At 33.5% G+C, this 69913-nt stretch overlaps 7 protein-coding genes and 3 non-coding genes across 10 annotated transcripts; 8 read left to right on the top strand and 2 right to left on the bottom strand.

The window, feature by feature from the left end:
* Window positions 1–187: 187 nt before the first annotated feature.
* TRNAY-GUA (transfer RNA tyrosine (anticodon GUA)) lies at window positions 188–271 on the top strand. The gene has a single exon. It is a non-coding gene; the product is annotated as a tRNA-Tyr (tRNA).
* A 448-nt stretch (window positions 272–719) lies between these two features.
* TRNAD-GUC (transfer RNA aspartic acid (anticodon GUC)) lies at window positions 720–793 on the top strand. The gene has a single exon. It is a non-coding gene; the product is annotated as a tRNA-Asp (tRNA).
* A 2149-nt stretch (window positions 794–2942) lies between these two features.
* Window positions 2943–3013, bottom strand: TRNAC-GCA (transfer RNA cysteine (anticodon GCA)). Its single transcript has one exon. It is a non-coding gene; the product is annotated as a tRNA-Cys (tRNA).
* Window positions 3014–18875: 15862 nt separating this feature from the next.
* Window positions 18876–19490, top strand: LOC145616736 (uncharacterized). Its single transcript, XM_081671478.1, has 2 exons — window positions 18876–19377; window positions 19486–19490. Exons 1-2 carry the CDS (start codon window positions 18876–18878, stop codon window positions 19488–19490), a joined length of 507 nt encoding a protein of 168 aa, XP_081527604.1.
* A 723-nt stretch (window positions 19491–20213) lies between these two features.
* Window positions 20214–23731, top strand: LOC145616735 (uncharacterized). The gene is made up of 4 exons (XM_081671477.1): window positions 20214–20645; window positions 20857–21505; window positions 22061–22545; window positions 23171–23731. Exons 1-4 carry the CDS (start codon window positions 20214–20216, stop codon window positions 23729–23731), a joined length of 2127 nt encoding a protein of 708 aa, XP_081527603.1.
* Window positions 23732–29169: 5438 nt separating this feature from the next.
* Window positions 29170–37981, top strand: LOC145616265 (uncharacterized). Its single transcript, XM_081670961.1, has 12 exons — window positions 29170–29598; window positions 29787–29915; window positions 30613–30807; window positions 31577–31624; window positions 31693–31821; window positions 35501–35625; window positions 36146–36256; window positions 36492–36600; window positions 36702–36820; window positions 37019–37172; window positions 37323–37467; window positions 37579–37981. Exons 1-12 carry the CDS (start codon window positions 29476–29478, stop codon window positions 37641–37643), a joined length of 1452 nt encoding a protein of 483 aa, XP_081527087.1. The 5' UTR covers window positions 29170–29475; the 3' UTR covers window positions 37644–37981.
* Window positions 37982–39145: 1164 nt separating this feature from the next.
* Window positions 39146–41907, top strand: LOC145616207 (nucleoside diphosphate kinase 2, chloroplastic-like). Its single transcript, XM_081670901.1, has 7 exons — window positions 39146–39492; window positions 39581–39637; window positions 39759–39845; window positions 40377–40457; window positions 40549–40661; window positions 40755–40804; window positions 41628–41907. Exons 1-7 carry the CDS (start codon window positions 39256–39258, stop codon window positions 41693–41695), a joined length of 693 nt encoding a protein of 230 aa, XP_081527027.1. The 5' UTR covers window positions 39146–39255; the 3' UTR covers window positions 41696–41907.
* Window positions 41908–41965: 58 nt separating this feature from the next.
* LOC145616208 (uncharacterized) lies at window positions 41966–42917 on the bottom strand. Its single transcript, XM_081670902.1, has 2 exons — window positions 42727–42917; window positions 41966–42512 (listed from the first exon to the last, which is right to left on the bottom strand). Exons 1-2 carry the CDS (start codon window positions 42824–42826, stop codon window positions 42157–42159), a joined length of 456 nt encoding a protein of 151 aa, XP_081527028.1. The 5' UTR covers window positions 42827–42917; the 3' UTR covers window positions 41966–42156.
* Window positions 42918–59862: 16945 nt separating this feature from the next.
* Window positions 59863–60477, top strand: LOC145616734 (uncharacterized). The gene is made up of 2 exons (XM_081671476.1): window positions 59863–60364; window positions 60473–60477. Exons 1-2 carry the CDS (start codon window positions 59863–59865, stop codon window positions 60475–60477), a joined length of 507 nt encoding a protein of 168 aa, XP_081527602.1.
* A 723-nt stretch (window positions 60478–61200) lies between these two features.
* On the top strand, window positions 61201–64718 carry LOC145616732 (uncharacterized). Its single transcript, XM_081671475.1, has 4 exons — window positions 61201–61632; window positions 61844–62492; window positions 63048–63532; window positions 64158–64718. Exons 1-4 carry the CDS (start codon window positions 61201–61203, stop codon window positions 64716–64718), a joined length of 2127 nt encoding a protein of 708 aa, XP_081527601.1.
* Window positions 64719–69913: the final 5195 nt, after the last annotated feature.

The raw sequence follows: 69913 nt of genomic DNA, 5'->3' as shown, positions 1-69913 counted from the left end.
AAAAAACTGCTCATATTATGTTCATAGTATGATGGAAGTTTAGCCCGTATGCCCCCATCGTCTAGCGGTTCAGGACATCTCTCTTTCAAGGAGACAACGGGGATTCGACTTCCCCTGGGGGTAGGGTACTACAAAAGGAAGTTGATCATAGATTAGCAATAAGCTTCAAATTGAATTGATTCTTCCTGGGTCGATGCCCGAGCGGTTAATGGGGACGGACTGTAAATTCGTTGGCACTATGTCTACGCTGGTTCAAATCCAGCTCGACCCAATAATCCGCTCATCCATTATGAGACGAAGGTTTTTGTCTTCCCGAAACGGCTGATATACGTAAAAAACTAATCCAATTTTCTGTTATACTTTCTTTTTTTCTATTTGTTTGCTTTATTTATTTATTTGTTTCGGGAAATTGAAATTTTGATCAGAATAATGATCTAGATTCATATTATGGTATGGTCTTTAAGTTAAAATTGTTAAAGTATAAATAGAATAAAATAGAAAGAAAAAAAGAAAACTCTTTTTCTTTATTTTATCAATAGATTTTGAAATAAGAAAAATTTACTAGCAATTCGTGTCGTTCTCACTAAATAAAGTCCATATTCATGTGAAATGAAGATAAATATATCACTCGCGTCTCTGTTACAACACAAAAATTCTACCTAGAAATGCTTTGAGTCAAATCATATAAAAAGTATAGATACTGTATACTTTAGTTCCCTGGGATTGTAGTTCAATTGGTTAGAGCACCGCCCTGTCAAGGCGGAAGTTGCGGGTTCGAGCCCCGTCAGTCCCGACGGATCCAATAATCAATAAATATATCAATGGATCTTTCCACTTTTTTGGAAAAGAACAACAATAGAATTTCACTTTTAATAGGAAGTCTTCGGATGATTCTTAGGTCTTTTTTTTTTTCTTTTTGAGTTTATTTTCTTCTCATTTTCAAACAAATAGAAAAATTTCCATTACTTGAACTAGAACAAATTCCTAAAACGGATATGTGGCTTAGTACTAGAAAATTTTTTGATTGGTAAGATTTTATTTAGGATTTCAAAAGATAACATAGTAGGTCTGGTTTTTCAATTTCTCGCGTCTATCTAATGGAATAGAATTCCAGATGTTTCTCGGGAGTACATGTATAAATGGAATTTGTTTCTTGTACAACACCCAATTTTTTATTAAAATTACCTTGACAAAATACTTTTCAGATTGATCCCATTTCCGTCTATTTTTTGTTTTTGGATTTTTCTAACCAGCGGAAGTGGAAACGAAAAAGTGAAACTTCATTAGATGATTGATTGTAGAAGAAAGACGTCAGGTTCTGGAAAAAAGAGTAAAAAAGAACGATAACTTAAGGGAATTCTTGATTAGCTAACAAATTCCATTTTTCTTTTTTTGGATTCAGTATGGATAAAAGAGCTTCCTATGGTATACTATTCAATTCGCGACCGCGAATTGATATGATAGCTCAGATATTGTTATTCCTGATATTAATCTGATTCAATATCATCAACAGATAAAATTTGGATCATCTCTATGGGATTAAATCCCGAGTTAATGGTACGTAAAAAAACGATAAGATTATGGAAGTAAATATTCTCGCATTTATTGCTACTGCACTATTCATTCTAGTTCCTACTGCTTTTTTACTTATTATCTATGTAAAAACGGTTAGCCAGAATGATTAATTTGAATGAAACTTGATTTCGTAGTTCTTTGACGGATTCCAATTGCGTTTCTTAACTGAAACGAGCAGGCGCGAATCAGCAATATTCGATGAGAGCGGATAGTATGGTAGAAAGATTCATATGAATCTTTCTACCATACTATCAATTAGATTAGTCTTTTTTCGTGTAAGACGCTGTACTATAAACTATAATTTATGATAAAGATACAAACTTAATCCCAGTACCTGCCGAAAGAATCAAAGAAAAAAAAAGTAAAGTTTGGTATATATTAAGAAAAAACCAAATTAGTAATCTTTTTTTATCATTGCCAAGCCAACCCAAGAAGAAAAGTAATTGAATTGATTGGCTGGTGGATAGATGCTCGAAAGAGTTCGATGGGATGAAAACTTCTTTGAATTTTGAAATGAAATATTGAAACAAAAGGGATCCGCTGTTCCCCATTATACTTATAAAACTTATCTAATTGAATTTTGATAAGAGTCCATTCGTGGAAATTTAAGAAAAATTCAATTAGATAAATTTCCTATCATCTATATCTCCTTTCGAAATATAAACGTGGGAATTATTGAAATATCTTTTTTATTGACATTATTATCTTTAAATACACTTTGCGAAGCGATCGATAAAACAAATGATAATGATACAGTTTTATTCCTCAACTAAACTAAATTAGTATTTCTAGAGTCCACTTCTTCCCCATACTACAAGTGAAAGAGAAAATGTAAAGACTACCATTAAAGCAGCCCAAGCCAGACTTACAATATCCATGTGAATTATGTCCCCTATTTCTATGAATATGAAGGAATTTTTCCATTATTGTTTCATAATAATAGTGAAATCCCTGGTACAGAGTCAAAAATTTTGGGGATTATTCCTTTAATGAACTAATCCAATACCTGAATACTCAGCTCAGAGACTCTTTTGAGTTTGTATAGAAACTATATTACGCTTTTCTTTATCCACAATTCGAAATTGGTTAGATATTCCCTCCCGCCGACTTCAAGGCCCAGTCAGTAATCGCGCCAATAGGGCGGGAAGGGAATGGAGAGTTTTCGATAGTCCTTCTACTACTTACTAAAAGTCAAATCTTTTCTTGAATCCTAGACACAACAATTTACAGAACTTTCTTTTTTGAGAAGCCCACAAGTACGTACCAAGAGACCTCTTCTTCTCCTTCCCCTCGGCCGACGAAGAATTTGGGGAGTTATCGATTATAGCAGTTGATAAGGGAGTTCGAGTCTTTTGTTAATTAGAATCAGGCGACACCCGGATTTGAACTGGGGAACAAGGATTTGCAGTCCTCCGCCTTACCACTCGGCCATGCCGCCAAAACGATACAAAATAGACGATACTTAAATAGTCCCTTTTGGGGGTAGATTACTGCACTTCGTTTTTTATTTATTGGACTTGCATTTTGAATCTCTTTTCCTTGGTTGCCCTTCCACTACTTACTAAATACTTACTAAAAGCAAAATCTTTCTTTTTTTGTTTTGATTCGATTCAGACCAAAAACTACGGACTTTCAGTCAAAATTCATGATAAACACGATCAATTGGAACCATTAACTATTGGCTTGACTGCGGTTTCATGAACGATTCGTAAATTTTGATTTCAAATTATGTTTACCTAATGACATAAGAAAATCCAAAGGATAACTAATCAGTATTGCATCTTTTCAAGAAAAAATCGAAAACTCTTTATTTCCTTTTTCTTTTTCTCAATTGCAATTATAACAAGAATTATGAGTATATGTAAACCCCGGAACCAGAACAAAAATTACACAGACGACAGTCAAGTATCTTATATATGATATATAGATATCTGCACGTGGTTAAATTGACTATTTAATAGAATAAACATAACCCGCTTTACAATACAACGATATTTTAGTAATTCTACAAATAGAGTACTAAGATAGGTAAAAATATCTCTTTTCTACGCAAATCCCTTTTTTTTGTATTGTTACAAAAGGGCCAAAAATATTGATTAAATAAATGAACTCTTTATTGTTTCTGATTATTATGTCTTTATCTCGGCGAAGGGATCAAATCCTGCATCTGTTTCGTTTTTGGTATCCAATCGGGTTGGAATATGTAATATCATAATAATGGTAGAAATGGAACTGATATTCTATACTAAAACTCAATTTTATAAATCGAATTTAAGTTAAGTATAAGTAGCAGAATTCTTTTTATTAAGAATGTTTTATCAATTCCTTTTGCATCTGTTACATTTTAAAATTTGAGTAGAAACTTTTCTGTATTCCCCCCTTCATACATATTTCATACATTCCATATATGCTCCTATATGAATATATAGTTTTTGTGTCAAATTTTATGTGATTTAGTAAACAGAATTTAAATTCCATCAGAGATAGCTCGGTCTATATGATTCAACGAAGAATGAGCCAAAAATAGGATTTTTCAATAAATGGGGAATTGCGTGCAAATGCTACGGGATGGAAATGGGGGAATGTCTACAATCCCTGGGTTTAATCAGATACAATTTGAAGGATTTTGGAGGTTCATTGATCAGGGTTTAACGGAAGAACTTTATAAGTTTCCAAAAATGGAAGATACAGACCAAGAAATTGAATTTCAATTATTTGTGGAAACATATCAATTAGCAGAGCCCATGATAAAAGAAAAAGATGCTATATATAAATCACTTACATATTCTTCGGAATTATATGTGTCCGCAGGATTAATTTGGAAAACCAGCAGGGCGATGCAAGAACAAACTATTTTGATTGGAAATATTCCTCTCATGAATTCCCTGGGAACTTTTATAGTAAATGGAATATACAGAATTGTGATCAATCAAATATTGCAAAGCCCGGGTATTTATTACCGATCCGAATTGGACCATAACGGAATTCCGGTCTATACCGGCACCATAATATCAGATTGGGGAGGAAGATAATTCCCAGGAGTAAGCGTTATAGCCTGCTTCCAATACTCGGCGGCTTGATCGAACCAAGCCTCTGCACAAAAAAAAGTGAAAGGGGAGATGAGAATCGAGTTAGGAATGAGAAATGTGAGGGAAATAGGGAGGAAAGGGAAAGAATGAGCCCAAAATGACGTCACGTGGTAGTTGGGGGGCAAGAAGGTGGAAACTTTTGACATTTTTGAAAATAGAAGGTGGTAATTTTCAAATAAAAAAATATAGAAGGTGGTAATTTTCAAATAAAAAAATATAGAAGGTGGTAATTGCTAAAATGGACATAACAGAAGGTGGTAATTATCAAAATTTCCTAATATTTTATCACTTATATTATACTCTATACAAGATTTACAAATAGTTCGTTCTTTAATCTATCATCCTTTTTTTTTTTCTTATACTAATCTGATCTAAACTTATTTTTTTAATTTGATTTGATTCAAACGTGGTTTTTTTAATCTGATATGATGTTCACTTATTTTTTCAAATCTGGTTGGTCTGAATTTTTTTTAATATATATATAATCCTCTAATGATCCGATTATTTGATTGACTAGACTTTGACTTTATATGTATCGGATTTGAGTAAGTCTGATCTTCTAATTTGGCTGATTTGACTAAACTGTATTTTGATTTCCAAATACGTAACTTTCGTAACTTATTTTTTCTTTAATGATGTAGATGCTAACAAAACGAACATTAACGAGGGAAGAAATTGATGCAACAGACAGAATAGACATAACATTTCTAAGAAAAAGAATGAAAAATTTGGGAAAAGATTTTCTACTTTCACAAGATTCAAAGGGAAAAAATATCCTTCACAGATTAATGCTGTTTAAGAAGGAAAGTCGTGTAAATCGAGACGATTTTGTGAGTTTCATTGAACAAGCTCTCGAACATGAACCATCACTTATTACTCAAAGGGACATCAGTAAAGGGGACACTCCGATTCATGTCCTTGTGCGAAATCATCCTGATACAAAAATTTATGTTGATGATGATTATGTTGCCTCATCAACTCTGTGGCGATCAGATCTTTTGTCATTGTTACTAGAGAAATGTAACAAATGTATCCATAGAATTGAACACGAAGCGATTGCTAAGGGAACTCGTTTCGATTCACCATGGTTGGTGCAGAATGTGGATGGTAATTCAGCTCTCCATGAAGCCCTCAAATCAAATAATTGTAACATCGATTTGGTCAAGCTTTTGTTGAAGTACGACAAGAAATCGGTTAATGTGGTCAACAAGAACAAAGAGACACCTTTTCATCTATTCGCTAACCGTCCAGGTAAATCTCTTGAGCACATATTGTCTTTATAAACTACCTCTGTCTCTTATTATTTGCAACAAAATAATATGTTGATATATCTTACAAATAATATCACATCACGTGACTTTTAATTCACCTTTTCCCTCCTTTTATTTTTCTTGATTGATTGGCACGTGACGTGGTCAATGCCAGAAAATAAAAGTCAACGATGCCTTTTCGACCAAGGGTAGTCTCTTACAGCATTTACTCTTTTATAATTTATAAGATGGTTTCTTACCACATTTTTTTATTAGGTAGTTTTTCGCAAAAAAAAAATAAAAAATAAATAAATAAAAAAGTATTTTATAGGGTAGTTTTTCACAAAATGTCTTTTATTGTTTTACATACAAATTTTCTTCTAATGTAAGTTGTTTCTTAATCTTAATGAATGAATATGTTTATTATCTTGCTTAAGGCATTGAGCAAATTCATCGAGATGAGATAAAGGAAATCATGGTGGATGCAAATGTAGAAGTGGCATTTTCGCTAGACAAAGATGGTCTCACCCCTTTACTAAGGGCGGCTAAAGCCGGTAACCATGCTGCAGCTGCAGTGCTATGTAAAGCTTCTCCAAAAGCAGCGGAAGCTGGTGACGAGGCAAATTGCCAGACATATGGGCACTTGCTTGTAAAACATCCATCAGTTTACTATTTCTCACGTCTTTTTAAAGATGTGGAATTAAGAAAGCTGTTGACATTGAAGGACAAAGACGGTAACACACCATTGCATCTGGCAGTTATGGATAATCGTTTTGATCTAGTACGCGATTTTCTTCACTTTTGGAAAGATGAACGTAATGGTGATGATCAATGGATAGTCGATATTCTGGAAAAACCAAACAAAATTGGCAAATCTCCCAATGATCTACTAGCAGAATCACCTAATCTTCCACGTGATGTAAGTACATACTCCAATTCTTAGCTAAATTATCACCTTTATTAGAATTGAATTGCTTTATTGGAGTCTAGTTTGCCTTGTACAATTTTTTGTGAATGATTATACGAAATAATCACTTTTGATTCATTTAGCTGACCCAACTCATGGGATTAAGGCTCTGATTGACTGACTGATTGATTGACTATTGTTCAGATTGAGAAAAGGATTCTAGAAGAAAAGAAAATGATAGGTGTTCTTAGCAAATGGGGTATTCCTTCAAGAGAGATGACAACCTATGTGAACACAATAGGTATTATAGCAGCTCTTTTAACGACGATAACATTCACAACAGCATTCACAGTTCCTGGTGGATTCATTCAAGATGTTGGAACACCAGTTTTGATAGAAAAGATAGCGTTTCAGGCTTTTATGATATTGGACGTATTAGCAATGTGCTTATCGATGATGGTTTTATGCTGTCTCCTTTGGATCATGGCTACAAACAACAGGAAGAACTCGGTGATGATACTCGATTTCAGCGTAGGCTTGGTTCTGGCATCATTCTTCACAACTCTTTTGACATTCATGACGGGTTTATGTGCAACTACCTTAGAAGTTAAAGCTTGGATGGCTTACGTTACTTTGGGTTTGTGCTCGTTGCTTATGGTGGTGCTTTATTATTCTAAAAATGCAACTGTAATTTGTGAACGAAAGTTTATGAGATTTTCAGGTAAACTACCTGCAAAAATAAACCTCATTAGTCCTAGACTTGGTTTTCAACATCTCTCTCGTCAAGGTTCCCTGGATAATATTGTTTAGATAATTATAGGTTTATGAAGACATGTATCAATTGTAATCGACCATTACTTTTTTTTTCCATCAATAAGACGTGTGTTTTATTTTTATTTATTTATTTATTTGACGGAAAATGAAAGATAGCAGTTATATTAATTAGATGATAATGTGTCCAAATAAAAGGACCTCATAAAATAATTGATCATGATGTATTGTGAAGATGTTAGTAATTATACGGTGTATATACCTTTAGTTAAAGGTTACCTAAATGTTCAATTGATATTCGCAGTTGATTGTTGTGTCATGAGACTTGTAACTTTTTTTCTTTCGTTACAAATATTTTCTCTATATAATTATATGAAGTCATTTCATGGTTGGTAAGACACATATGCATGACACATTACATGATAGATGTTGACATGTTGTGCTCTCCTTGTCGAATATTGAACAAAAGCTTGTGTAACTCCAATCCCCTACCCTCAAGTACATCAGTACATGAGTGTATGAGAGTACATGATGCAAATGCTTTTAAGAATAGGGAATTACTAATTAATATAAACAAATAAAAATCTTTGTGATAATCATTGCTACTCCTTTTATTTATAAGTGTATCTTATATGTTTTGCAAATGAAATTTGGTTAAGGAATTAAATATTGCAGTACATAGAGTGGATTAGTAATTTTTGTAAAAGATGTGAAAAGAAACAAAAACTTCATCGGTTTTCTTTTAATCATAACTTTTGGGAAGGTAGTAAATTAACTGGACTCTCTATCTCACACCTCATTACATGGAATTTTCTTTCTATCTTTCCCTATTTCTCTCCTCTCTTAGAATACCATACATTTTTCGGTATTTCCCCTACACGTTCCAATTAAACGAAAAAAATGTGATGAGGAAGAACTACTAAAAAAATGGCAAATTATATAGTAAGGTAAAAACAAACAAACAATCAAAGCATTTGCTGCTACTAAATACCTCACGTGGTAAGAGCTTCCCTCCCAATTTTAGGGGAATCATCATTTAACGCTACTCTCTATGTCTGGAACTTTGCGGCCTCTGATAGATGATACATTAGATTTAACACGTTCAATGAATGATTTTGTAGCTGGGTACAAAACCATCCTATCAAATATAAGTATTGCTTTACTAATAGGAATGAACAGCTTGAGGACGATGCACCTTTGCACGAGCACCAAAAGCAAAGAGCATATTATCAAAGTGGCAATTGCAATCCAACGTTTAACATTATATGTTGTCGCATAGACTCCCGTCATGAAAGCCAAAAGAGTTGCAAAGAATGCTACAATGAGTAACGATACACTGAAGTCCTGTATCATCACTGAATTGCGCTTATTGTTAGTCGCCATGATCCAAAGGAGACAGAATAAGACCATCATTGATAGGCACATTGCTAGTACATCCGCGATCATAAACACTTGAAATGCTATGTCTCCTATCATTTGAGGAGTCCCTTTATCTTGGACTAGTCCACCCGGAACTTGAAATGCTGCTGTGAATGTTATTGTTGTCAAAAGAGCAGCTATGACATTCATCGAGTTCATGTAGCTATTCAACTGCTTCTTAGGAATGCCCCATGCGCTACGTATACCCATCATTCTAGTATCATCCATAATGAATTTTTCAATCTGAAGAATAATGGTAAGAAAAATAAACGTTAGTAAGAGTTGATGACTTTCGAATATGACATAATTCTTCACTCCATCTGTTTCTTTTTAGCTGCAACATATTCACATTTACTGAATTGAGCTGAACTGAACTGAATTGATTCGAACTAAACTGAACTGAATTGATTCGAACTAAACTAAACTGAATTGAACTGATTGGAGCTGTACTGAACTAAACTGAGATAAATATTTTATGAGAGAGGGAAATTAGGAGCCAAACTGAACTGAACTGAACTGATTGGAGCTGTACTGAACTGAACTGAGATAAATATTTTATAAGAGAGGGAAATTAGGAGCTGAACTGAACTGAACTGATTGGAGCTGAACTGAACTGAACTGATTAGAGCTGAACTGAACTGAAATTAAATAAAAGTGAACAGGCCAAACTGTGAGCTTTTAAATCAAACTATTACAACCAAAAATGAACGGAGGAAGTATATATATATATATATATATATATATATATATATATATATATATATATATATATATATATATACAACATATAATTCAATTATAACGTAATTTAGTAGGACTTACGTCGTTAGGAAGATTTGGTAGTTCTCCAATTAGGTCGCCGGGGGTTACACCAGCTACGTTTGATATTTCTAAAAGATTTAATAGCCATTGATTTTCATCCTTCGATGACTTGCGTTCATCTTTCCAAAAGTTAAGGAAAACTCTTACAAAGTCAAAACGCTCTTCTATGATTACCAGATGCAACGGTGTGTTTCCGTTTTTGTCCTTCAATTCTAAAGACCTCTTAACTCCTTATCTTGAAATAGGCGGGAGAAGTAGTTTTCTGGTCGATCTTTTACAAGCAAGTGCCCGTAAGTCTGGTCATTCGAGTCACCGATTACTGCTGCTTTTGGAGATGCATAGCATAGCATTGCGGCTACTTCGTAGTTACCAGCTTTAAATGCTCTTAGTAAGGGGGTGAGACCATCTTGATCTTTTGATTTGGCTGCTTCATAATTTGTGCCCACAATTTCATCTAAGTCTTCTTGTGTAATTTGCTCTATGAGTTAACAAACATATTAATTGTTGAAATTATAATAGAGATCGATGAGTTCAAGGGGAAAAGCTAGAATATTGGAAACTGTATAAAATAGGACTTTTTATGTGGTCTCTTTTGTGAAAAAAGTCCTAATTGGGGTTAGAGAGAATGTAAGGGAAGGGTTTTGATAGTGTTCAATTGGATTTTGGGGGAAATCCTGGCAAAAAATTTAAGGAGAGATTTTTTTAAGCGAGTCACATGACACATAGGTGATGGTCAATGATAGATTTCAGGGTTAACTTGTCTGAAAATTTAATCAGGTCCTACCTCACAACCTCAAATCACTTAAAGGTCCCTATTGTGGTCACCTTTCTCACAAAAGAGACCATCTAAAATATCCTGTTTGACAAATTTTCTATGAGTATAATAAACTTGTATTCAATCCAGGTCATTTAATATACTAACTCCAATAAAACACAAACAAGAACTATATTATGGGACGGATGGAGTATATGCAAAACAAAGATAGCTTAACCCACGCACTAATCCATACAAATTTACAATACAACAAAGACAGAATCCTAAAGAGATTGGAGATAGCTTAAGTGGTTAGAGCTTCTGATTCTAATATACTTCCATAGAAAACACTTTAAGACGGATCATGTATGTTAAAACTATACTTTGTATATGTTATGTTTGTAAAAAAAAGAAAAAAAAAAATGTGCTCAAGAGAACTTACCAATGGGATGGCTAGCAAACAGATGAAGAGGTGTCTCTTTGTTATTGTTGATTGCACTAAGTGAGCTACTATTGTACTTCAACAATAGTTTCACCAATTCAATGCTATTTTTTGATTTGATTGCTTCATGAAGAGCATTATTACCTTCCATATTCCGCAACAACCATGGCGACTCAATACTTCCCTTGACACTTGCCTCGTATTCAAATTTAAGGATACGTCGATGACATTTCTCTAGTAAAGATGGCATAAGGCCTGATTCCCAAAGTGTGGAGACTACATAATTTTTAGTGTTACTGGGGTTACCATCAGTACTATTATTATGTTGCGCGTTATCTTCTACTCTTGGAGGAACTTTAATCGCGGTATCAGAATGATTTTGCACAAGGACATGAATCGGAGTGTCACCTTTACCATCTGTTTGACTAATAATTGATGGAAACCTTCCAAGAGCTTCTTCAATGAAATTCACAAATAAATCTGGCTTTAGAAGACTATTCTTCTTAAACACCATCATTCTATGAATGATATTTCTTCCCTTTGGACCTTGTGAAAGTAAAAAATCTATTCCTAAGTTTTCCATTTTGTCCCTTAGAAAGGGTATGTTAGCTTTGTCTGCTGCATCCATTTCATCCACTGTCAATTTTCTTCTCCATAGAAGCTGCATCAATTATAGCGACAATAATATAAATTTTTATTGCCATAGATTAATCTATAGAAGTACAAGGAGTATTCAACATGCTTCCTTTTTTTTTTAAAGTGCAACAATTAGACTTTTGTGATTTTTAATGAACGGATAGTTTATGCTTCGTTAAGTATTAGTTGCAACTTTAGAATATTTTATATCTCATAATTAATACCCTAACTACTATTTTTACTAAATAATGGTTAAAGATATTAGTGGTCTACTTTGACAAGCATAGAAGTCCACAAGTGTTGTGCTTATTTAAAGAAAAATAAAAAATAAACAGTGCCTTTTTGGTGCAGCAGGCCACACCATGTGGCCTGCTGCCAAATCAGCAAAAATAATGGGAGTTACTGGTATTGTCAAGGTTACTTGTATTTTTCAGGTGTTACTTGTATTTTTTTTTTCAGGAGTTACTTGTATGATTACTTATTTAAGGGTTACTTATAATTTTTTTTTCAAGAGTTATTTATATGGATTACTTATTCAGGGGTTACTTGTTTTATTTTTTTTCAGGAGTTACTGATTACTTGTATTTTTTATGGGTTATTTGTTTTTTTTAAGGGGTTACTTGTATGGATTACTTATTCAGGGGTTACTTGTATGAGTTAATTCAAGAGTTACTTGTATGATTAATTATTCAAGGGTTACTTATATGAGTTACTAGCTTATTTAAGGGTTGCTAATTGTATGCATGGGTTACTTGTATGAGTTATTTATTCAAGGTTACTTATATGAGTTACTTGTTCAAGGGTTGCTTGTACGTATGCCCTATACCAAACCAGTAACACCCTACAAGTAACCCCGACCAAAATTAGTAACACCCTACAAGTAACCCCTGACCAAAATCAGTAACATCGTACAAGTAACTCTTGAAAAAAAAAATTGTATTCTGGGTTACTTGTTTCAATTCTGGAGTTACTTGTATTCTGGGGTTACTTGTATGGAACACTTGAATGGGTTGAGTAACCCTAGATCAAAATCTCGTACCAAACTAGTAACACCCTACAAGTAACCCCTGACCAAAACTAGTAACACGTATACAAGTAACCCCATAATACAAGTAATACCTACAAGTAACCCCTGACCAAAACCAGTAACACCCATACAAGTAACCCCAGAATACAGGTAACACCTACAAGTAACACCTACAAGTAACCCCTGACAAAACCAGTAACACCCATACAAGTAACCCCAGAAACAAGTAACACCTATAGTAACACCATACAAGTAATCCCTGCCGCACCATGTGGCCAGCCGCATACAAAAATTTGTGAAAAATAAAAAACGAGGATGCCCCAGTTTCTCATGGTGAGAAACAAATTTTGTTTCTCACATGGCATTTTCGTTGAATAAACCAACAACTTTATTCAACTGTAGAGCCCACAATAATGAAAAAGTTGTTGATTTATTCACAAAAATGTCCCCACGAGAAACAAATTTCGTTTCTCACCATGAATTTCCCATAAAAAACAGAGGAGATAATTAAATTAGCTACATACCTGAAGCATATCTTCTTGTTGAATCAAGGAAGCTGCAGAGACACCTTCAGTATTATAGATGTACAACTTCGTCGAGGATTCAAGTAACACTCGCATTACATTTTTATCCATATTCTTTGCAGCAATATGTAATGGAGTATTTCCTTGGTTATCCTGGTAATTCCTCAAGGCATATATTTCTTCATGACTAAACAAGTTCTTAGCTTCTTGGTAGTTTGGGATTTTATTTATCAAAAGATGTAAGATGGACTTGCCATTTTTATCACAGATCTCCGCCGAGTGAGGACAATGTTCAAGTATGAATTTTGTTAACTGTATGTTATAAGGTGCAACGAGCGATGCCACTCTATGAAGAGGAGTTGAGCCTTGTTCATCAAGCCAACATGTAACATAGCTTGCTTTTAGAACAAGAAGTTTTATCATTTTCGACATATCTTCTTCGGGTGCTGATTTAATTGTTAAAGCTCCTCCTCCTCCTCCTTCGTTGATTGACTGTCTTATGCTAGCCATTATTGATTTACTCTCAGCTAGTATGACAACAATTACACAAATGAAGTTAGAAAGGCTTCACTAAGAAAATGGAGTACTTAATTAATTATGAACTACTCATAGTAGTTACTATAGTTGATCTTATAACTATTTTTACTGCTGGTTACAATTAATCTTAAAATAGGAAGTACTCAAGTAATTGGGCTGGATCAAACTTTAACAAGTTCAAACTAAGCTAGATCTAGAACACATTATATTAAGGGTCCATTCACATTTATTGAACTGAGCTGAACTGAGCTGATTGGAGCTGAACTAAACTGAACTGATTAGAGCTGAACTGAACTGAATTGAGCTGAAATGAATATTTTATGCGAGAGGGAAATTAAGAGCTGAACTAAACTAAACTAATTGAAGCTGAACTGAACTGATTGGAACTGAACTGAACTGAACTGAAATTAAGTAAATGTGAACAGGCCCTAAGTGAAGGGAATGAACATAATACTTACTCATTTCTATTAATAATTTCGGGATGATTTTTTAAGTAATAATGGTTAGCTCTAAAGATATAAAATTAAGTATATATGAGTGTTTAGTAAAATACTTATTCATGGCTTATTATCTCTAATAAACAAATTAATTTTACTCAAATATAGAAAAACTATCAACTACCATTAATTTTAGTTTAGGTTCGAGAGTGAGTAATAATTTAGATGGTTAGAGCTTCCTTTGATTTAATTCCAAATGGTTTTGGAATCGATTCGTACCTGTCATCCTTGTAACTCTCTAAACAACAATAAAAAGATTGCCTTTAATATAAGCTACTTTTACCAGTAAAAAATCAAAATCCAATGAAATGGCCTATTTTTTAATTTTATTTTTTTTGTTGGTCAACTATATTTAAAATAATTTTTCTTTTTAAAAAATTCATTTTTCTTCCATAAAATACTAATATTTTAGAATTTTCAAAAAAATTAATTTCCAATAAATGAATTTTCAAAGAAGAAAAATTAGTTTTAATATGTTTGACCAACAAAAAAAACCCCTAAAATTGACGTATGAAAGTCAAACATAGATGTAGTCAAGAATGAATATCGTAGATAGTTAGAAACACATCAATATCCAAACGGTTACATTGCAAAAATGCAAAACATTTTTTTTTCTCTTAGGTAAGGTCATGTCAAACCAAAAGCGTTCTAAACAACTTATACGTGCCACATGACGCTCTCCTCCACATATTTTCCATTGCATATTACACACAAGATTCGAACATACAATCTCTAATTGTAAAATAATTTGTTTTACCATCAACCTATATCATACCTTATGATGCTTTAAAAATGCAAAATATTAATATGTAGCAAATGACAAAATTAATAATAAATTTAAATAAGAAAAATAGTCACAATTAAAACGTGTTTTTTAATGTGTCTCAGTCTCCACATATAATGACCCGAGACATTTTCCGGATCCAAAAACTAGTTATTAATTAAAGAAAAATACATACAAACATAAAATAAAGTCAACACAACTAGGCCATGCTTATCCAATTCAAAGAGAAAAAAAAAAAGGAAAAAAATAGAGAGAATAAGCAACGTAACTTACAATAATAAACTTGTTGCTTGATTGCAAGATGAAGGGGTGCTTCCTTTGAGTTGTTAACAATTCGAGCCAAATAAGGATCCTTCTCCAACAAAAACATTGCAATATTAACATTATCATGGATAAGTGCAACATGAAGAGGAGTGTTGCCTCTTGAGTTTTGGACTCTCCATGGCTTCTCAATACCTCTATACCCTTGGCCTTTAATCCTCTCCTCTAAGTGATTATATATCAAGTCGACTATTTCAAAATTTCCGACCTCGCCGGCGACATGAAGAGAGGTGTTTCCTTTGTTGTTTTTCTCACAAATTAACTCAATTTCATTGGGAAATTTCCTAAGACATGCTTCTACAAACTCTTTTTTTTCGTGTCGAATCGCTACATGAAAGATGTTATTATCATCATGGGTTTTCCTCTTAAGATACTCGTCGTCGCACTGTACTTGTTGAAGAAACTTTACATCACCCTTCTTCGCGGCAATATAGAGCTCCTTCTCCATTTCTACTACTACGATTTCTGTGTTTTCCATTGATCAAATTTCTCTAAACTTTTGACTTTTTGTTTATGGGATTTTTGAGTACTATAATTATTACGTTGCAATAAATTATTTATACACAAGATCCATTCTTGTAGGAGTGAATTGAACCGTCGACTCTAAATGTTACACTAATTAAAATTAATTAATTATAAGACTTTTTTTAAGTCCGAATTGTTTATTACTCGGATCATTAATTATATAAGGAGTAATAAGATAAACCGCTGTATTTGATACTCCATATTAGTTTAAGAAATTCTTGTAATAGTTAATTATGTAGTCTAGTTGAGGAGCTAATCAGTCATTTATCCCCCAACCACAAAGGTCTTGTCTATTTGTGCCAAAGCCAACTGTACTGATTAAGTCTGTCATATTATATACTCCCTTTGAATTTTATTACTTTCTTCATTAATTCGAGTACATATGCTGATGCAAATATTTGATCAATAATATATTCAACTATCAATTAGTATAAATTATAATAAATATAAATCAAATATTTATATATTGTGATGATTCTAAAGTAGCCACAAGACTATATTTTTTCTTATGTATAAATTATAAATATTAGTCCGTTATATAAATAATGCAAAAAGTGCAAATGGAGCAAATAAAAAATATTCATACAAAGAGAGTACTTGTTTAAAAAAAAAAATATACAAAGGAAGTACTTTCTTTGTTTTTATAACAAGTTTAACGTTTTAAATTTCAAACTTTCACTACATCTCTGTTCATACACATAGATACACATCATCTCTCGATCTTCTTAATGTTTACGAGTATTATTCTTACCTACAGATTAATAAAGTTTAAAACTAATAAGATGGGATATTTTGAGATAAATATAATTTAGGTGAAGAGAACACTAAATTTAGTGAAATGTATGTACTTGATTATATTGTAGTGCATCATGAGTCGTATTTAACCTGTATCTTAATAATTTAATAAAAGTTTGCCTTAATTTGAAAATTGTACTCCCTCCATCCCACAATATAGTTTCTGCTTTTCTATTTTAGAGACCCGAAATGTTATTCCTGTTTTTATATTTAGATAGTATTTAAAGATTATTTTGCCCTCATTTTTTTTTAACTTTATTCATTGAATTTTCTAATTTACTCTTACATTATCTTCTTACATTATACTTTTTTTTCCACTTTCTCTCTCTAACTTTTGTCTATAATTGTGCTTTTTCACTTTTTTCCCCCTTAAATTATCCACTTTCCTTATACTTTTGTTTAACTTTTGTCCAACTTTTTTCTACTTTTAATGAATTTTTTCTACATCTCCCCTCATTTCTTAAATATTGTGAAAAAAACAAAATAAAAATTATATTATGAGACTGAGGAAGTATTACTTTAATGCTCAGTAATATATTACAGTATGACGTTGTATACTATAGTCAATTTCCTCAATCTAATCATGCGGCTCCAATAATACTAGTTCCATCGCATGATCTAGTATCTTTGACTTTTACCATAATAAAAAAGACTTAGCCAGACTTTGTCTAGGGCTCACGAAGTCCGATCCGCATTGGCTCAAAGCTCTATGATTTAATATCAATACTCCCGCAATAATTTTTGTTAAGAAGATGAAGTTGACTAAGTGATTACTAAATTACCAATTTTTATCAAGTGAGATTTATTTGGATCATGTATGAATATTGAATAATGTATGCAACGATTGAGGGAGATGTTGGTTTAATTAATCTACTTTACTTGTATGTGAAGGTGTGTATTACATCATGCTGACCCTTTTGCCTTTCGTCATGTCATTTTGATTTGAGCAATCCTTTTTAAATACTTGTGACTGTTGTGAGGTTTGCATGTCATGATTGTCAATATATGTACTCAACCTATATTTTTTTCTATAGTAAATAATTAAATTTATTAGACAAAAGTTGATGTATTTTTTAAATTATATAAATTTAATCTAACATTTCTAAAAAAAAAATATAAATTTAATCTAACAAGTTTTCACATTATTGTATTTTTCTGAGTAATATATACGAGTAGAAGTTAAAGAGTCTCGTAAAAGTAGAAAGTACTGTTTTTTTTTGTTTCTTAAACTTAATCATGGTTTGACTTTTTTTTTTATTTTTTATTTATTTATTTTTTTTTTTTTTTAAGAAATCTATTATGTTGAATGAGATGACACTTTTTAAGATGAAGGGAGTATTTGTCCGTAGATAAGTATTTACATTTTTTTTTTATTATTGACAAAAGTTGTTAAGTTAAAACTTCTAGAGTATGTAGTCCCTCCGTCCCATAATATAGTTTTTGTTTGTGTTTTTTCATGGTGTTTAAGAAATAGAAGGAAAAAGTGGATAAAGTACATTAATAAAAGTGAAAAGTACAATCATAGACATAACTTAGAGAGAGAAAGTGATGGAAAAAAATATAAAAACATGTGCAAAATTTAAAGGTAAATTAGAAAGTATAATAAATAAAGTTATAAAAATAAGGGTATAAGAGTCTTTACCTACTATCTAAAAATGGAGACAGAAACAATATTTTGGATCTCCAGGAAAACAGAATATATTATGGGACAGATTGAGTATGTATATAATAACTTTCTTAACACAACTCATCACACATGTAAAATACAACTTACAAGTAGTGACTTTGGGGGCTAACAAGTTAGACTCCATTATTCATGTTTTTTTTTTTTCGTTGTTGTGCTTTTAGCAATAACCACTGCTTTTAATTTTAAATAATCAACAAACTATTTACTAATAAAATATTCTATTTAATTTTAGCTTGTCAATTAATCATTTAGTTAACAATACTACAGTATGTATACTATTCTTGCAACTATTAGTAACATAATTTAGCTTGGCTTGCTTGTTATCCAATTAATCGGTTGTTGTAATCAATAACATGTACGTAAATTTTGAGTCTTTAATTAATTCTATTTTTTACACTTATTTTCTTACTCCTACAAGATTGGAGTCTATAAATTGTCTTCATCAATAAACAAATAGAGCAACCTAAAAGAACACAACAAAATTACGACGAGTTTGAAAAATAATAAGAAACCATGGCAACTTCAGAGGCAGTAGAAATGGGGAAGGAGCTCTACTTGGCAGCCGCGAATGGTGATGTAGAGTTCCTTGGAGAAGGAAAGGGTAATGAGTATTTACTTAGGAAAACCTACGAAAAAAATAACATCATTCACATAGCAATTAGACATGAACAACATGATTTCATAGAAGCATGTCTAGAAAAATTTACAATTAGTGAGGTAATTTGTGGGAATTCCAAAGAAAACAACCCTCTTCATATTGCTGCTGAGGTAGGCAATTTATTAATAATGAGCTTACTTTATGATTATATAGAAGAGAGGATTGAAGAGTATGTAGGTGAGAAACCATGGAAAGTCCAAAACTTAAGAGGTAATACTCCTCTTCATGTTGCAATTATCCATGAGAATGTCAATATTGGAAGATTTTTGTTGGAGAAAGATCCTTCTTTGGCTTGTATTGTCAATAAGTCAAAGGAAGCACCACTTCATCTTGCAATCAAACAACATGTTAATTATAGTAAGTTACTTATTCTACTTTTATTTATTTATTATTGATTGAATACAAGGCACAATCATAGGGTGTGTATTTGTATATCATTTTTAAAAGTTAGCGTAAGCATGACAGATTGATCTGCATGTCAACTCACTCATTTTTAACCAATCAACAAATTATCTAAAAATTATTATAAAGGTTCCATTTTATAAAAGATTTATTTGCATGTCACTTCACTCAACTTTAACCAATCAACAAAATCTCTAAAAACAATTGTTAACAGATTCTGTTGCCATGACACAACATGTGAATCAAATTATGCATGAGTCTCATTTTAAGAAAGATCAACTTATACATGACATGTCCCTTAGGCCTTAGTCCATTTCAATCATGACTCACTTTAGTGAACCAAAAGTAATAGTAACCCAGGCCTACTAATAATATGCTACTCTGTATTACTTATATTAGTTAAATAATCAATCAACCTACCTTTTAAAGATAAGCCAAAATATTGGAAGTATAATTTATATTGGATCTATGCTTATCGATACAGTATATGTTGTTGACTCCCTCATTTGTTAAGTATTGTGCTCACTTTTGTATCATTTAGTGAATATGTCTGTAAGGACTAAATGAATTTGAACTAAATTGATTTGAAATGAATTAAAGTTGATTAGATTTGAAATGAATTGAACTGAACTAAGAAAAAAATTAAAGTCAAACTCTTCTAAAGCTAATATGTGTTGTGTGCTCTTATTTGTGTTAATCAAGCTGTGAGTGAATCAATAATGGCTAGAGTGCAACAACCACTCAACGAAGGCGGAGCAGCTCTAACAATCAGATCAGCACCGCAAGAAGATATGTCAGTTATGATAAAACTTCTTGTTGAGAAAGCGAGTAACGTTACGTGTTTTCCTGATGCAAAAGGATTGACTCCTCTTCATAGAGTAGCAACCCTTATCACACCTTATAATCTACAGTTTATAAAGTTAATACTTGATAATTGTCCGCAATCTGCGGAGGTGTGTGATAATACCGGCAAGTCCATCTTACATCTTTTGGTAAATGAAATCCCAACCTACCACGAAACATTAAATTTGCTTAATCGTAAGGAGATGTATGCCTTGAGGAATCATCAAGATCACAATGGAAATACACCGTTACATATTGCTGCGAAGAATATGGACATAAATATGGTGCGTTTTTTACTTGAATCCTCGGCCAAACTCAACATCAATAATATGGAGGGTGTCTCAGCGGCATCTGCCATACAACAACAAGATGTGCTTCAGGTATGAAATATTCAGTATTGTTACTCCCCCTGTTTCAAAACAAATCTAAGTATCAGTTTGACTGACACATTTTATATTTTAACCATTATTTATGAGATATAAAATATTCCAAAGTTGCATATAATATGAAGCAGAAGTACTGTCATAAAAATATGTATGAAACAGAGATAGTAGAAAGCTATAATTAAGTCTTTAATTAATAATGATGCAGATGCTAAGAAAACGAATTTTGACGAGGGAAGAAATTGAAGCAACAGACAAAGCAAACATAATCATTCTAAGGGAAAGAATGAGCAAATTAGGAATGGATTTCTTACTCTCACAAGATTCAAAGGGAAAAAACATCCTTCATAGAATAATGTTGATTAAGAAGGAAAGTCGTGTAATGCTAGACGACTTCGTGAACTTCGTTGAAGAAGCACTTGAAACCTTTCCATCACTTATTCGTCAAACGGACAGTAAAGGGGACACTCCGATTCATATCCTTGTGCGAAATCATCCTGATACCACAATCTATGTTGCTTCAAAAGATCAAGATAACGCGCAAAATGATGATAGTGATGGTAACCTCGATTATGTTTATTCGACGTTGTGGCGATCAAATCTTTTGCCATTGTTACTAGAGAAGTGCAATCAGTGTATCCTTAAACTTGAAAACGAGGCTAGCGTTAAGGGGGTTCGTTTCGACTCACCATGGTTGGTGCAAAATGAGGATGGTAATACGGCTCTCCATGAAGCGCTCAAATCGAATAATAACATTAATTTGGTGAAATTATTGTTAACGTATGATCAGAAATCGGTTAGTGTGGTTAATAAAAATAAAGAGACGCCTCTTCATCTATTCGCTAGCCGTCCAGTAGGTAAGTACATAAAACACTTGGTTCATTTCATAATGTTGGTCTCATTTTTCATTTTGGGTGTCTTGATTCTAATATTTTCACAATATAATTACTTAATTTCAATTTTGGAAAAAAAATCGATATCTTACACTGACATGTTTACACTTTTTTATAATGTCTTTTCAGTAAATTAAATGAGTCAAACAAGAAAGAAGTAGTACGTTATTCTTTTACATTCAAATTTCCCTGGCCTCTTATTGTAAGCTTAGTTGTTTCATACTTCCTTCTTTCTAAATTAAATGATATATTTATTTTATCATGTTTGTCTATACAAGAATTCATTTGTAACTATCCCAATTATCATCAATTATAGTAAAAATTATATTAAAAGTTAATATTTTGAAAATATACAATAAGATAATCGATTTAACAAGATCTAACATAACATGACTATATATTTTCTTATCTATAAATCACAAAGCCTAGTAAAAAAAAAGTTTGTAAACAGTATCAAACATCAAAATGTGTCATCTAATTAGTAACAGAAGCAGTTTGATATCATTATTTTGTTTTAAGGCATAGAGCAATTTAATCGAGAAGACATTAAGGCGATGGTGGATGCTAATGTCCAAGCGGCCTATTCGCTCGACAAAAATGGCCTCACACCCTTACTAAGAGCAATAAAAGCTGGTAACTATTCCGCGGCTGCAGTGTTATGCAAAGCTTCTCCGGAAGCAGCAAAATCCGGTGACGAAAATTGCCAAACATACGGGCACCTCATTGTAAAACATCCATCAGAATACTATTTTGCTCGCCTTTTTCAAGATAAGGAGTTAAGAGAACTGTTAGAGATGAAGGACTCAAATGGAAACACACCATTGCATCTGGCAATCATCGATAACCGGTTCGATCTCGTACTGTTTTTCCTTGAGTTTTGGAAAGAAGAACGTAAGTCGTCTAAGGTGAAGGTTGAATGGGTATCGAAACTTCTAGAAATACATAATAAAGCTGGTAAAACTCCCAACGATCTGATAGCAGAATTGCCCAGTCTTCCTTCCAAAGTAAGTGCTTCATTTTTTAGTTGTATTGCCTTACATATACAGTATCATACTTTCTCTGTTTTTTTTAGTAAAATTGCAACAGTTTGATTTTTAAATTATTCGTATATGAGCTTTGTCTACAAATCTTATGATATATAAAAAAAATATATAAAGGTTAGTTATTGTATAAGATGTTAGTTGGTGGGTTGGTTTCAACGTATGCAAAGTTTTATAATCTTTACTAAATCAAACTTTGAGATTTATATGATCAAAATATATACAATATATCATAGTTAATGTGTATACTGTCTTAGCAAATATGCTGGTTAAACTGTTGCAAATTATAAAAAATTAAAAATTAAAAAAAAATAAGGAAGTTTATATGCATGATCAATGCGCTTGTCTTGATTGAGTTCTTATTCTTTACTTTCTTTTTTTTTTTTTGACAAGTTATTCATTACTTCATGGTGTCAAGTCATTCATATTGTCTAGAGTCTAGACAATAATGTAGCTTCATTCATCAATTACCTCATTCGTAGTATTGGGTTGTACCATATTACCGATTGTACAATAGAAATTGTCTAAGTTACTACAATATGTTATACTATACATGTAATTAACTGAACCTAATGCCTTTATCATTCAGATCAAGAAGAGCATTCTGGATGAAAAAGAAATGATAGGTGTTCTTAGCACATGGGGCATTCCTTCAAGAGAGATGAAAACCTATGTGAACACAATAGGTATTATAGCGGCTCTTTTGACGACAATAACATTCACAACAGCATTCACCGTTCCTGGTGGGCTACTCGAAAATATTGGGACACCCGTTCTAATAGGAAGCATAGAGTTTCAAGTTTTTATGGTATTAGATATATTAGCAATGTGCTTATCAATGATGGTTTTATGTTGTCTCCTTTGGATCATGGCTACAAACAACAGGAAGAATTCAGTGATGATACTCGATTTCAGTGTAACATTGGTCCTAGCATCATTCTGCACAACTCTTTTTACGTTCATGGTGGGTTTGTGTGCAACTACCTTACCGGTTAAAGCCTGGATGGCTTACGTTACTTTGGGTCTATGCACTTTGCTTATATTGCTAGTTTACAAAGATATCATCATCAATGTGCTTATTCCTTTTAAAGATATCATCATCAATGTGCTTATCATCATCATCAAGAGTATTTTTAAAAATGAACGATAAAGATTACAACAGGCATTACAGCTGGATAAACACAAGTATACAAGAAATTACTTTTATTAAGGATGGCAAGCTCGCTCAGCCCCTCAACCCAACTACTTTGGATAAATTTCAAGTGATCAAATCAATATAAGATCACTATAATACCTACTCAATATAATATAATTTTGTCAACTTCATGTAATAATTATTAGACAAAGCTTTTTAGTCGTAACGTGCTATGGTTTGATTTATCTTACTACTCATCAAAGAAAAAAACAAAAAAAAAAAAAATAAACAAAATATGGACTTCAAAGTCTTTAATAATTTCAGTGCAACATTTACATAGTTCAACACCTAATATATAAGCTAGATCATATATATGATATTATGAATATAAGTCAAATTCTAATAAACAATACGAAGTATATAGATTAATTAAGCTAGCTCCTGTCAAAAAAAAAAAAAAAAAAATTAAGCTAGCTAGCCATGCATGCATATTGGAGAATATAGCTAGAGTTAGTACGAAAATGAAGGAGCTCTATGTTGCTGCCATGAAAAGTGATGTAGGATTCCTCCAAGAATTCCAGCACGACGATTATCTAAAGAAGAAAACCCTTAACTAAAAATAATAATAATAACATCCATGCTTCACTTAGCGATTTAACACTAAAATTTTAGAGGCATGTACATCTTATCAGCTCGATCTAGTGAGAAAAACACAAGCATACTAACAGAACCTTGTAAAAGACAATCTAACACATAATATATTAGCAAAACAAAATAAAGTTAATATTTTTAGAACTAATCAAGTTTAGAAAAGGTAGTTGTTACGAAGTATAATATAACTAGTGTGATAAAACATACCGGGAGTAGTTGAGTAGAAAAGGTCATAATGATATATGTGTAATCTCAAGTCTTGAATATCACCTTTCAAAACTTTAATCAACTAAGTTGTTTTTTTCCATGGAAGTAGTTGATAAATGTATAAGAGAATGTTAAACATGTATAGATAAAATAATTAAATGTATATATTACATTGTTGATTTCTTTTGTTGTTAATTTGTTTTAATTGTACCTCGTCATATATGATATCACATTCATATATATAAATGATATAATGCGCACGTCGGCATGCATTAAATTTGACTAGTTTAACGTTTTTTATCACCTCTAATAAAATTGATGGATAAGAAAAAAACTTAAAACTTAACACGTTATTTCCTCATATTGGTTAATACTACTTATTACAATAATTAATTTGATTGTCACAAGTTATGTTGACGTTGATTCTAGTAATTATTTGATGAAGGATTCCATTAATAAGTCACAAATAATAATCATTTTCCTCGTATATAAAAAGTAGACTGAGATAGCAACTTTTAGTGTATTACGTGCACCCAAACAATAATCAAACTATTGATATTATTTACGGGTAATTAATATACAAACTAAAGATAAGCAATGAAGTTGATTGTTAATATTTTTTTTTAATACTATATGTAATTTTTCCTAGAACAATTTACCATCCATGGTGTACAAAATTATTTACCGTGTTTATGGTACAATGTTAGTTATTGTGGTAAGAAGCAAGACTACAGTAGTTGTTCTTCTTACCACAATAACTAACATTTCACATGTTGGGTTTGGCCCAAATTGTAGGCCCACTATTTGATGGAGTATTTGTTAGTAGGGCTGGCAAACAGGTCGGGTCGGGTCGGGTTCAGGTCGACCTGTTTACATAAACGGGTCAGGACCCCCCAACCTGAACCCGACCTGTTTACTTAAACAGGTCAAAAAAACCAACCTGAACCCGACCTGATTATAAACGGGTCGATCTGAACCCGACCCGCCTAAACCTGATTTTTTTTTTAATTAAAAAAAATAAAAATAAAAACCTGTAATTTACTAATTTCTTTATAATGTAATTTTTTTAACCTGTAATTTGACTAATTTCTTTAACCTGTAAGATTCAAGTATTCAAGACTTCAAGTTCAACACATTATTCAAGCAAACATAACTTAACAACATAATTCAAGAAAATCCTGCTGCATTAGTGCATTGTCCATACTTCATACACTCACAACAGCAACTATAACTTGAAAAGTAGCCAGCCAACAAGTCCAAAATATTTCCAAGAGTTACATGTCCAAAATACTTCCAAGTAGGCAAATAAAAGTTCAACTAGAAAACCAAATACATGTCCAAAATAATAGTAACAGTTTCATCAACTAATTTTAGAAGAAATTAACAACATAATCAGGTTTGACTCTCCATGACAGCAGGACTTTCTGGTGCACTTTGTGGAGGGCTGGGAGTATCCCCCACATCATCGTTGACTTTCATGGCCATGATTATTACCTTCAGAATGTTCGAGATGAAGCTTCAATCTTCAGGGTTCAAGCAGTTTTATTTCAATCTTCAAGAGTTAGAGAGAGAAAAGAGAGGAGAGAAGAGAGAGAAACTGAGAAGAGAGAGAGTTTGAGTAAAAGAAAGCAGCGAGAGAAAGAGGGGATTGTTTTAGCCGTTTAGGACTTTAGGTCTTTAGGGAATTAGGGTTAGATAATTTGGGTTTGGCCCATATTTTAAAATGAGGGTTTTAAGTTAAGCGGGTTGGGTTCGGGTTGACCCAACCTGAAACCGACCCAATTAAATAAACGGGTTTATGCGGGTTGGTTTCGGGTTGGGATTTTCAACCTGAACCCGACCCATTTAACTTCAGGTCGGGTTCGGGTTGACCCAATTACATAAACGGGTTGAAAATCTCTATCAAAACCCATTTATTTCGGGTTGGGTTCGGGTCGGGTTGTCGGGTCGGGTCAGCTTTTGCCAGCCCTAATTTGTTAGAAGCTTTTGGATACATGTAACATGGTTAGTATTGCTTCTTATTTCTTTAAATTCTTCTACTAGCTTGTATCATGCAAGTCACTAAAATGATCTAGAGAATTTTTTACATTGAAAGTATCTGGAAACATAGTTTGTGAATTTTCTAGAATATCATGGATACAAGAATGATGAAAAGGCTTCTAGAATCTTTCGGCCCTTTCTTCCATGCTCCATCTTCAACTATAAATATAGGTCATGTGTAGGAGTTTATAGGTACTACGCAGCGGAAATAAACATGAATCATATTCATACAGTACCTAATCCAAGGATCTAATGCATAACACATAAAGAACAAATAATTGTACCTTTGAAGCGTGATTCCACGTGCGATCGAGCAAGAACAAAAGGAGATAAAGAACCCCAAGCGTGATTCCTCTACTTGGTCCACAGGCACAGATTAAGACCTCCACTAATGCTAGTTAGTCGTGACTGAACGCTTCAATCAACCTTCAACGGAGAGGAGAGACATACTAACCAAGAACCACCACGATAACCACCACACGCGCCACCAAGGGGTGGCCGGCCGTACGGACGTGAGGGGAGGATGAGGGCCGTGAGTTGGAGAGAGGATTAGGGTTTTGGGATTGGTTGCATTGATGTCAAAATTCACAGTGTGTGAATTATGACTGCTTCTTACAAACCCTAGGCATGGATCTTATTTATAGATCTCATCTCTAAATAAGAGCCCATGTCAAAAGCCCAAAACCTAATTCCAATCTAACTATGCTAGCCCAATCCAATTCATGATTAGTTAATTGCTCATGAGGCCCATTAATGGGCCTCTTACTTGCTTAACCCAATACCCTTGTGTGTGACCAATATAGGATCCATTCTAAAGGGCTTTGGACCATTTGACTAGCCCAAAGATCATCTCTCATAGTCTAGCAACAGAGGATGACGCCCCAATAGAATGAACTTATTATCTCCATAATAGTGATCCTTGATATATCTAGTAATTGCACTTATCGAAGACATAATTCCTTCATCATGGACATTCATTCATGATACATACACACACAAGAAACTATACCTATACACAAGTCTTTCTACTTATCTCACCTCCTTATTTTCTACCTATTTACTTTCTCTATAAATCCACTATTACCTATTGTTTGTAATATAATACTCCTTTGTGTGTGAGTTTTTATGTTGGGAGTTTACCTGTACTAATCACCCTTTCAAGAAGAGTTATTGTACACTCTTATTTTTCATATAGTGGATTAATTTGGTGCTCGTCGTTGTGTTTTTTTTAAAAAAAAAAAATTTAATTTTTCATTTTACATATTGTGTTCATTTCTTTACTCTTAAATTAGTTTGCCTTTATCTTTCTGCAAATTATTTTATCAGTCTCTACCTCTTTAATTTGCTTCTGATGTGCACTACTTAAATTACCAACCCTAACATAACAACAACTTTTGTGCGTGGTTACTATCCCTATTGGACTCGTTGATAATTGGTACACTAGTTTTAATTGAAAGACCTGCTTTTAGGTTTTTATGATATCTGTCCATGATGTTGTCAGTTTTATTTTGTCTGTGGATCATTATGGTTACTAACAACAAGCATAACTAATTCAGTAATAATATATACTTAATTTCAGTGTAACATTGCTCCTATTCTCTTAGCATCATTTATATATGTTGCTATTCCGCAAATACCTCGTCATCAACTTACTTATTCCATTCCAAAATATTATACATTATTTTATTTGGATGTTTTTGCAATTTGCTTGAAAATTATTATGTGCAAAAATCAAAAATTGGTATGCAGCAATGACTTATAAATACAATGGATGTTGTAACCCAAAACCAAGAAATGGAGTCAAGTTCTCACAAATCAAAGATTTGTAATTAAGGTTTAGAGTTTAGACGATATTTGTTCAAACATATTTTAATATTGCAATGGATCGAACATATTTAAGTAGAGATATACCATTTAACAATGTGAAGCAACACTGCTACAAAACATTCCATGTATATGAAACATACATGTTAATGATGATAATATTATCTTGTAATAATAAATTAATCATATTGTATGCACTTAATAACTTCGAGAGCGTATGCAACTATTTTCCGTACTATTGTAAGAAATTAGATTATACCAAAAATAAAAGAAAATTATTTTTTTTGAAATTGATCCGATACTCTACATAAGTGTCAAAAATTGACTCGACTTTAAGCAACCCAACATAACCTAAAATCCCAAATTGACCTTATCCTTAAATATGTCTCAAATTCGAAATAACCAAATCCAACCCGAACCAACTAATAGTCAAATTTGACACTTTACCATCAACATTACGCCTTAAGCCCATAATTCTACTAAAAAAAAATATTTCCTCATGATAAAATTGTGGGACTTTACATTTTTATTTTTGGTTGGTAAAAAAAAGCGCCTATGATACTCGACACTTTGAAAGTAAGAATAAGGGTAAAGGAAGTCTCACCCAATGTATATCTAACTTCTTGGTTGTGACTTGTGACTTGTGAGATGCAAATTTTCCCTCTATACCAAGCTTTACATGGTCTATCGACTTATGCGTGAGCATTGTTAACACATACGTAGTATACAAAAAAGTACAGTTGCTGAAGCTAGAAGCAACATCCGCAATGCAATTTACATGACCTTGTTTTGAGCCACAATTTTCTAAGGCTAAGCATCATTTTTCTGGCATTAGTTGATCACTTAATCCTCTTCATTCCTCCTTCATTATTTCAGTATCAAAAGAATCAGAACCAAGAAGAATAGAGCAACGCAATTACACAACACTGAAACTAAATTACTTAAACGTGCGGCAACTGTTCATCCAAAAAATTTTTTAAAGAATATACTATTGTTTCAGATTCACTTTGAACACTCGGAAAAGAGCAAAAAAAAAAATGCCTCTTTTTCCTGCTCCACAATTTGATGAATTTCGAGATAAACTATCTGCTCAATTAAGACCATGGCATCGTTCTCTTCAATTCTGGGCTCGTACTGCTGAAATCTATACTGGTTATAAGGTTTAATTTCTGGGGTTCTTCTATATTTTTGTTGCTTTGTTTCGATTTTTGTGGGTTTGGGTTTTTTTTCCAATTTTTAATTGGTTTTAATTTAAGATTATTTGCATAATTATGATTCTGGGTTGTAGTCTAAAATGTGTTTAATCCCAATTTTGTTGTTGTTTATTGAATTTTGGTTTGAATTTTAGGTATTTCAAGTTCAAGTGAGTTTTGTGAAAGATGCAAAGAAGCAAGAGGAAATGTGGGAAAGGCAACATGAGATTGCTGCTGATAAGATTTACAATATGTGCTATGATCTTGGTGGGTTCTTTCTTAAGGTATTTTAAGTTTCTTTCTCATCTTTTTTAATGCAGTTTTTTTCTTGATTTTTGGTGGATTTAATTGAATGTCAATCATAAACATTGAATTTTGCATTAATTTGGACAAGCTTAGAGAAAGTTATTGATAATTTATGTTGAAAATTTGTTGCCTTTTCGTTTTTTTAATAAAGTGGCACCCTTCAGTAATCTATATTTTTCAATGGGCATTGGTCCTTTTGAAGTAAAATTATAATCTTGCATGTAAACTTTTGTAATTAAAAATGGTTAGTTGGATGGCTTTTAAGAATGGCTTGTATTTATTGGATTGTGTCCCACCATTTCTATAATTGAGCTATGAGTTGATGATTTTGTTCAATATTGTAAATTCTAAGGTTTTTGTGACACTTTGTGTCGAAAATTTGCTGTCTTTTATCAGTTGTTCTCTCTTGAAATGGCATACTGACATTCTTTATTAATCTATAATTTCAATGGGCATTGATTACTTTTAAGTATAATCTTAATCTTGTATCTAAATTGGTGTTATTTAAAACGGTTGACTTTGAAGAATAGATTCTGTTTATTAGATTGTGTCCCATCATTGCTATAGATATCGTATCGAGGTTATTGTGATGTGTAGGGAATATATTGGCCTGTATATCTGATGAATGACTAAAGTTTATAATCTGAATGCTTTTGGTGATGAGGCTTTGATTAGATTGCTCAAATTGTTGGGAAACCGGATTTGGCCCCTGCTGCATGGGTGCGACGGCTGGTGACTCTTTGTGATCAAGCTCCCCCTACACCTTATGATACTGTTCAGCGTGTGCTAGAGAAAGAGTTAGGAAAAAGCATTGGAGAATTGTTTGATGCATTTGATGAAAATCCTCTTGGTTCTGCTTCCATTGCACAGGTATATCTTCTATGTTGCAGATTCTGAAGTCTTGCCTGTTATTTATCTCTTTGTTATGTTGATACTTCTAAGTTGGACATGTTCTTGATAAGATGTATCTTGTTGATTCTATGTTTTTCTGATAGATTTGCTATTCGAGCCAACTTCTTGTTGATAAATGTTTGTTTTTACCCCTTGATTATTGTTGGTCATAAGACTCTTCTCTCTTTGCATAATACAAAAGTAAAGGTTCATCTTTGCCCCATTAAGATTTAGACTTGTCTAAAAGGTCATAATCTGAATATCTGATAACCCCATGGAACCAAGGGAAAATTTTTCACACTCAGAATTGCTTGTCAGGGTTTTGCCAGAAATTAAAAATGTTTGTCATTTTGCGCGGATGCCACTTCAGTCTACTCATCAATCTGAGTTTAGTATAATGTTTCTAGTGATCTAACCTTTCTTAATGCAAGTACTAGTTGGGATCCATCAGCCAGCCGGTATGTGAAAAATCTCAGGCTATAGACTATAGTGCTTGAAAATTTTATAACATTTGTGTTGGGAATAAGTGTGTTTTTTGCTTACTGTGGACTACGCTGGATGTTATGATTCCTGAGAGCACTATATGGATAGATATAATTTGTCACCATAGTATAGGTCTGGCTTCTACACCATGACTTGCTCTTGATTAGATATGTCTATGATTCAGCTAAGCTGTTTCTATTGATTTATTCTTTTACTTGAACATTCATGCTGAATCTTATGCAATTTTTTTATTCTTTTAATTTAGGTCCACCGTGCAAAGTTGAAGGGTTACACAAGAGATGTCGTTGTTAAGGTAGATAACTTGGATGCTTTTTAGGAGCTTGAATAGTGACTATCATCTGATGCCTGAAAATCTTCTAGGTCCAACATCCTGGAGTTCAAGAGTTGATGATGACTGATATTCGTAATCTGCAAGCTTTTGCTTTATACATGCAGAAGACAGATATCAAATTTGATCTCTATTCTGTGACAAAGGAAATGGAGAAGCAGGTGAAATTTTTATGTTTGCTAGTTTCTCTCCTATTTTCAATGTCATCCTTTAAGCCTAAAGCTGGGATTAAGTAGCTGTAATGAAGGGAATTAATCATTAAACACAATTAGTGCCTTTGTGGTAATTCATCCCCCTGCTATAACATGACTCATGATGAGTCTTATTTTGCAAAAACATGTGTGTACACGAGTAACATGACTATGAAATTTATGGCTGTTGTAATACCATCAAATTGATCTTTTATCAAAATAGTACATAGTTTATGTTGTGCATAAGTCTCGATCTCATGTTTTCCAAGTATGATATTTGATATGGTAAAATGATTCATACATACGAATTAAATGTTTGAGGGTTGAACATAATTGGGTCTGAATGGACGGAGATCTCTTGTATTACTGTATTTACTGTTTGAGAAAGAATGCTTCATGTATCCATATCTGAAGATTTTTATTAGTTTATGTTGCGAATGTTATCAGTGCTTATGCTCCCCAAGTGGGTTTAGATGCGGAAGAGAAACGACAATTTTGGGAGGATCTAGACGAGGTGGTACAGGGTGTCCACCACTCAGAGAAGTTATATATTGGAGGGGATCTAAATGGGCACGTTGGGGCGAGCCGAGAGGGCTATGGGAGTGTCCATGGAGGCTTTGGGTATGGGCAGAGGGACGCCGGTGGTGAAGCTATTATGGATTTTGCCCAATCATATGATTTAATTTTGGCTAATACTTGGTTTAAGAAGAGGGATTCACACTTGATAACTTTTCGGAGTGGAGCAAATGCAACTCAAATAGACTTCCTGCTCACAAGGAGCATAGATAGACAAAGTTGCCTAAACTGTAAGGTTATCCCAGGGGAAAGTGTGGTCACCCAACACCGGCTATTGGTAATGACTATTCGTCTGAAAGAGAAGGCGAAGAAAAAAGTTAGACAAGAAGAACCGAGGATAAGATGGTGGACCCTAAGGGATGCAAAGGCTAAGGTTTTTACAGAAAAGGTAATTGAAGAAGCGGATTGGGATGGAGAGGTGGATCCGGACATGACTTGGTTACGAATGAAGAACTGTTTCCTAAGAGTGGCCAAAGAGGTCTTAGGGGAAGTAAGGGGAAGAACTTCGATACAGAGAGATACTTCGTGGTGGAATGAAGAGGTGAAAGCAGTAATTAAGCAAAAAAGGGAATGCTATCAAGCCTTAGGAAAATGTAGGAGTGATGAAACCTTTGCAGCGTATAAGGAGGCTAAGAGTAAGGCAAAGGCAGCTGTTCGTCAAGCGAAAGAAAAGGCATATCAGGAGGTTTATGAAAAACTTGATTCCAAGGAGGGAGAAAGGATCATTTATAAGATGGCAAAGAGAAGACAAGAGGCAAGGAAGGATATTGGCATGGTGAAGTGTGTCAAAGATAAGAACCAAATGGTCCTAGTGCAAGAGGAGGACATCAAGGACAGGTGGAAGGGGTACTTCGATGAATTATTTAATGGAAGTAATGGAGTTGTGATAGGAGATACCTCTGTGAGTGATGAAGAAATCAACATGGAGTATGTGCGAAGGATTAGGAGAGTAGAGGTGGAGATTGCACTGAGGAAGTTGAAACCTAAGAAGGCGGTTGGCCCTGATGGGGTACCGATAGAGGTGTGGAGGTGTTTGGGTAAGATTGGTATTGATTGGTTAACAAACCTTTTCAACAAGATATGGACGGCTACAAGGATCCCACAAGATTGGAGGAAGAGCACCTTGGTCCCGGTTTATAAAAACAAAGGAGACGCTCAAGATTGTTCTAACTACCGAGGAATTAAGCTTATGAGCCACACTATGAAGCTGTGGGAAAGGGTGATTGAACAAAGGTTGAGGGCATACACAAGCATTTCAGATAACCAATTTGGTTTTATGTCTGGGAGATCTACTATGGAGGCAATCCATTTGATAAGACAAATGATGGAGTTTTATAGGGTAAAGAAGAAAGATCTTCATATGGTCTTTATTGATTTAGAGAAGGCATATGACAAGGTGCCAAGAGAGATACTTTGGTGGGCAATGTTGAAGAAAGGTATCCCACGAAGGTATGTAGACCTAGTTAAGGATATGTATCGGGATGTGTCAACAAATGTGAGGACATGCGGAGGGTTGACAAAAGATTTCCCTATTACAATCGGATTGCATCAAGGGTCTGCATTAAGCCCTTTTCTTTTTGCAACGGTTCTAGATGAATTAACTAGACCATTTCAAGATGAGGTTCCATGGTGTATGTTGTTCGCGGATGATATCGTTTTGGTGGATGAGACTAAGGACGGGGTTAATGTTAAGTTGGAGCAATGGAGGCAAAGGTTGGAATCTAGAGGGTTTAAGCTAAGTCGGAGTAAGACTGAATATTTGGTATGTCGTTTTGGCACTCAGAGGGGGACAAGCAATGAAGTGGTGAGTTTGGATGGAAAGGATTTGACCATGAGTGAATGTTTTAAGTATCTTGGGTCGATCATCCAGAAGAATGGTGACATTGATCAAGACGTAACCCACAGAATTAAGTCAGGGTGGCTTAAATGGAGAGCGGCCACGGGAGTGTTATGCGACCGCAGCATTCCCCTACAGTTGAAGGGAAAATTCTACAGGACTGCCATAAGACCAGTGTTGCTCTATGGTACAGAATGTTGGGCTTCTAAGAAAGAGCATATTAAAAAGATGGAGGTTACGGAAATGCGCATGTTAAGGTGGATGTGTGGAAACACTTTAAGAGATAGAATCAGAAATGAGGTTATTCGCAAGAAAGTAGGTGTGGCAGACATTGCAGATAAATTAAGGGAAAATCGTCTGCGTTGGTTTGGACATGTAAGACGGAGACCCGTGGGTGCACCGGTGCGAAGAGTGGAAGAGTGGGATCATGGAGGGATTAAACGAGGAAGAGGGAGACCAAAAATGACTTGGTTGGAAGGAGTGAGGAAGGATATGAAGTGCATGGATTTACGTGAGGATGAAGTTTTGGATCGTAAGGGATGGAGGAGAAAGATTTATGTTGATGACTACACGGAATAATCATATTTGGTTCATGTTAGCCGACCCCACTTTTGGGATTAAGGCTTTGATTGATTGATTGATTGATGTTGCGACAGTCAAGTATTCTGTATGTCAGACTGTCAGTGGCCTTCTTAGGCTCCATGATTGCAACCTGGTGAGAAAATGCAAGATTTTGGAGCCCATATGATGAAAGGGGGCCATGGAATGTGGGGAGACATAAACTCATTAGCCATATAAGTATGTTGCAATTAATGTGAAACTTCCTAGAAAAATGAGTGTTGCAAAGTGCAATTACTATGGAACAGAGTAAGTACTTGATGGAGATTTATGCAATTAGTCAGTAATTTGGTTTTTTGTGTGCATGACTTTCCATGTAGTTAGGTAGAGAGAATTAAGATGAGAGATGCTACAGAAATAGTTTAACAACTTTTTTCATTTGTATGTATCCTTAGCTGTCTTTTTGGGAAAGTTTTCTTTAAGATTTAATTTTTGATGATTATTGTCAAGTATTATAGGCAAATTATTGTGATAAAATTGTAAACTTCCAAATTGAATTCATATTGAATCATGTTTAGCGGTTTCTAGGTTGATCATGTGCTACCTTCAAGTACTTTTCTGTTTGCTCCTGATCCTGACTGGAATGTTTAATTTATAATATTTTTTTTCTTTCATAAGATTGCAAATGAATTTGACTTTACAAGGGAGGCTGCTGCGATGGATAAGATCAGGCAATTCCTGTATGAGAATAACAAGAAGAGTCCTGTTCTGGTACCACGAGTCATGAAGGACTTGGCCAGTAGGTAAGCTGCTTATTGTGATTTTGATGGGTGGATAACATCTCATCCACTATTGCACTATTCACAACCATATATTTGTTCTCTTTCACAGCTGTAGACTGCACCATTTTTTTTCGTTATCTTATCAGTCTTGGAAATAATGAACACATATGCAAAGAACTACAATTTGTTTTGCCCATTATACATACAGTGCCTCTTATTAGGATCTAGCCTATGGCAAGGTTGTGGCCTGTGGGGGGACTGGGAAGAACATATGTATGCAGCACCTCGGGTTTGGTTGACAGTGATACACCCTTGAATGACAAGGCGGCGTTGGCTGACCTACTACTTCACAAGAAATTGGCATTCTTAATAATTAATAGCAGACATGCAAAATGCTTTAATATTGCACATTTTATATGATGCCTTGTTTAAGTTTAATATAATTAGTTGGATGAATTCTACTTTTTAATGGAATATGATGTCTACTTCAATGGTTAATTGTGTGGTAATTGTCCATTAAGATTGATTATTCTTTTATTAGGAGGGTATTGGTGATGGACTACATTGATGGGATCCCAATTTTGAGACTTGGAGATGAAATGGCCAAAAGAGGCCTTAACCCTAGTGGTAGGGTTGCGGTTGCAGCAAAGCAGTAAGCCCACTTTTCATCTAGAAGTATGCTATCTCATTTTACCTCGTTTCCTACAAATTTTGTGACTGCTGATGGATTGTATTAATACATATATTTAGCTTCACATTTATTTCTCTTATCCTTTCATGCTTTCTGAAAAATGTAGCATAAATTTTCACTACTAGTTTTGTCGGCACGATTAATTTTTAGCATGGTTTAATCTATATTGGGTATGTCCAAACATCTTTGCATGCAGGAATATTCTTAAAAGCTTGGCTGTGGCATATGGGCAGATGATAATAAAGAGTGGATTTTTCCATGCAGATCCTCATCCTGGGAATATTCTAATATGTAAAGGTTCTGAGGTGAGTGAGAGGCTAATTACCTTTAAGTTACAAGCATTGAACTCTTTATGTTGACTAATTTTAAATTTTTAGGAGGTTAATCGAACTTGGTTACTATTTAGGTTGCATTGCTGGACTATGGGCAAGTAAAAGACCTGCCAGAGAATCTGAGGCTTGGATATGCAAATCTAGTGCTTGCTATGGCTGATAATGATCCTATTAGAGCAATCGAAAGCTATAGGTGGTTACAAACTGACAATCTTGTGGAATTGACTTCTCTGAGCTTTGTGGCTTTAATTTTTTATCAAAAATAGGAAGACAAATCTATCCCATTGAAATTAATCTAAAAACTATATATACAGACATTAGGTGAGAAAAACTTCCATGTCAATCTGATACTTTGATTCTCATCCTTGAGATATTTCTTGTCTGTTCATAGGGAGCTTGGTATCAACACTTTGAGTAAATGTGAAAATGAACAAGAGGAGATGCTGAAGTTAGCACAGACAATGTTCGACACAAAGCTACCTCCTGGAGTAACTATGCTGCAACCTTTCTCTGAGGGATCCTCTATTAAAAAGATTTCCGTTGAGGTGCTAATTTTTGTTGCCTAAGTTGTTGTCCAAAATATTTTTCAATTTTTTCTTTCTTGTCATAAACATTGAATCTCTCTTTTCTTTCTTATTTTTTACACAAAATAAATCCCCTAAAAGTTCTGCTCTCTTGTTTGATTGCATCTAAAGGCTTTTCCTGAAGAACTGTTTTCTGTTCTTCGAACTGTGCATCTATTAAGAGGGCTAAGTGTTGGCATGGGCATGAACTTTTCGTGTGCTGAAGAATGGCGACCCATAGCAGAAGAAGCTTTATATCGTGCTGGTAGACTTCAAGGTAGCCCTTGAGTCTCTATTACTGTACCAGAATATCAGTTATTTTTATGCCTTTAGATTTGATATCTACTTGTATAATTAATCATAACTGTAATTTCCGGTTGTTGTACAGCCAAGGATATGAAGGAAAAAACACAAAGACACGGCTGGTTCAGAAGAACATTTCGTAGGCGATAGCTGATAACATTTGTCGGGCTAGAGACGTGCAAATTTGGAGAACATGCAAATAGCTACTGTCTCATCCACCTTTGTTCACTCATTTCTTCTTGTTAATGCTTTTCTGTTGTGTTCATTCTTTGTTGAGTTATTACAGAAAAAAGGAAGAGAAGAACCAGAAAGCGGCTCATTTTGATTACTCTTGTATTATTTTAGCCACTCTGATGCCTATTGGCATAATCTTAGATGTTTTCTGTAAACCTTAGCAGGTGATACTGCTGATACATGTGCCAATATAATCTGAAATTGAATACATGCTCAACATTTTTAACAACAATGAGCATCTTTATTGAGCTATATGTTTCTGGGTGTTACCTTTATTCATTTTTCCATACAATCAGGTTGTGTAGGATTCCTCATTCAGGATTTTCTTAAAGGTTGGAGACCAATGTAAGGTGACTACATAGATGAAGATGATTCATTGATCCGAAGATCCTAGATAAAATCATGACATAGATGTTGATGATCCATTGATCCAAAGATCCTAGATAAAATCATTAAAATGGAAGAGAAACCAAAGTATGAATTATATTCGGTAAAATGTGATATGTTCTTTCAAGTGATGTAATAATTGAGAAGAATGAAAAGGTTTGTATGTAGATTCTTTGTATTGTACTCCCTTTTATCTCTTTTTGTTTGCCTCATTTTTCTTTTAATCCATCCATTTAAGTTTGCCCCATATTACTTTTAGTAGTAGAAATTACATTTTTACTCTCACAACAATTACACTAACCCCACTACTTTTCTTTCAACCAAAAAATTGGAAAAGTATCATTCCCCTTATGGAGGAAACAAAGGAGGACGACAAAGGAAGTATTTAATTAGTACTCGTAACTAGTAAGTCACCTACATATTCTATAGTCTATACTCTATAGTCCAATATACGGAGTACTAGTTTACTTCTTTCATATTGTTTAACTCATTTTATTTTTTAAATTTTTGATTGGATAGAGTTGACGAGCAAGAAAATTGGGGTGATCAGCATCATATTCGCAATTCATTACCCCTATTACAGGGTGTATACATTAGTTTTTCAACCCTTTTCGCCTTCTCGATGTTCAGTATTATTTTCTCTAAGATCAATGTAGAGCCTGTTCTCTTCAGATTATTTTTAGTTTCAATTCGGTTCCAATAAGTTCAGTTCAGTTTTTAATTTTCTTCTCTTATAAAATATTCAATTAAGTTTAGTTCAGCTTCATTAAGGGCCTGTTCTCATTGACTGAACTCAGCTGAACTAAACTGAATTGAACTGAACTGAAATGAATATTTTATAAGAGAAGGAAATTAGGAGCTGAACTGAACTGAACTAAATTTCAACGTAAGAGAACAGGTCCTAAGTTCAGTTCAATTCAGTTAGCTCAGTTCAGTCAATGAGACCCTTAATCTACTAACCACACTTTCAATATTAAACATGGGTTTTTGTGAGTGAGTTTGTGACTTGAAAAGAGCAAACAAAACCCATATCCTAACACAACTTACACAAGTACACAACCCACCATTCCACACAAAACCCAAAAAAATTCTCCTCATCTTCACCACCATTGTTAGCTTTGGTTGAAGGAAGAGAGAGAAAATGGAAGCAATAAGTGGATTAAGCAGTCCTTGCAATTGCATTTCATCACTACCAAACTCATCTCTTCAAACCCACCACCAAAACCTCCTCTTCCGCCGCAACAACCACCAAAAGTTAGCTGCATTTCACTCACAATCCCATCTTTTTTCCACAAAATGCCCTCTTTCAACTCTCTCTCCTCTCCGAAAGAATTCCACCAAACCCCGCATCTTTCTTCCTCACTTAGTTGCTTCAATGGTCTGTTTTTCTTCATTAAATTTCACTTTTTTCATTTTTTGGATAAGTTATTTTGAATTTCACCTTTTTTTTTTTGGTTTTGTTGCAGAATCAAGTTGAGGAGACCTACATTATGATTAAACCAGATGGGGTTCAGCGTGGCCTTGTATGTTTTTAATTTTGATTGATTTTTAATGGGTTTGTTTTAATTAAAAGAAAAAATTATGGGTTTTATTGGGTTGAAGATTTGCTGAAATGGGTAATTGATGAAATTCAATTTTGTTTAGGTTGGAGAGATAATTTCAAGATTTGAGAACAAGGGTTTTAAGTTGATTGGGTTGAAGATGTATCAATGCCCCAAAGAATTAGCTGAGGTATAATTTATATAATTTTGTCAATTATGAATTTTCTTGCTTCTTTTGATAAAATGGGGATATTGTTTGCTGGATTAGGACTGTAGGTGTTCTGTGCCGGGTTAATTCAATGTTTTTGTTATGAATATGCCTAATTTATGAGAATTAGCTGCTTATTGTGAGTTTGAGAATAGTTAAGGTTTCTTTTAAGTAGGATAAACACACTTTTGTTTGAATTGAAAAAAAAATCTCCAATGTTTTGGAATAATTAAATTATGTTAGTATATATAAAACTCAAGCTCCATTGCTCGAATGTGATGATTATAGGGGTAAATTTAATTTGGTAAATGAAAGCAACAAATTCAATTACTGTGAGAAAACTAGATATCATCCTAATATCCTATAACAAGAATTGGAGTTGAGGATTACAGGCTCTTGATTAAATGGACCCTGAGCATGGCAAAGATGTTGACTAGAGATTGTTGAAAAAATGTGTTTTTATATGGTTATTGTGGAGTTTCGATGGGTTCTTATTGAGCTTAATGTTCACAGGAGCACTACAAGGATTTAAGTTCCAAGTCATTTTATCAGAAGCTGATCGAATACATTACTTCTGGTCCCGTTGTGTGTATGGTAAGATTTGTTAAACTTTATGGTCTTCTTACGTGCAATGTTGGAGTTGGGATATAAGTAGAAATTTGAGGTGATATTTGATGAATATTAGGCTTGGGAGGGTGTTGGAGTTGTTGCATCATCACGCAAGCTAATAGGGGCCACAGATCCCCTTCAAGCTGAACCTGGAACTATTAGAGGAGATCTTGCTGTTCAAACTGGAAGGTTGGTCTTTTAATTTAAATTGTTAGTGACAGATTCATGATGCTATTAGAAATTATTAGCTATGCAATGCTCAAGTCTACCTAATACTTGCAGGAATGTGGTTCATGGAAGTGATAGCCCTGACAATGGAAAGCGTGAAATTGGTAAGAATTTCTATGCTTCAATCTTACTCATCTTGAGGCTCTCTCTGAATTACTTCATGGTTGTGATGTTTTATTAATGGGTCTAAAATATTATATTTGCCTATTACGTGACATTGTATATAGCCTATTTCTTCTGATGCATTGTGGCCCTTTGAATGATTTATGGTTTATTACGAATGTGTTACATGGCAAACTGCAAGTTAGTTCAGAGAAGTTTGTGACTGGCAATTTTTAGATGTTACATTTCTGTCTAGTGATTAGAAACTCTAGTACTAGGAGGTCAAAATCTAGTTACGATGGTATTATTCGAATATAGAGATCAGGAAAGTAGGAAACTACTAGTAATTCTGCTTAGAACAGTTGCTTGCTGAGAAAGGATTCAGCGTGAATTGGTGCTTTCCTGAAATTGCCTTTGCTAATTAAAGATTGATTACTGGTGCTTTGCATAGTTCATACTCCGTATACATGAATTATATGAGGGTGTGTTTCCTACTCTGTATAACATTAGGATCCTAAGAAACTCTCACTTGACGGGGGAAGCTATAAAAGCAACATAACTCTGCTGTAACTGCAGGTGAACTTCTGCTGCACAGCAACATATATTAGAAAATTGATGGTGCTAGAAAGGATAGCAATGTCTATAAACCTATTTTTTGGGCTGGTGGTTGCTTAATTTTGTACTCGCACATTCATCAATGTTGATATATATATATATATATATATATATATATATATATATATATATATATATATATATAATGCCAATATAGTTGAAAATTGAAAGAATTGAATATTTGCATCTGACTTTATACTCTCGTTGCAGGTCTGTGGTTTAAAGAAGGTGAAATATGCCAATGGACCCCTGCTCAAGCACCATGGCTGAGGGAGTAGTGATCTTTTGACCCGTTTCTATGATTCTACTGATAGAGCGTTGCACAGTTTTGAGGCCTTGTTTGCACTGGCTAAACATTCATTCTGCCATGTGCTTCAGATGTAGTTTTCTCTATAAGAGTTTTGTATTACATTTATATAGACAATCACAAGTTTTGTAATCAAATACGAGTTGCTGCTGTAATAAAATTGCTGATGATTTATTACTCAAATCCTGCATTACAATTGTATCAATATGTGAAGTTTCACACTTTTGATTGCTGTGAATTCCAAAGTTCGATCAGAATCAGACAATACAATGGCTATATTTATCAGATTAATCAACACCACTAAACACTACAATAACAGTAATATTGTTACAATCATTGTACACCCTTTCCTGTAAATTAATCAGCAAAGCAAATTGCAGCAAACTACCCAAACAACACTGTCGAGTATTGGAGATTACAGACTTCCAGAACTCAGTGTCTTGAGCAACCTGTCGATTCAGAATCACTCGAACAAGTAGAGATACTCACAGGAGAACCACCATTACAACCAGTTGCCCCTTCTCTTTTACGAGAAGTAGCATACTTAGAAAATAGACAATGTATCGAGATTTCTCTGCCTGTCTTCTGCTCCTGATTAGGACTCGAAGAAACACCAATACAAGAACTATCACTATTATAGGCAGCTAATAATCCTTGCTCACCACACAACCCTGAAACCTTGGGTGAATCCTCCGAAACATTCGAATTCGATTCAAAATCCATAGAATCTTGAGTTGTCGGGCTAAGATTACGCTGAGAGCCTTGCTTGAGCTTCACAAGCGTCGATTCTGCACTCAATGAAAAACCAAACATAACCACTAAATCAATCGAATTACGGAATTTCAACAATTGAATTGGTCAATTTTTAATATTTTTGGGTATAATTGACAGCACTATTACAAATTAATGAAATTGACTGTAAGATTGAAGTATGAATTAAAAGCCCTAAATCGATGAAGCAGAAAATGAGTGATAGAAAATTGAAAAAAGGGTTGATAATACCATAGATGGAGAGAGAATCGTGTTTGAGAAGCTTGGAAGGAAGACGCTCTAATTCCAACAATTCGACAGGTGATGGCGACGATCTAATCCGGCCAAACATCCTTGTTTCTCTCTCTTAATTTTCTCTCTCTTCAAAAATCAAAATGGGAGAAACACTCAACAGAACAACAAAGGGGGGAATGAAATGACTCAATGGGGGAGTTGAAGGGCATAGAGCGGGAACTTGTTCCCCAAACTTGAAATGTTATATACAAACCCCGCCTTCATTTTTTATCCTACAGGGCGCTTGGCAATAGGGATAGGGATAATGAGAATAAGATGATAGGTTAAGGATAAGGAATTACGTATTAAGTGGAATAAAGATAAAAATTATGTTATCCTTTGTTTGGAATGAGTTGGGAATTAAATTGGGATAAGTAGCAAATTTACTTAACTATCTTTATTAACTTTTCTCCTCTCTCGGTAAAATTATCTTTTACCTTTTAATTTTTATCCCCAACTCTTATACTTGCCCCCCTTGTTATAGAAATAGAGGGATAAGCCTCTATTTAGTCCCATCCCTTTTATATGGGATAACTTATACCCCTCAAACAAACCAGGGATAATGGGATATAAGGGACTTTAAATCCTTATCCCATCAATAATCCCTACAAACAAACATGCTACTAAAGAAAAGGACGTTAATGTTAGCTTATTAGGAATGATTAATAATGAATTAGGGTTATGTTGTGCAATTTGAGTCACTTTTTGGTTAAGGCAATGTTCTAGAGTTGCAGTTGGGAAATAGATTAGTTTAGTTATGAAAAATATTAAACGACGAATACATTTTGTTTCAAAGATTAATGTTATGAACTAATTATTTTTTTTTTATACAAATTTTCATGGATATCTTGAGATTTAAGCCACTAACCGATTTTATCATGTTTTTACTTGTAATTTTTTAGGGTTTATACTTGATAAAACTTCAAAACTGATTAATTATCCTAATTTCTAGTTTAAAAAAAATTATCCTAATTTGATTTAAAATCACTTACAAAGTTACAAACACACAAGAGGTGTTTGGAGTTATCTTACTTAATTTCTAAGAGAAAGGCAAAATTCTATATTCATGGACTTACCTAAACAACTTAATTAGCAATGATTTTTACCTTATGTTTACATCGTTGTTGCAAAAATTTCTATTGTATGGGTAGCTAAAAAGACAATACGCTAACAAAAGGTCAATTAGACACTATACAATAATGAATGAACCTGGTATAAGCTTACTACAAACCTAGCACGACATGTCAAGCACACTAGTATGTCATTTGTCTTGCATGAATCTTGTTTTCAAATTTTGGTAAAAAAGAATAGAATAGGAGTACAAGAAGTCGGCTTATGCATGTTTCCTATTCTAAAAAAGCTCTATACGATACAACTCTCTTAACTCATTCAAGACACGACTCGCTTAAAAAAGAGGCCCGTTAACATGACATGTGGACTTACATGACCTAGCATGTCCCCAACTAAAGGGGATTCATATGAGAAATCTAGCCTTTTATAAATTCAAAAGGACAAAAAAAAAAAAATGTAGATCAACAAGAGATGTGGGTAAAACAACTACGCACCAATTGAGGAACGGATTAAAAGGACTCATAAGCATTATTCACTCATTTCCTAATAATTAATTATTAAGGATAATATTTCGTAATTGTTACAAATTAGGTGACATTTTAGACAAAGATTTACCTAATATTATCCTCCTCAATTATTGTAGATAAGTGGAACAATACTAGCCAAAAACAAGATTACTTTTTGAGGGCAAATGCCGTCCCATTTAGCAAATGTTTGAACATAATATGGTAATTGGTAGTCAACTACTAACATTTAAGCCATATTATTAATGAAAATTAGGGGCAATTACCAAATGAAAAGTTAAAAATCTTAAACGTGAACAAGTAGCCGTCATATTTGGTGGGATTCATCTATCATTTCAAGATTGTGACAAAAAGTTACTACAAAATTTCACCCAAGTACTATAATCCAGTTGATAGCTAGAGTAATTTACACAGGCAATACCCTAATTTGAAGGGTAACTTCAACAAAGATTGCTGACCCAAAAAAGGGCCGTGTATTTTGCCCTAATCATGATTAAAAGTTAAGGACATTTCTACAGATTGAGATCCAACAACACTTCCCCAAGAGAAGTTAACTCTTTTAACCTTTTCTCATTTCTCGCTCTCTCTCATCAGTCATCAATGGCATCCCTCCTAGTCTCGCTACTTGTTGCGTTTGTGTTTCTCACCTTTCCATCGGTGACCATGGCTACTAATGATAACTACTATCCACCGCCACTCCCACTCCCACCACCGCCACCTCCTCCACAAATGATGTCTCCACCACCTGAAGGTATGCCCATGTCACCGCCACCATACCACCATTTAATTCTATCTCCTCCGCCATCACATGAACTCTTTATGTTGCCACACTTTATGCCACATCACAAGACCATCTTACCACCATATCATTTACCACCGAGGATTATTCTGCCACCGTGCCATCCATGTCATAAGATGCCACATAAGTTCAGGCCACACCCGCACAAACCTAAGCTGCCGCACAAGTTTAGACCACACAGGCATAGACCACCGCATAAGTTCTTTCTACGACCACATCACCATCGCCACCACCATATGAGAGAACATCATTGGCCGCCTATCCATAGGCACCACTCGCCAAGACATCATCACTGGGAGCCAATCCATAGGCACCACTCGCCCAGACATCATCATTGGGAGCCAATCCATCATAGGCACCACTCGCCCGAACATCATTGGGAGCCAATTCATCATAGGCATCACTCACACGAACATCGCCATTTGGAGCCACATCATCATAGGCATCACTCTTCCGAACATCACCATTCTACTGAACCTCCCCACCGACAATTTCATCATCATTGGGGTCCCTGGCATCCACACCCCTTTTTCCCACCTATATATCCCCAGCCAATTATTCATCACCATCACAGACACCATCATCATAGAAGACATCATGACCACGGCCATCCAGCCCTGCATCATCACAGGAGGCCATTCTTAAGGAACCATCATACACTACCTCATCACTTGAGAAGAAGAAACCGCAGCCATGAACAACCAACACACCATCGGGGCATGAACTACCATCGCCATAACAGAAGGTGGTAATTATCAAAATTTCCTAATATTTTATCACTTATATTATACTCTATACAAGATTTACAAATAGTTCGTTCTTTAATCTATCATCCTTTTTTTTTTTCTTATACTAATCTGATCTAAACTTATTTTTTTAATTTGATTTGATTCAAACGTGGTTTTTTTAATCTGATATGATGTTCACTTATTTTTTCAAATCTGGTTGGTCTGAATTTTTTTTAATATATATATAATCCTCTAATGATCCGATTATTTGATTGACTAGACTTTGACTTTATATGTATCGGATTTGAGTAAGTCTGATCTTCTAATTTGGCTGATTTGACTAAACTGTATTTTGATTTCCAAATACGTAACTTTCGTAACTTATTTTTTCTTTAATGATGTAGATGCTAACAAAACGAACATTAACGAGGGAAGAAATTGATGCAACAGACAGAATAGACATAACATTTCTAAGAAAAAGAATGAAAAATTTGGGAAAAGATTTTCTACTTTCACAAGATTCAAAGGGAAAAAATATCCTTCACAGATTAATGCTGTTTAAGAAGGAAAGTCGTGTAAATCGAGACGATTTTGTGAGTTTCATTGAACAAGCTCTCGAACATGAACCATCACTTATTACTCAAAGGGACATCAGTAAAGGGGACACTCCGATTCATGTCCTTGTGCGAAATCATCCTGATACAAAAATTTATGTTGATGATGATTATGTTGCCTCATCAACTCTGTGGCGATCAGATCTTTTGTCATTGTTACTAGAGAAATGTAACAAATGTATCCATAGAATTGAACACGAAGCGATTGCTAAGGGAACTCGTTTCGATTCACCATGGTTGGTGCAGAATGTGGATGGTAATTCAGCTCTCCATGAAGCCCTCAAATCAAATAATTGTAACATCGATTTGGTCAAGCTTTTGTTGAAGTACGACAAGAAATCGGTTAATGTGGTCAACAAGAACAAAGAGACACCTTTTCATCTATTCGCTAACCGTCCAGGTAAATCTCTTGAGCACATATTGTCTTTATAAACTACCTCTGTCTCTTATTATTTGCAACAAAATAATATGTTGATATATCTTACAAATAATATCACATCACGTGACTTTTAATTCACCTTTTCCCTCCTTTTATTTTTCTTGATTGATTGGCACGTGACGTGGTCAATGCCAGAAAATAAAAGTCAACGATGCCTTTTCGACCAAGGGTAGTCTCTTACAGCATTTACTCTTTTATAATTTATAAGATGGTTTCTTACCACATTTTTTTATTAGGTAGTTTTTCGCAAAAAAAAAATAAAAAATAAATAAATAAAAAAGTATTTTATAGGGTAGTTTTTCACAAAATGTCTTTTATTGTTTTACATACAAATTTTCTTCTAATGTAAGTTGTTTCTTAATCTTAATGAATGAATATGTTTATTATCTTGCTTAAGGCATTGAGCAAATTCATCGAGATGAGATAAAGGAAATCATGGTGGATGCAAATGTAGAAGTGGCATTTTCGCTAGACAAAGATGGTCTCACCCCTTTACTAAGGGCGGCTAAAGCCGGTAACCATGCTGCAGCTGCAGTGCTATGTAAAGCTTCTCCAAAAGCAGCGGAAGCTGGTGACGAGGCAAATTGCCAGACATATGGGCACTTGCTTGTAAAACATCCATCAGTTTACTATTTCTCACGTCTTTTTAAAGATGTGGAATTAAGAAAGCTGTTGACATTGAAGGACAAAGACGGTAACACACCATTGCATCTGGCAGTTATGGATAATCGTTTTGATCTAGTACGCGATTTTCTTCACTTTTGGAAAGATGAACGTAATGGTGATGATCAATGGATAGTCGATATTCTGGAAAAACCAAACAAAATTGGCAAATCTCCCAATGATCTACTAGCAGAATCACCTAATCTTCCACGTGATGTAAGTACATACTCCAATTCTTAGCTAAATTATCACCTTTATTAGAATTGAATTGCTTTATTGGAGTCTAGTTTGCCTTGTACAATTTTTTGTGAATGATTATACGAAATAATCACTTTTGATTCATTTAGCTGACCCAACTCATGGGATTAAGGCTCTGATTGACTGACTGATTGATTGACTATTGTTCAGATTGAGAAAAGGATTCTAGAAGAAAAGAAAATGATAGGTGTTCTTAGCAAATGGGGTATTCCTTCAAGAGAGATGACAACCTATGTGAACACAATAGGTATTATAGCAGCTCTTTTAACGACGATAACATTCACAACAGCATTCACAGTTCCTGGTGGATTCATTCAAGATGTTGGAACACCAGTTTTGATAGAAAAGATAGCGTTTCAGGCTTTTATGATATTGGACGTATTAGCAATGTGCTTATCGATGATGGTTTTATGCTGTCTCCTTTGGATCATGGCTACAAACAACAGGAAGAACTCGGTGATGATACTCGATTTCAGCGTAGGCTTGGTTCTGGCATCATTCTTCACAACTCTTTTGACATTCATGACGGGTTTATGTGCAACTACCTTAGAAGTTAAAGCTTGGATGGCTTACGTTACTTTGGGTTTGTGCTCGTTGCTTATGGTGGTGCTTTATTATTCTAAAAATGCAACTGTAATTTGTGAACGAAAGTTTATGAGATTTTCAGGTAAACTACCTGCAAAAATAAACCTCATTAGTCCTAGACTTGGTTTTCAACATCTCTCTCGTCAAGGTTCCCTGGATAATATTGTTTAGATAATTATAGGTTTATGAAGACATGTATCAATTGTAATCGACCATTACTTTTTTTTTCCATCAATAAGACGTGTGTTTTATTTTTATTTATTTATTTATTTGACGGAAAATGAAAGATAGCAGTTATATTAATTAGATGATAATGTGTCCAAATAAAAGGACCTCATAAAATAATTGATCATGATGTATTGTGAAGATGTTAGTAATTATACGGTGTATATACCTTTAGTTAAAGGTTACCTAAATGTTCAATTGATATTCGCAGTTGATTGTTGTGTCATGAGACTTGTAACTTTTTTTCTTTCGTTACAAATATTTTCTCTATATAATTATATGAAGTCATTTCATGGTTGGTAAGACACATATGCATGACACATTACATGATAGATGTTGACATGTTGTGCTCTCCTTGTCGAATATTGAACAAAAGCTTGTGTAACTCCAATCCCCTACCCTCAAGTACATCAGTACATGAGTGTATGAGAGTACATGATGCAAATGCTTTTAAGAATAGGGAATTACTAATTAATATAAACAAATAAAAATCTTTGTGATAATCATTGCTACTCCTTTTATTTATAAGTGTATCTTATATGTTTTGCAAATGAAATTTGGTTAAGGAATTAAATATTGCAGTACATAGAGTGGATTAGTAATTTTTGTAAAAGATGTGAAAAGAAACAAAAACTTCATCGGTTTTCTTTTAATCATAACTTTTGGGAAGGTAGTAAATTAACTGGACTCTCTATCTCACACCTCATTACATGGAATTTTCTTTCTATCTTTCCCTATTTCTCTCCTCTCTTAGAATACCATACATTTTTCGGTATTTCCCCTACACGTTCCAATTAAACGAAAAAAATGTGATGAGGAAGAACTACTAAAAAAATGGCAAATTATATAGTAAGGTAAAAACAAACAAACAATCAAAGCATTTGCTGCTACTAAATACCTCACGTGGTAAGAGCTTCCCTCCCAATTTTAGGGGAATCATCATTTAACGCTACTCTCTATGTCTGGAACTTTGCGGCCTCTGATAGATGATACATTAGATTTAACACGTTCAATGAATGATTTTGTAGCTGGGTACAAAACCATCCTATCAAATATAAGTATTGCTTTACTAATAGGAATGAACAGCTTGAGGACGATGCACCTTTGCACGAGCACCAAAAGCAAAGAGCATATTATCAAAGTGGCAATTGCAATCCAACGTTTAACATTATATGTTGTCGCATAGACTCCCGTCATGAAAGCCAAAAGAGTTGCAAAGAATGCTACAATGAGTAACGATACACTGAAGTCCTGTATCATCACTGAATTGCGCTTATTGTTAGTCGCCATGATCCAAAGGAGACAGAATAAGACCATCATTGATAGGCACATTGCTAGTACATCCGCGATCATAAACACTTGAAATGCTATGTCTCCTATCATTTGAGGAGTCCCTTTATCTTGGACTAGTCCACCCGGAACTTGAAATGCTGCTGTGAATGTTATTGTTGTCAAAAGAGCAGCTATGACATTCATCGAGTTCATGTAGCTATTCAACTGCTTCTTAGGAATGCCCCATGCGCTACGTATACCCATCATTCTAGTATCATCCATAATGAATTTTTCAATCTGAAGAATAATGGTAAGAAAAATAAACGTTAGTAAGAGTTGATGACTTTCGAATATGACATAATTCTTCACTCCATCTGTTTCTTTTTAGCTGCAACATATTCACATTTACTGAATTGAGCTGAACTGAACTGAATTGATTCGAACTAAACTGAACTGAATTGATTCGAACTAAACTAAACTGAATTGAACTGATTGGAGCTGTACTGAACTAAACTGAGATAAATATTTTATGAGAGAGGGAAATTAGGAGCCAAACTGAACTGAACTGAACTGATTGGAGCTGTACTGAACTGAACTGAGATAAATATTTTATAAGAGAGGGAAATTAGGAGCTGAACTGAACTGAACTGATTGGAGCTGAACTGAACTGAACTGATTAGAGCTGAACTGAACTGAAATTAAATAAAAGTGAACAGGCCAAACTGTGAGCTTTTAAATCAAACTATTACAACCAAAAATGAACGGAGGAAGTATATATATATATATATATATATATATATATATATATATATATATATATATATATATATATACAACATATAATTCAATTATAACGTAATTTAGTAGGACTTACGTCGTTAGGAAGATTTGGTAGTTCTCCAATTAGGTCGCCGGGGGTTACACCAGCTACGTTTGATATTTCTAAAAGATTTAATAGCCATTGATTTTCATCCTTCGATGACTTGCGTTCATCTTTCCAAAAGTTAAGGAAAACTCTTACAAAGTCAAAACGCTCTTCTATGATTACCAGATGCAACGGTGTGTTTCCGTTTTTGTCCTTCAATTCTAAAGACCTCTTAACTCCTTATCTTGAAATAGGCGGGAGAAGTAGTTTTCTGGTCGATCTTTTACAAGCAAGTGCCCGTAAGTCTGGTCATTCGAGTCACCGATTACTGCTGCTTTTGGAGATGCATAGCATAGCATTGCGGCTACTTCGTAGTTACCAGCTTTAAATGCTCTTAGTAAGGGGGTGAGACCATCTTGATCTTTTGATTTGGCTGCTTCATAATTTGTGCCCACAATTTCATCTAAGTCTTCTTGTGTAATTTGCTCTATGAGTTAACAAACATATTAATTGTTGAAATTATAATAGAGATCGATGAGTTCAAGGGGAAAAGCTAGAATATTGGAAACTGTATAAAATAGGACTTTTTATGTGGTCTCTTTTGTGAAAAAAGTCCTAATTGGGGTTAGAGAGAATGTAAGGGAAGGGTTTTGATAGTGTTCAATTGGATTTTGGGGGAAATCCTGGCAAAAAATTTAAGGAGAGATTTTTTTAAGCGAGTCACATGACACATAGGTGATGGTCAATGATAGATTTCAGGGTTAACTTGTCTGAAAATTTAATCAGGTCCTACCTCACAACCTCAAATCACTTAAAGGTCCCTATTGTGGTCACCTTTCTCACAAAAGAGACCATCTAAAATATCCTGTTTGACAAATTTTCTATGAGTATAATAAACTTGTATTCAATCCAGGTCATTTAATATACTAACTCCAATAAAACACAAACAAGAACTATATTATGGGACGGATGGAGTATATGCAAAACAAAGATAGCTTAACCCACGCACTAATCCATACAAATTTACAATACAACAAAGACAGAATCCTAAAGAGATTGGAGATAGCTTAAGTGGTTAGAGCTTCTGATTCTAATATACTTCCATAGAAAACACTTTAAGACGGATCATGTATGTTAAAACTATACTTTGTATATGTTATGTTTGTAAAAAAAAGAAAAAAAAAAATGTGCTCAAGAGAACTTACCAATGGGATGGCTAGCAAACAGATGAAGAGGTGTCTCTTTGTTATTGTTGATTGCACTAAGTGAGCTACTATTGTACTTCAACAATAGTTTCACCAATTCAATGCTATTTTTTGATTTGATTGCTTCATGAAGAGCATTATTACCTTCCATATTCCGCAACAACCATGGCGACTCAATACTTCCCTTGACACTTGCCTCGTATTCAAATTTAAGGATACGTCGATGACATTTCTCTAGTAAAGATGGCATAAGGCCTGATTCCCAAAGTGTGGAGACTACATAATTTTTAGTGTTACTGGGGTTACCATCAGTACTATTATTATGTTGCGCGTTATCTTCTACTCTTGGAGGAACTTTAATCGCGGTATCAGAATGATTTTGCACAAGGACATGAATCGGAGTGTCACCTTTACCATCTGTTTGACTAATAATTGATGGAAACCTTCCAAGAGCTTCTTCAATGAAATTCACAAATAAATCTGGCTTTAGAAGACTATTCTTCTTAAACACCATCATTCTATGAATGATATTTCTTCCCTTTGGACCTTGTGAAAGTAAAAAATCTATTCCTAAGTTTTCCATTTTGTCCCTTAGAAAGGGTATGTTAGCTTTGTCTGCTGCATCCATTTCATCCACTGTCAATTTTCTTCTCCATAGAAGCTGCATCAATTATAGCGACAATAATATAAATTTTTATTGCCATAGATTAATCTATAGAAGTACAAGGAGTATTCAACATGCTTCCTTTTTTTTTTAAAGTGCAACAATTAGACTTTTGTGATTTTTAATGAACGGATAGTTTATGCTTCGTTAAGTATTAGTTGCAACTTTAGAATATTTTATATCTCATAATTAATACCCTAACTACTATTTTTACTAAATAATGGTTAAAGATATTAGTGGTCTACTTTGACAAGCATAGAAGTCCACAAGTGTTGTGCTTATTTAAAGAAAAATAAAAAATAAACAGTGCCTTTTTGGTGCAGCAGGCCACACCATGTGGCCTGCTGCCAAATCAGCAAAAATAATGGGAGTTACTGGTATTGTCAAGGTTACTTGTATTTTTCAGGTGTTACTTGTATTTTTTTTTTCAGGAGTTACTTGTATGATTACTTATTTAAGGGTTACTTATAATTTTTTTTTCAAGAGTTATTTATATGGATTACTTATTCAGGGGTTACTTGTTTTATTTTTTTTCAGGAGTTACTGATTACTTGTATTTTTTATGGGTTATTTGTTTTTTTTAAGGGGTTACTTGTATGGATTACTTATTCAGGGGTTACTTGTATGAGTTAATTCAAGAGTTACTTGTATGATTAATTATTCAAGGGTTACTTATATGAGTTACTAGCTTATTTAAGGGTTGCTAATTGTATGCATGGGTTACTTGTATGAGTTATTTATTCAAGGTTACTTATATGAGTTACTTGTTCAAGGGTTGCTTGTACGTATGCCCTATACCAAACCAGTAACACCCTACAAGTAACCCCGACCAAAATTAGTAACACCCTACAAGTAACCCCTGACCAAAATCAGTAACATCGTACAAGTAACTCTTGAAAAAAAAAATTGTATTCTGGGTTACTTGTTTCAATTCTGGAGTTACTTGTATTCTGGGGTTACTTGTATGGAACACTTGAATGGGTTGAGTAACCCTAGATCAAAATCTCGTACCAAACTAGTAACACCCTACAAGTAACCCCTGACCAAAACTAGTAACACGTATACAAGTAACCCCATAATACAAGTAATACCTACAAGTAACCCCTGACCAAAACCAGTAACACCCATACAAGTAACCCCAGAATACAGGTAACACCTACAAGTAACACCTACAAGTAACCCCTGACAAAACCAGTAACACCCATACAAGTAACCCCAGAAACAAGTAACACCTATAGTAACACCATACAAGTAATCCCTGCCGCACCATGTGGCCAGCCGCATACAAAAATTTGTGAAAAATAAAAAACGAGGATGCCCCAGTTTCTCATGGTGAGAAACAAATTTTGTTTCTCACATGGCATTTTCGTTGAATAAACCAACAACTTTATTCAACTGTAGAGCCCACAATAATGAAAAAGTTGTTGATTTATTCACAAAAATGTCCCCACGAGAAACAAATTTCGTTTCTCACCATGAATTTCCCATAAAAAACAGAGGAGATAATTAAATTAGCTACATACCTGAAGCATATCTTCTTGTTGAATCAAGGAAGCTGCAGAGACACCTTCAGTATTATAGATGTACAACTTCGTCGAGGATTCAAGTAACACTCGCATTACATTTTTATCCATATTCTTTGCAGCAATATGTAATGGAGTATTTCCTTGGTTATCCTGGTAATTCCTCAAGGCATATATTTCTTCATGACTAAACAAGTTCTTAGCTTCTTGGTAGTTTGGGATTTTATTTATCAAAAGATGTAAGATGGACTTGCCATTTTTATCACAGATCTCCGCCGAGTGAGGACAATGTTCAAGTATGAATTTTGTTAACTGTATGTTATAAGGTGCAACGAGCGATGCCACTCTATGAAGAGGAGTTGAGCCTTGTTCATCAAGCCAACATGTAACATAGCTTGCTTTTAGAACAAGAAGTTTTATCATTTTCGACATATCTTCTTCGGGTGCTGATTTAATTGTTAAAGCTCCTCCTCCTCCTCCTTCGTTGATTGACTGTCTTATGCTAGCCATTATTGATTTACTCTCAGCTAGTATGACAACAATTACACAAATGAAGTTAGAAAGGCTTCACTAAGAAAATGGAGTACTTAATTAATTATGAACTACTCATAGTAGTTACTATAGTTGATCTTATAACTATTTTTACTGCTGGTTACAATTAATCTTAAAATAGGAAGTACTCAAGTAATTGGGCTGGATCAAACTTTAACAAGTTCAAACTAAGCTAGATCTAGAACACATTATATTAAGGGTCCATTCACATTTATTGAACTGAGCTGAACTGAGCTGATTGGAGCTGAACTAAACTGAACTGATTAGAGCTGAACTGAACTGAATTGAGCTGAAATGAATATTTTATGCGAGAGGGAAATTAAGAGCTGAACTAAACTAAACTAATTGAAGCTGAACTGAACTGATTGGAACTGAACTGAACTGAACTGAAATTAAGTAAATGTGAACAGGCCCTAAGTGAAGGGAATGAACATAATACTTACTCATTTCTATTAATAATTTCGGGATGATTTTTTAAGTAATAATGGTTAGCTCTAAAGATATAAAATTAAGTATATATGAGTGTTTAGTAAAATACTTATTCATGGCTTATTATCTCTAATAAACAAATTAATTTTACTCAAATATAGAAAAACTATCAACTACCATTAATTTTAGTTTAGGTTCGAGAGTGAGTAATAATTTAGATGGTTAGAGCTTCCTTTGATTTAATTCCAAATGGTTTTGGAATCGATTCGTACCTGTCATCCTTGTAACTCTCTAAACAACAATAAAAAGATTGCCTTTAATATAAGCTACTTTTACCAGTAAAAAATCAAAATCCAATGAAATGGCCTATTTTTTAATTTTATTTTTTTTGTTGGTCAACTATATTTAAAATAATTTTTCTTTTTAAAAAATTCATTTTTCTTCCATAAAATACTAATATTTTAGAATTTTCAAAAAAATTAATTTCCAATAAATGAATTTTCAAAGAAGAAAAATTAGTTTTAATATGTTTGACCAACAAAAAAAACCCCTAAAATTGACGTATGAAAGTCAAACATAGATGTAGTCAAGAATGAATATCGTAGATAGTTAGAAACACATCAATATCCAAACGGTTACATTGCAAAAATGCAAAACATTTTTTTTTCTCTTAGGTAAGGTCATGTCAAACCAAAAGCGTTCTAAACAACTTATACGTGCCACATGACGCTCTCCTCCACATATTTTCCATTGCATATTACACACAAGATTCGAACATACAATCTCTAATTGTAAAATAATTTGTTTTACCATCAACCTATATCATACCTTATGATGCTTTAAAAATGCAAAATATTAATATGTAGCAAATGACAAAATTAATAATAAATTTAAATAAGAAAAATAGTCACAATTAAAACGTGTTTTTTAATGTGTCTCAGTCTCCACATATAATGACCCGAGACATTTTCCGGATCCAAAAACTAGTTATTAATTAAAGAAAAATACATACAAACATAAAATAAAGTCAACACAACTAGGCCATGCTTATCCAATTCAAAGAGAAAAAAAAAAAGGAAAAAAATAGAGAGAATAAGCAACGTAACTTACAATAATAAACTTGTTGCTTGATTGCAAGATGAAGGGGTGCTTCCTTTGAGTTGTTAACAATTCGAGCCAAATAAGGATCCTTCTCCAACAAAAACATTGCAATATTAACATTATCATGGATAAGTGCAACATGAAGAGGAGTGTTGCCTCTTGAGTTTTGGACTCTCCATGGCTTCTCAATACCTCTATACCCTTGGCCTTTAATCCTCTCCTCTAAGTGATTATATATCAAGTCGACTATTTCAAAATTTCCGACCTCGCCGGCGACATGAAGAGAGGTGTTTCCTTTGTTGTTTTTCTCACAAATTAACTCAATTTCATTGGGAAATTTCCTAAGACATGCTTCTACAAACTCTTTTTTTTCGTGTCGAATCGCTACATGAAAGATGTTATTATCATCATGGGTTTTCCTCTTAAGATACTCGTCGTCGCACTGTACTTGTTGAAGAAACTTTACATCACCCTTCTTCGCGGCAATATAGAGCTCCTTCTCCATTTCTACTACTACGATTTCTGTGTTTTCCATTGATCAAATTTCTCTAAACTTTTGACTTTTTGTTTATGGGATTTTTGAGTACTATAATTATTACGTTGCAATAAATTATTTATACACAAGATCCATTCTTGTAGGAGTGAATTGAACCGTCGACTCTAAATGTTACACTAATTAAAATTAATTAATTATAAGACTTTTTTTAAGTCCGAATTGTTTATTACTCGGATCATTAATTATATAAGGAGTAATAAGATAAACCGCTGTATTTGATACTCCATATTAGTTTAAGAAATTCTTGTAATAGTTAATTATGTAGTCTAGTTGAGGAGCTAATCAGTCATTTATCCCCCAACCACAAAGGTCTTGTCTATTTGTGCCAAAGCCAACTGTACTGATTAAGTCTGTCATATTATATACTCCCTTTGAATTTTATTACTTTCTTCATTAATTCGAGTACATATGCTGATGCAAATATTTGATCAATAATATATTCAACTATCAATTAGTATAAATTATAATAAATATAAATCAAATATTTATATATTGTGATGATTCTAAAGTAGCCACAAGACTATATTTTTTCTTATGTATAAATTATAAATATTAGTCCGTTATATAAATAATGCAAAAAGTGCAAATGGAGCAAATAAAAAATATTCATACAAAGAGAGTACTTGTTTAAAAAAAAAAATATACAAAGGAAGTACTTTCTTTGTTTTTATAACAAGTTTAACGTTTTAAATTTCAAACTTTCACTACATCTCTGTTCATACACATAGATACACATCATCTCTCGATCTTCTTAATGTTTACGAGTATTATTCTTACCTACAGATTAATAAAGTTTAAAACTAATAAGATGGGATATTTTGAGATAAATATAATTTAGGTGAAGAGAACACTAAATTTAGTGAAATGTATGTACTTGATTATATTGTAGTGCATCATGAGTCGTATTTAACCTGTATCTTAATAATTTAATAAAAGTTTGCCTTAATTTGAAAATTGTACTCCCTCCATCCCACAATATAGTTTCTGCTTTTCTATTTTAGAGACCCGAAATGTTATTCCTGTTTTTATATTTAGATAGTATTTAAAGATTATTTTGCCCTCATTTTTTTTTAACTTTATTCATTGAATTTTCTAATTTACTCTTACATTATCTTCTTACATTATACTTTTTTTTCCACTTTCTCTCTCTAACTTTTGTCTATAATTGTGCTTTTTCACTTTTTTCCCCCTTAAATTATCCACTTTCCTTATACTTTTGTTTAACTTTTGTCCAACTTTTTTCTACTTTTAATGAATTTTTTCTACATCTCCCCTCATTTCTTAAATATTGTGAAAAAAACAAAATAAAAATTATATTATGAGACTGAGGAAGTATTACTTTAATGCTCAGTAATATATTACAGTATGACGTTGTATACTATAGTCAATTTCCTCAATCTAATCATGCGGCTCCAATAATACTAGTTCCATCGCATGATCTAGTATCTTTGACTTTTACCATAATAAAAAAGACTTAGCCAGACTTTGTCTAGGGCTCACGAAGTCCGATCCGCATTGGCTCAAAGCTCTATGATTTAATATCAATACTCCCGCAATAATTTTTGTTAAGAAGATGAAGTTGACTAAGTGATTACTAAATTACCAATTTTTATCAAGTGAGATTTATTTGGATCATGTATGAATATTGAATAATGTATGCAACGATTGAGGGAGATGTTGGTTTAATTAATCTACTTTACTTGTATGTGAAGGTGTGTATTACATCATGCTGACCCTTTTGCCTTTCGTCATGTCATTTTGATTTGAGCAATCCTTTTTAAATACTTGTGACTGTTGTGAGGTTTGCATGTCATGATTGTCAATATATGTACTCAACCTATATTTTTTTCTATAGTAAATAATTAAATTTATTAGACAAAAGTTGATGTATTTTTTAAATTATATAAATTTAATCTAACATTTCTAAAAAAAAAATATAAATTTAATCTAACAAGTTTTCACATTATTGTATTTTTCTGAGTAATATATACGAGTAGAAGTTAAAGAGTCTCGTAAAAGTAGAAAGTACTGTTTTTTTTTGTTTCTTAAACTTAATCATGGTTTGACTTTTTTTTTTATTTTTTATTTATTTATTTTTTTTTTTTTTTAAGAAATCTATTATGTTGAATGAGATGACACTTTTTAAGATGAAGGGAGTATTTGTCCGTAGATAAGTATTTACATTTTTTTTTTATTATTGACAAAAGTTGTTAAGTTAAAACTTCTAGAGTATGTAGTCCCTCCGTCCCATAATATAGTTTTTGTTTGTGTTTTTTCATGGTGTTTAAGAAATAGAAGGAAAAAGTGGATAAAGTACATTAATAAAAGTGAAAAGTACAATCATAGACATAACTTAGAGAGAGAAAGTGATGGAAAAAAATATAAAAACATGTGCAAAATTTAAAGGTAAATTAGAAAGTATAATAAATAAAGTTATAAAAATAAGGGTATAAGAGTCTTTACCTACTATCTAAAAATGGAGACAGAAACAATATTTTGGATCTCCAGGAAAACAGAATATATTATGGGACAGATTGAGTATGTATATAATAACTTTCTTAACACAACTCATCACACATGTAAAATACAACTTACAAGTAGTGACTTTGGGGGCTAACAAGTTAGACTCCATTATTCATGTTTTTTTTTTTTCGTTGTTGTGCTTTTAGCAATAACCACTGCTTTTAATTTTAAATAATCAACAAACTATTTACTAATAAAATATTCTATTTAATTTTAGCTTGTCAATTAATCATTTAGTTAACAATACTACAGTATGTATACTATTCTTGCAACTATTAGTAACATAATTTAGCTTGGCTTGCTTGTTATCCAATTAATCGGTTGTTGTAATCAATAACATGTACGTAAATTTTGAGTCTTTAATTAATTCTATTTTTTACACTTATTTTCTTACTCCTACAAGATTGGAGTCTATAAATTGTCTTCATCAATAAACAAATAGAGCAACCTAAAAGAACACAACAAAATTACGACGAGTTTGAAAAATAATAAGAAACCATGGCAACTTCAGAGGCAGTAGAAATGGGGAAGGAGCTCTACTTGGCAGCCGCGAATGGTGATGTAGAGTTCCTTGGAGAAGGAAAGGGTAATGAGTATTTACTTAGGAAAACCTACGAAAAAAATAACATCATTCACATAGCAATTAGACATGAACAACATGATTTCATAGAAGCATGTCTAGAAAAATTTACAATTAGTGAGGTAATTTGTGGGAATTCCAAAGAAAACAACCCTCTTCATATTGCTGCTGAGGTAGGCAATTTATTAATAATGAGCTTACTTTATGATTATATAGAAGAGAGGATTGAAGAGTATGTAGGTGAGAAACCATGGAAAGTCCAAAACTTAAGAGGTAATACTCCTCTTCATGTTGCAATTATCCATGAGAATGTCAATATTGGAAGATTTTTGTTGGAGAAAGATCCTTCTTTGGCTTGTATTGTCAATAAGTCAAAGGAAGCACCACTTCATCTTGCAATCAAACAACATGTTAATTATAGTAAGTTACTTATTCTACTTTTATTTATTTATTATTGATTGAATACAAGGCACAATCATAGGGTGTGTATTTGTATATCATTTTTAAAAGTTAGCGTAAGCATGACAGATTGATCTGCATGTCAACTCACTCATTTTTAACCAATCAACAAATTATCTAAAAATTATTATAAAGGTTCCATTTTATAAAAGATTTATTTGCATGTCACTTCACTCAACTTTAACCAATCAACAAAATCTCTAAAAACAATTGTTAACAGATTCTGTTGCCATGACACAACATGTGAATCAAATTATGCATGAGTCTCATTTTAAGAAAGATCAACTTATACATGACATGTCCCTTAGGCCTTAGTCCATTTCAATCATGACTCACTTTAGTGAACCAAAAGTAATAGTAACCCAGGCCTACTAATAATATGCTACTCTGTATTACTTATATTAGTTAAATAATCAATCAACCTACCTTTTAAAGATAAGCCAAAATATTGGAAGTATAATTTATATTGGATCTATGCTTATCGATACAGTATATGTTGTTGACTCCCTCATTTGTTAAGTATTGTGCTCACTTTTGTATCATTTAGTGAATATGTCTGTAAGGACTAAATGAATTTGAACTAAATTGATTTGAAATGAATTAAAGTTGATTAGATTTGAAATGAATTGAACTGAACTAAGAAAAAAATTAAAGTCAAACTCTTCTAAAGCTAATATGTGTTGTGTGCTCTTATTTGTGTTAATCAAGCTGTGAGTGAATCAATAATGGCTAGAGTGCAACAACCACTCAACGAAGGCGGAGCAGCTCTAACAATCAGATCAGCACCGCAAGAAGATATGTCAGTTATGATAAAACTTCTTGTTGAGAAAGCGAGTAACGTTACGTGTTTTCCTGATGCAAAAGGATTGACTCCTCTTCATAGAGTAGCAACCCTTATCACACCTTATAATCTACAGTTTATAAAGTTAATACTTGATAATTGTCCGCAATCTGCGGAGGTGTGTGATAATACCGGCAAGTCCATCTTACATCTTTTGGTAAATGAAATCCCAACCTACCACGAAACATTAAATTTGCTTAATCGTAAGGAGATGTATGCCTTGAGGAATCATCAAGATCACAATGGAAATACACCGTTACATATTGCTGCGAAGAATATGGACATAAATATGGTGCGTTTTTTACTTGAATCCTCGGCCAAACTCAACATCAATAATATGGAGGGTGTCTCAGCGGCATCTGCCATACAACAACAAGATGTGCTTCAGGTATGAAATATTCAGTATTGTTACTCCCCCTGTTTCAAAACAAATCTAAGTATCAGTTTGACTGACACATTTTATATTTTAACCATTATTTATGAGATATAAAATATTCCAAAGTTGCATATAATATGAAGCAGAAGTACTGTCATAAAAATATGTATGAAACAGAGATAGTAGAAAGCTATAATTAAGTCTTTAATTAATAATGATGCAGATGCTAAGAAAACGAATTTTGACGAGGGAAGAAATTGAAGCAACAGACAAAGCAAACATAATCATTCTAAGGGAAAGAATGAGCAAATTAGGAATGGATTTCTTACTCTCACAAGATTCAAAGGGAAAAAACATCCTTCATAGAATAATGTTGATTAAGAAGGAAAGTCGTGTAATGCTAGACGACTTCGTGAACTTCGTTGAAGAAGCACTTGAAACCTTTCCATCACTTATTCGTCAAACGGACAGTAAAGGGGACACTCCGATTCATATCCTTGTGCGAAATCATCCTGATACCACAATCTATGTTGCTTCAAAAGATCAAGATAACGCGCAAAATGATGATAGTGATGGTAACCTCGATTATGTTTATTCGACGTTGTGGCGATCAAATCTTTTGCCATTGTTACTAGAGAAGTGCAATCAGTGTATCCTTAAACTTGAAAACGAGGCTAGCGTTAAGGGGGTTCGTTTCGACTCACCATGGTTGGTGCAAAATGAGGATGGTAATACGGCTCTCCATGAAGCGCTCAAATCGAATAATAACATTAATTTGGTGAAATTATTGTTAACGTATGATCAGAAATCGGTTAGTGTGGTTAATAAAAATAAAGAGACGCCTCTTCATCTATTCGCTAGCCGTCCAGTAGGTAAGTACATAAAACACTTGGTTCATTTCATAATGTTGGTCTCATTTTTCATTTTGGGTGTCTTGATTCTAATATTTTCACAATATAATTACTTAATTTCAATTTTGGAAAAAAAATCGATATCTTACACTGACATGTTTACACTTTTTTATAATGTCTTTTCAGTAAATTAAATGAGTCAAACAAGAAAGAAGTAGTACGTTATTCTTTTACATTCAAATTTCCCTGGCCTCTTATTGTAAGCTTAGTTGTTTCATACTTCCTTCTTTCTAAATTAAATGATATATTTATTTTATCATGTTTGTCTATACAAGAATTCATTTGTAACTATCCCAATTATCATCAATTATAGTAAAAATTATATTAAAAGTTAATATTTTGAAAATATACAATAAGATAATCGATTTAACAAGATCTAACATAACATGACTATATATTTTCTTATCTATAAATCACAAAGCCTAGTAAAAAAAAAGTTTGTAAACAGTATCAAACATCAAAATGTGTCATCTAATTAGTAACAGAAGCAGTTTGATATCATTATTTTGTTTTAAGGCATAGAGCAATTTAATCGAGAAGACATTAAGGCGATGGTGGATGCTAATGTCCAAGCGGCCTATTCGCTCGACAAAAATGGCCTCACACCCTTACTAAGAGCAATAAAAGCTGGTAACTATTCCGCGGCTGCAGTGTTATGCAAAGCTTCTCCGGAAGCAGCAAAATCCGGTGACGAAAATTGCCAAACATACGGGCACCTCATTGTAAAACATCCATCAGAATACTATTTTGCTCGCCTTTTTCAAGATAAGGAGTTAAGAGAACTGTTAGAGATGAAGGACTCAAATGGAAACACACCATTGCATCTGGCAATCATCGATAACCGGTTCGATCTCGTACTGTTTTTCCTTGAGTTTTGGAAAGAAGAACGTAAGTCGTCTAAGGTGAAGGTTGAATGGGTATCGAAACTTCTAGAAATACATAATAAAGCTGGTAAAACTCCCAACGATCTGATAGCAGAATTGCCCAGTCTTCCTTCCAAAGTAAGTGCTTCATTTTTTAGTTGTATTGCCTTACATATACAGTATCATACTTTCTCTGTTTTTTTTAGTAAAATTGCAACAGTTTGATTTTTAAATTATTCGTATATGAGCTTTGTCTACAAATCTTATGATATATAAAAAAAATATATAAAGGTTAGTTATTGTATAAGATGTTAGTTGGTGGGTTGGTTTCAACGTATGCAAAGTTTTATAATCTTTACTAAATCAAACTTTGAGATTTATATGATCAAAATATATACAATATATCATAGTTAATGTGTATACTGTCTTAGCAAATATGCTGGTTAAACTGTTGCAAATTATAAAAAATTAAAAATTAAAAAAAAATAAGGAAGTTTATATGCATGATCAATGCGCTTGTCTTGATTGAGTTCTTATTCTTTACTTTCTTTTTTTTTTTTTGACAAGTTATTCATTACTTCATGGTGTCAAGTCATTCATATTGTCTAGAGTCTAGACAATAATGTAGCTTCATTCATCAATTACCTCATTCGTAGTATTGGGTTGTACCATATTACCGATTGTACAATAGAAATTGTCTAAGTTACTACAATATGTTATACTATACATGTAATTAACTGAACCTAATGCCTTTATCATTCAGATCAAGAAGAGCATTCTGGATGAAAAAGAAATGATAGGTGTTCTTAGCACATGGGGCATTCCTTCAAGAGAGATGAAAACCTATGTGAACACAATAGGTATTATAGCGGCTCTTTTGACGACAATAACATTCACAACAGCATTCACCGTTCCTGGTGGGCTACTCGAAAATATTGGGACACCCGTTCTAATAGGAAGCATAGAGTTTCAAGTTTTTATGGTATTAGATATATTAGCAATGTGCTTATCAATGATGGTTTTATGTTGTCTCCTTTGGATCATGGCTACAAACAACAGGAAGAATTCAGTGATGATACTCGATTTCAGTGTAACATTGGTCCTAGCATCATTCTGCACAACTCTTTTTACGTTCATGGTGGGTTTGTGTGCAACTACCTTACCGGTTAAAGCCTGGATGGCTTACGTTACTTTGGGTCTATGCACTTTGCTTATATTGCTAGTTTACAAAGATATCATCATCAATGTGCTTATTCCTTTTAAAGATATCATCATCAATGTGCTTATCATCATCATCAAGAGTATTTTTAAAAATGAACGATAAAGATTACAACAGGCATTACAGCTGGATAAACACAAGTATACAAGAAATTACTTTTATTAAGGATGGCAAGCTCGCTCAGCCCCTCAACCCAACTACTTTGGATAAATTTCAAGTGATCAAATCAATATAAGATCACTATAATACCTACTCAATATAATATAATTTTGTCAACTTCATGTAATAATTATTAGACAAAGCTTTTTAGTCGTAACGTGCTATGGTTTGATTTATCTTACTACTCATCAAAGAAAAAAACAAAAAAAAAAAAAATAAACAAAATATGGACTTCAAAGTCTTTAATAATTTCAGTGCAACATTTACATAGTTCAACACCTAATATATAAGCTAGATCATATATATGATATTATGAATATAAGTCAAATTCTAATAAACAATACGAAGTATATAGATTAATTAAGCTAGCTCCTGTCAAAAAAAAAAAAAAAAAAATTAAGCTAGCTAGCCATGCATGCATATTGGAGAATATAGCTAGAGTTAGTACGAAAATGAAGGAGCTCTATGTTGCTGCCATGAAAAGTGATGTAGGATTCCTCCAAGAATTCCAGCACGACGATTATCTAAAGAAGAAAACCCTTAACTAAAAATAATAATAATAACATCCATGCTTCACTTAGCGATTTAACACTAAAATTTTAGAGGCATGTACATCTTATCAGCTCGATCTAGTGAGAAAAACACAAGCATACTAACAGAACCTTGTAAAAGACAATCTAACACATAATATATTAGCAAAACAAAATAAAGTTAATATTTTTAGAACTAATCAAGTTTAGAAAAGGTAGTTGTTACGAAGTATAATATAACTAGTGTGATAAAACATACCGGGAGTAGTTGAGTAGAAAAGGTCATAATGATATATGTGTAATCTCAAGTCTTGAATATCACCTTTCAAAACTTTAATCAACTAAGTTGTTTTTTTCCATGGAAGTAGTTGATAAATGTATAAGAGAATGTTAAACATGTATAGATAAAATAATTAAATGTATATATTACATTGTTGATTTCTTTTGTTGTTAATTTGTTTTAATTGTACCTCGTCATATATGATATCACATTCATATATATAAATGATATAATGCGCACGTCGGCATGCATTAAATTTGACTAGTTTAACGTTTTTTATCACCTCTAATAAAATTGATGGATAAGAAAAAAACTTAAAACTTAACACGTTATTTCCTCATATTGGTTAATACTACTTATTACAATAATTAATTTGATTGTCACAAGTTATGTTGACGTTGATTCTAGTAATTATTTGATGAAGGATTCCATTAATAAGTCACAAATAATAATCATTTTCCTCGTATATAAAAAGTAGACTGAGATAGCAACTTTTAGTGTATTACGTGCACCCAAACAATAATCAAACTATTGATATTATTTACGGGTAATTAATATACAAACTAAAGATAAGCAATGAAGTTGATTGTTAATATTTTTTTTTAATACTATATGTAATTTTTCCTAGAACAATTTACCATCCATGGTGTACAAAATTATTTACCGTGTTTATGGTACAATGTTAGTTATTGTGGTAAGAAGCAAGACTACAGTAGTTGTTCTTCTTACCACAATAACTAACATTTCACATGTTGGGTTTGGCCCAAATTGTAGGCCCACTATTTGATGGAGTATTTGTTAGTAGGGCTGGCAAACAGGTCGGGTCGGGTCGGGTTCAGGTCGACCTGTTTACATAAACGGGTCAGGACCCCCCAACCTGAACCCGACCTGTTTACTTAAACAGGTCAAAAAAACCAACCTGAACCCGACCTGATTATAAACGGGTCGATCTGAACCCGACCCGCCTAAACCTGATTTTTTTTTTAATTAAAAAAAATAAAAATAAAAACCTGTAATTTACTAATTTCTTTATAATGTAATTTTTTTAACCTGTAATTTGACTAATTTCTTTAACCTGTAAGATTCAAGTATTCAAGACTTCAAGTTCAACACATTATTCAAGCAAACATAACTTAACAACATAATTCAAGAAAATCCTGCTGCATTAGTGCATTGTCCATACTTCATACACTCACAACAGCAACTATAACTTGAAAAGTAGCCAGCCAACAAGTCCAAAATATTTCCAAGAGTTACATGTCCAAAATACTTCCAAGTAGGCAAATAAAAGTTCAACTAGAAAACCAAATACATGTCCAAAATAATAGTAACAGTTTCATCAACTAATTTTAGAAGAAATTAACAACATAATCAGGTTTGACTCTCCATGACAGCAGGACTTTCTGGTGCACTTTGTGGAGGGCTGGGAGTATCCCCCACATCATCGTTGACTTTCATGGCCATGATTATTACCTTCAGAATGTTCGAGATGAAGCTTCAATCTTCAGGGTTCAAGCAGTTTTATTTCAATCTTCAAGAGTTAGAGAGAGAAAAGAGAGGAGAGAAGAGAGAGAAACTGAGAAGAGAGAGAGTTTGAGTAAAAGAAAGCAGCGAGAGAAAGAGGGGATTGTTTTAGCCGTTTAGGACTTTAGGTCTTTAGGGAATTAGGGTTAGATAATTTGGGTTTGGCCCATATTTTAAAATGAGGGTTTTAAGTTAAGCGGGTTGGGTTCGGGTTGACCCAACCTGAAACCGACCCAATTAAATAAACGGGTTTATGCGGGTTGGTTTCGGGTTGGGATTTTCAACCTGAACCCGACCCATTTAACTTCAGGTCGGGTTCGGGTTGACCCAATTACATAAACGGGTTGAAAATCTCTATCAAAACCCATTTATTTCGGGTTGGGTTCGGGTCGGGTTGTCGGGTCGGGTCAGCTTTTGCCAGCCCTAATTTGTTAGAAGCTTTTGGATACATGTAACATGGTTAGTATTGCTTCTTATTTCTTTAAATTCTTCTACTAGCTTGTATCATGCAAGTCACTAAAATGATCTAGAGAATTTTTTACATTGAAAGTATCTGGAAACATAGTTTGTGAATTTTCTAGAATATCATGGATACAAGAATGATGAAAAGGCTTCTAGAATCTTTCGGCCCTTTCTTCCATGCTCCATCTTCAACTATAAATATAGGTCATGTGTAGGAGTTTATAGGTACTACGCAGCGGAAATAAACATGAATCATATTCATACAGTACCTAATCCAAGGATCTAATGCATAACACATAAAGAACAAATAATTGTACCTTTGAAGCGTGATTCCACGTGCGATCGAGCAAGAACAAAAGGAGATAAAGAACCCCAAGCGTGATTCCTCTACTTGGTCCACAGGCACAGATTAAGACCTCCACTAATGCTAGTTAGTCGTGACTGAACGCTTCAATCAACCTTCAACGGAGAGGAGAGACATACTAACCAAGAACCACCACGATAACCACCACACGCGCCACCAAGGGGTGGCCGGCCGTACGGACGTGAGGGGAGGATGAGGGCCGTGAGTTGGAGAGAGGATTAGGGTTTTGGGATTGGTTGCATTGATGTCAAAATTCACAGTGTGTGAATTATGACTGCTTCTTACAAACCCTAGGCATGGATCTTATTTATAGATCTCATCTCTAAATAAGAGCCCATGTCAAAAGCCCAAAACCTAATTCCAATCTAACTATGCTAGCCCAATCCAATTCATGATTAGTTAATTGCTCATGAGGCCCATTAATGGGCCTCTTACTTGCTTAACCCAATACCCTTGTGTGTGACCAATATAGGATCCATTCTAAAGGGCTTTGGACCATTTGACTAGCCCAAAGATCATCTCTCATAGTCTAGCAACAGAGGATGACGCCCCAATAGAATGAACTTATTATCTCCATAATAGTGATCCTTGATATATCTAGTAATTGCACTTATCGAAGACATAATTCCTTCATCATGGACATTCATTCATGATACATACACACACAAGAAACTATACCTATACACAAGTCTTTCTACTTATCTCACCTCCTTATTTTCTACCTATTTACTTTCTCTATAAATCCACTATTACCTATTGTTTGTAATATAATACTCCTTTGTGTGTGAGTTTTTATGTTGGGAGTTTACCTGTACTAATCACCCTTTCAAGAAGAGTTATTGTACACTCTTATTTTTCATATAGTGGATTAATTTGGTGCTCGTCGTTGTGTTTTTTTTAAAAAAAAAAAATTTAATTTTTCATTTTACATATTGTGTTCATTTCTTTACTCTTAAATTAGTTTGCCTTTATCTTTCTGCAAATTATTTTATCAGTCTCTACCTCTTTAATTTGCTTCTGATGTGCACTACTTAAATTACCAACCCTAACATAACAACAACTTTTGTGCGTGGTTACTATCCCTATTGGACTCGTTGATAATTGGTACACTAGTTTTAATTGAAAGACCTGCTTTTAGGTTTTTATGATATCTGTCCATGATGTTGTCAGTTTTATTTTGTCTGTGGATCATTATGGTTACTAACAACAAGCATAACTAATTCAGTAATAATATATACTTAATTTCAGTGTAACATTGCTCCTATTCTCTTAGCATCATTTATATATGTTGCTATTCCGCAAATACCTCGTCATCAACTTACTTATTCCATTCCAAAATATTATACATTATTTTATTTGGATGTTTTTGCAATTTGCTTGAAAATTATTATGTGCAAAAATCAAAAATTGGTATGCAGCAATGACTTATAAATACAATGGATGTTGTAACCCAAAACCAAGAAATGGAGTCAAGTTCTCACAAATCAAAGATTTGTAATTAAGGTTTAGAGTTTAGACGATATTTGTTCAAACATATTTTAATATTGCAATGGATCGAACATATTTAAGTAGAGATATACCATTTAACAATGTGAAGCAACACTGCTACAAAACATTCCATGTATATGAAACATACATGTTAATGATGATAATATTATCTTGTAATAATAAATTAATCATATTGTATGCACTTAATAACTTCGAGAGCGTATGCAACTATTTTCCGTACTATTGTAAGAAATTAGATTATACCAAAAATAAAAGAAAATTATTTTTTTTGAAATTGATCCGATACTCTACATAAGTGTCAAAAATTGACTCGACTTTAAGCAACCCAACATAACCTAAAATCCCAAATTGACCTTATCCTTAAATATGTCTCAAATTCGAAATAACCAAATCCAACCCGAACCAACTAATAGTCAAATTTGACACTTTACCATCAACATTACGCCTTAAGCCCATAATTCTACTAAAAAAA

Source organism: Chenopodium album, chromosome 26 (assembly GCF_948465745.1).
Source record: "Chenopodium album chromosome 26, dcCheAlbu1.1, whole genome shotgun sequence".
Lineage (NCBI taxonomy): Eukaryota > Viridiplantae > Streptophyta > Magnoliopsida > Caryophyllales > Amaranthaceae > Chenopodium > Chenopodium album.
This window is presented reverse-complemented; position numbering and strand designations above follow the sequence as displayed.

Bases quoted from the DNA above. Each gene is read 5' to 3' on its own strand.
- LOC145616735 (XM_081671477.1), top strand. From the start codon at position 20,214: ATGTCAGTTATGATAAAACTTCTTGTTGAGAAAGCGAGTAACGTTACG. The intron at 20,646-20,856 runs GTATGAAATATT...ATAATGATGCAG, and splicing joins AACAACAAGATGTGCTTCAG to ATGCTAAGAAAACGAATTTT. The intron at 21,506-22,060 runs GTAAGTACATAA...TTTTGTTTTAAG, and splicing joins ATTCGCTAGCCGTCCAGTAG to GCATAGAGCAATTTAATCGA.
- LOC145616732 (XM_081671475.1), top strand. From the start codon at position 61,201: ATGTCAGTTATGATAAAACTTCTTGTTGAGAAAGCGAGTAACGTTACG. The intron at 61,633-61,843 runs GTATGAAATATT...ATAATGATGCAG, and splicing joins AACAACAAGATGTGCTTCAG to ATGCTAAGAAAACGAATTTT. The intron at 63,533-64,157 runs GTAAGTGCTTCA...TTTATCATTCAG, and splicing joins TGCCCAGTCTTCCTTCCAAA to ATCAAGAAGAGCATTCTGGA.
- LOC145616207 (XM_081670901.1), top strand. From the start codon at position 39,256: ATGGAAGCAATAAGTGGATTAAGCAGTCCTTGCAATTGCATTTCATCA. The intron at 39,846-40,376 runs GTATAATTTATA...TAATGTTCACAG, and splicing joins GCCCCAAAGAATTAGCTGAG to GAGCACTACAAGGATTTAAG. The intron at 40,805-41,627 runs GTAAGAATTTCT...CTCTCGTTGCAG, and splicing joins CAATGGAAAGCGTGAAATTG to GTCTGTGGTTTAAAGAAGGT.
- LOC145616734 (XM_081671476.1), top strand. From the start codon at position 59,863: ATGGCAACTTCAGAGGCAGTAGAAATGGGGAAGGAGCTCTACTTGGCA.
- LOC145616736 (XM_081671478.1), top strand. From the start codon at position 18,876: ATGGCAACTTCAGAGGCAGTAGAAATGGGGAAGGAGCTCTACTTGGCA.
- LOC145616265 (XM_081670961.1), top strand. From the start codon at position 29,476: ATGCCTCTTTTTCCTGCTCCACAATTTGATGAATTTCGAGATAAACTA. The intron at 29,599-29,786 runs GTTTAATTTCTG...TTTGAATTTTAG, and splicing joins AAATCTATACTGGTTATAAG to GTATTTCAAGTTCAAGTGAG. The intron at 29,916-30,612 runs GTATTTTAAGTT...GGCTTTGATTAG, and splicing joins TTGGTGGGTTCTTTCTTAAG to ATTGCTCAAATTGTTGGGAA.
- LOC145616208 (XM_081670902.1), bottom strand. From the start codon at position 42,826: ATGTTTGGCCGGATTAGATCGTCGCCATCACCTGTCGAATTGTTGGAA. The intron at 42,513-42,726 runs GTATTATCAACC...CATTGAGTGCAG, and splicing joins CGATTCTCTCTCCATCTATG to AATCGACGCTTGTGAAGCTC.